The sequence below is a fragment of the Vombatus ursinus genome, unplaced genomic scaffold (genome assembly GCF_900497805.2).
Source record: "Vombatus ursinus unplaced genomic scaffold, bare-nosed wombat genome assembly UNPS02014841.1, whole genome shotgun sequence".
Taxonomy (NCBI): Eukaryota; Metazoa; Chordata; class Mammalia; order Diprotodontia; family Vombatidae; genus Vombatus; species Vombatus ursinus.
The window spans coordinates 15,439,714-15,511,802 of NW_020954619.1; the positions used below are offsets into that span (position 1 = coordinate 15,439,714).

General features: G+C 37.1%; 1 protein-coding gene across 3 annotated transcripts; it reads left to right on the forward strand.

Annotated features, from left to right (window-relative positions):
- The first annotated feature begins 12,513 nt into the window (after positions 1–12,513).
- Positions 12,514–47,194, forward strand: MKKS (McKusick-Kaufman syndrome). Of its 3 annotated transcripts, XM_027840447.1 has the most exons (7): positions 12,514–12,606; positions 17,390–17,424; positions 22,626–22,863; positions 27,485–28,924; positions 39,592–39,767; positions 40,789–40,899; positions 46,484–47,194. In XM_027840447.1, the coding sequence occupies exons 4-7, from the start codon at positions 27,934–27,936 to the stop codon at positions 46,919–46,921; spliced, it is 1,716 nt and encodes a 571-aa protein (XP_027696248.1). In that variant the 5' UTR covers positions 12,514–12,606; positions 17,390–17,424; positions 22,626–22,863; positions 27,485–27,933; the 3' UTR covers positions 46,922–47,194. The 3 variants fall into 3 exon arrangements, with proteins under 3 accessions (XP_027696248.1, XP_027696247.1, XP_027696249.1); XM_027840446.1 differs by lacking the exon at positions 17,390–17,424; XM_027840448.1 differs by lacking the exons at positions 17,390–17,424; positions 22,626–22,863.
- Positions 47,195–72,089: the final 24,895 nt, after the last annotated feature.

A 72,089-nucleotide genomic window follows, 5' to 3' on the forward strand; every position in this document is an offset into this window, starting at 1 on the left:
TACATGACTCCCAAAGAAGAGATATAAGTCACCCACTGCATTCCACTGCTCTGAAGAGATGGTATGTTCACAACTATGGAATATTATGTATATTTTCAGACTTTTTTTTGATATATTGATCAGTTTTGGTGATTTTTTTCTCTTCTTTTTCTCTTAAAAAATTATTTTTTATATAGTGTTGCAAATAAGCCCCCCCACAGTTTCCAGGTAATTAATAATCAGTTTATTAATTAGGCTAGCTAATTATCAATAAATTGATAGTCAGTACCAATGACACCAATGGAGACTCTGCATCACTTTAAATCAGAAATACACTTTCTGACAGAGAATTCCCCTGATAAGTGAAAACTCAACTTTGATCAGGGGACATTTAAGGAATGCTAAGAACCTGGCTTTATCATGAGACTCAGCAGCCTCAAAGTATCTGGGCAGGAGAAGCCATTTCCATCTGGCCCTGTCTGGCTAGTTTTCTCCTTCATGAGCTAGGTTGTCCTAAATTCTAATGGATAGGATCAAGGACAAAGAGACATGTTTACAGCTAGAAGCTGGATTTTGAGTATAAAAAAAGTTAAACAAAACTAAGGGTCCCTGCCCAGGTAGATGCTTTAGGACTGAGAGATTACCTTACTCAGTTACACCAATCAGAGACTGACTGTCCTTTTCAGGAGTGGGGTCTTAATAAAAATAGAAGGAAAAGGATGGATCACAAATTAATTATTAGTAATTAGTATAATAGTATAATATTAATTTCTCTCAATAGGATGGCTCTCTGGGAGTAGAAAGAGCATGGATATGGGAAGAAATTTTGGTAATGTAAAAAACAAAAAATATCTCTAAAAATTTATTTCAAAAACCAAAATATAGCAATAAAAACTTATTTTAGAAAAAAGATGGGCTGTTACTTTCATGGGAAGCTTGGCTTCAGTAGAAAAGCTTTGCAATTTCCCAAAAGCAATCCTGTCTCTGTGGTAAGTGAACAGGATACAACATATAAACAATGATGAACTCCAAAAAACAAAAGTAAAAGATGTCATCAAAGGGAAGAGAAGATGAGCTGGTTCCATACACAGTACTTGGGATAACAAGTGTACAGCCAGACCACAGTGATCCACTGGTACCTTCACAATGTCAAGAGAAAGCAAGAAGGGTCTCCAGATCCTTGGATGTACTTTTTGTGGCGAGCTTATGAAAGGACAGAGATAAAGTTTCACAGGACGTGAAATATGCAACAGTGTGGTTTGCACTCTGAAAGGAAACTCCAAAACCCATAAGATCACAGATCCATTTGGGTATTTGAGTACTTGGGTAACCAAAGATCAGAGTATTTTTACTTAAATAAATATATACACAAAACATCTAAAGATATTTCATGTAGAACTTAAATTCTACATGAAATTAATTGGAATTAATGGAATATAAATCAGTGACATAATTGTATTTTTGTCTTTAAAGAAAATTTTTAGCACACAGATATTATCCTCTGTACTAATTAAATTTTGAGACTGAGAATTTCCTGAAGCTTTTCTAACTTGTTTCACAGATTTCACAAGAGGAAAATTTAATTTTAAACACAACTTTTATAAGCCCTCAAAATTACTTTCATGAAAGAGAAAAAAAGCTTATTATTCTGGTGCAAGTCAATCCCATGAGAGTTGCCTTTGGGGCATCAAATATTAACAAGTCCTATTACCACAGCTGTTTGCTCAGTAAAGCTTCCATTTCAACTGGGCAATTTCTGAAAATTCTACAAGCATCACTAATAAAGACTGTAATCTTCACCAAGGAGCCAAGTCTTTATAACATACGGGAGTAGTCCTATAAGATAAACCAACATTAGAAATCCTGAAACTAACTTTCCACCTTTTCTTTAAGCTACCTTTCTGATCTCACTTTTTGTGATTTGAAATCCGGCTTACTTATGCTAAAAGGACACTCAAGATTAGCTTATTAACAATATGGCAAAAACATTAAGTGACTGTGAAACTTGTAGGAAATAAAACTGAGAGAAATACAGGGTTAAATGGTATCATATCCTTGCCATACCATTTTAATACAAATTAGAGATAAACTTTAAAAAATAAAAGTCAATGACCTACTAGATTATTCTGTGGGAAAATACAATGCACAGTAAAAACAATTTTTTATCTTTGTTTTTGTGCTACTGGGTCTGAAGCCCCCTGCAAGTTAACAATTTATTTTCCTGAGACTTAAAAAAAATGCTAGATGTTTGAATCTGGCCAAAGTTAATGTCACAGAAATCACTAAATGGGATACGCTAATGTTTTTGTACAACAATGATAGTTCAATGCTTGGGATTAAATTTGCTTTTCCTTTCCCTATCTCATTTGACATGGCTGACCACCCCTCCCTACCAGATCTTCTCCCCTCTCCAGGTTTTCATGACACTACTCTCTCCTGGTTCTTTTTCTGTCTATCCTGCTTAGTTTCCTTTGTTGGGCATGATGATCTGCCCTCTGAGAGGATGTCCTACCCTTTCCTACCTTCCCTCCCTCTACCTGATTTTCTATCTGTTTTCTATGTGGAAAACAACTATATTTCCCTCTCAGTCCTCATCTTTTTCCTGAGCTCTAATCTTACCTAAGAACTTGTTGGACATCTTTACCTGGATCCACAGGCATCTCAGATTAAAATATCCAAATATCCAAACAACTCATTATTTTTCCACTAATCCCAGGCCTCCTAACTTCAGTATCTCTGCTTAGGACCCCACCCCCAACTCTTCATCCTCCCTCACTCTCCTCCTCCATATCCAAGTCTCATTGAGTCTGCCTCTATATGTCTCATATTCATCACCCTACTATTATATTAATTCTTAATAATTAATTTGTGATCCATCCTTTTCTTCCTATTTTTGTTAAGACCCCACTCCCGAAAAGGATAGTCACAGAGTTACCACATGATTTAAGACCCTTATCTCCTCAACCTAGAATTATTGGATGGCTTCCTACGGGCCCTCTATGCATTCAAGTTTTCCTCTCTCTGCCCAGCGCAGGTCTGACCATGTCACTTGCCAGTTCAAGAAGCTTCAATTTCTTCCTAATGTTCCATGGACAAAATACAAATGGCTTAGCTTTTAAAACCCTTCACAACTAAGAGCTCCAGCTTGTCTTTCCAGAATGATCACACATTACGCCTCCTCGGGCACTCTACTTTCTAGCCAAATTGGCCTACTCACTCTTCCCTACATATGGATTTAACATTTCACTTCCCACATAAGTACCTTTTCAACTCTGAAACTCTGGGACATACTCGCTATTGTATCAGCCAAAGTGGCCAGACCTTGAAGACTTGCTAGAGCTTGGAGTAATCCCTCATGATCTATTCCAATCCTTATGGGTCTTAAAAGACATAAAGTATTTGAAGCCAAAGAGTACAATTTGGAGATTCCCACTTGTTCAAGAAAGGGCTTAGCTAAATAGTTATCCCAGGATCTGAAATAGGACTTAGTATCTTTCTTCTGAAACACCTCCCTCTTCCTAACTTCTCTATTTCTGGTTGTAGGCTAGAGTATCTTTCCAGTTACCCAGAGTCCTCAAGTCATCTTCTACTTACTCTCCCTCACCTCCCCATCCAAACATTCAATCAATGAGCAAGCCTCATCCATTCTCCCTGCATCTGGCTCCTTCTCTCCATTCACACAGTAACTACCACCCCAGTTCAAGAGTTCATCATTTCTTTCCTGGGCCACTGCAGTAGCCTCCTAGGATAAAAGACAAAATACCTCTAAAACTCATTGCAACTTAAATCACAGAACTACTATGAGAATTAATGAGAAGAATTAAACCAACCAAATCAATCAGTACTTATTAGGTTCAACAGCAAGTGAAAAAATCACAACTGTAATATTAATGACACATAGCAATAACTATGTTTGAATGAATGATTCTATTTTTTTTTTTCAGTCTAGGGGACCTTTTCAAAAACCTATTTTCTAGGACCCTTAGTTCTGATATATGAGCTTTCAAAGTCTTAAGTCTGCCCAGAATGATGATACCACACTATTTCTTGGCCAATTTCAAACCATGTGCAGGCACTCTGGCTATCTACCTGGCCCTTCTCCCCCAGGAACTCAAACTCTCTCCCTGGGACCCTGGGATCTGAGAGGTGGTCTTTCCCTGTTCTTGCTCAGGGCCAGGCCACCATGCTGCCATGGCCTCCTGCTCTCCCTTATGTATCGTTGTCTTCCCCATATTAGAGTAAAAGTTATTTAAGGACAAAGCCTGTCCTATTTGCTTGAACTTGCATCCTCAGTACTTAACAATGCCTAGCACAAAACATGTGCTTAATAAATGCCATGGTGAATGAGACACTAAGATCTAGGAATTCCCTATACAGAAGAGCTCTGGCTCACCTCCACTCTTCCTTATTCTCTTCCCCACCTTGCTCTGGAACCCAGAATGTGCCCCTGGGACTCCAACCCTCAGGCATGTGCTTTCATACCTTTTCTTTCCTGGCAGCAAAACTCGATCTAATCCCAAATCATGATGCTGAGCTGGGCCTGCCCCTATTCTGAAACCCTTTAGGAGTATGATACTTCAGAACCTAAGTTCCTTCAGGGCAGGGGGTGTCTTGTTTGCTTGAATCTGTATTTCTAGCACATAGCACAATAACTGGTATGTATTAAGTATTGGATAAATTATTTTCCATTCATTATTAAATTACTTATTAATTGTCTACTATGTGCCAAGCATTTTGCTGGGAATACAAATATACACAACAACCAAAATTCCAAAATACTATCCCACAATTAAACTGGCAAGTCCCTTCACATTTCATTTATAATTACCAAATTCTAATTTATGCAAGCATGAATTATGAACACTATAGTAACAAGGTACTCATTTTCTACAGCTCAAGTTTATACTTTCAAAACATGTATATATAATAGCATGAAAATTAAGTTATCCCCTCTTCCTATTTTAAAGGAATGAGGCTTTATTTAATACACCCTTGGCTTACAAGCCTATATTTTAGTGACTAATGAGTGGTCTTCTTAATGTATATAAATGATTTCATTCCAGCTGTAAAAAACAAGACATAAAAGAGGTTTTCAATATGTAAAGTACTTTAAAATTATTAAGTACATATAAGTAAAGAGATATATTCCACCAAAAAGATGGCACATGAAATTTGCATTAAAAAACCACCATGTGCTTAACTTATAAAAGATTAAATCATAAAACTGAAAATGCCAAAGGTAAAATCTAAGCATGAACACGTCTTAACATGAATATTTACCTCCTGGGGTTTCACTGTACAGTATATTAGAAGCTCTGGCCACTAAACAATTTTGTTTCGCAATAAGAAATTTTGGGTGCACATGAAGTACATATTCTAAAAAGCAACATGAAACTAAATGTAGTAAAATTAAGATAAATCTTGCATTTTCTCATGCTGTTCTACAAGACTTAAACAATTATCTTTTCTAAGTGAGAACTTTTTCATAAAAGTAATAACATTTACTACCTTTTCCCATGACAGTTTCTACAACTACCCCCAAACTTGGTAACCAAAAGATGCCACTACAATCAAAACTAGAACTAAATATGTTAAAATCCATAAGTAATACATATTATATCTGTAGAACAACTTTAGCAACTATGATAATAATGGCCAATATTTATATGACTCTTTAAAGTTTGAAAACACTTTATAAATATTAACTCATTTTATCCTTTTAACAATCCGGGAAGGTAAGTGTCATTATCTCAGTTTCACAGATGAGGTTAAAAACAGGCAAACAGAGGTGACCTGCCCAGGGTGATGAAGCAGCTGGTTTTGAACTCATGACTTCCTGACTCCAGGTCCAATGTTCTATTCAATGTGCCTCTCCTTCTTCTTCAAGCAAGTTTCCTCACTGAGCTTCTCAATACCTTTATGAGATATATAATGATAATACTCATATTTATTTTCCCAATTAAAAGATGGAGAGGGTGGGGGAACAGAAGTTAGTGATTTTTTCCTGGCTCATAAATGGTCAAACAGTGACCTGGACCACCCACCCAATTCCCGGTTAAGCTATCTAAACTGTACAATTTCATGAATCAATTTTAAACACATGCTTAAGAAAAATCCTAGGGGGAAAAAGGCATCTGAATGGAAAACTCAAAGTCATTTGGCAAGTTTCTAATGTTTCATACTGTTAATTCTCTTTCCAATAAGTATCAATCATTGTTGGCCACAGAACGAAAACCCCACCCAAAGGAAAGCAAGGTGCTTAGAGGAAGGAAATTTGGTGAATCAGTCTTTTCTTGTGAACCTAGACTGAACCTCTGTCCTGAGAATGTTAACCTTTGCACATTATAAAAAGGAAAGATTTGCGCACGGACTATTGTGCCTACATGATGTGACATATAAATCAAATAGAGTATTTTTCCCCCCAGTAACTATGAGTAGTGAAATTGGAGCAGAATCAGGATTTTAAGTCCACAGATTCAACAATTTTTCTTCAGCGTCAAAAAAAGAATTCACATGAAAATGTGTCAATATTATTTTTGAAGATTATATAATAGACAGTTTAGCAAAAATTTGGCATGCTGAGGAACAGTTGAGTGTTATAATTAAAGCCCTGACATACTAACAAGCTATAAATTACTAGTGAATTGAAAACTTCATTAAGGTGTACACCAATTATCTTTGTTTATAAGTTATATTTTAAGTATCTTGAATATTTCTAGTTCTCAAAAAAATGAGCTTTTTTTTTTTTGGAAGATTAAACTCCTAATAAGAAAACTCTACCAATGGAAATCTTCAACTATTCAGCAATTTAGGGTCTTAGAGATAGCTGGGGCACTGAAAGATTTGTGACTCACCCCAAGGTCACAGATGAGAAGTTCAAAAAAACCTGGAACATGTTTTTCATTTCCTACCTAGAAATTGCACCCTGTTGCCCAGACTACAGGCTGGCCTACAATGTATGTGCCAGTAACATAAACCTACTCCCTATTCTATGGTCATCTTCTCAATAGCCTTGTTGCTCAGAAACCATGTCCAGATGGTTTTGACCCTTTTATCTCCAAAACATCTGCCCTAGACTACCCACTGTTCTGACTGGTAACTGTTTCTCCTGACCCACTATGTCAGCAAGATTACTTTCAAGCATCTTTTCAATGCTAGCCAGGAGTCTTACAAACCTGCAGGTATCTTTTACCCTCCCCTTTCAGTTCTGGAGTCATGATCAAAACAACTCTGCCATTATTACCGGAAGGGGTGTGTCAATCTACTCTGCAAACCTGCCTTCTTCCTAACTTCCCTATTACTGTCCAGGCTAACACCATCCTCCTAGTTACCCAGGGCATCAACCTACACATCACCCTCAACTCCTCATCCTCTCTCACCTCACATTATCTTCTCAGTGATCAATTTGTCCCGTCATTTCCACATTCATAATATCTCTTGAATATGCCCCCTTTTCTCCCCTAACACTGCCACCACCCTGGTACAAACCCCCATCACTTCATGCCTACACTTACAACAATAGCCTGCTGGTGGGTCTGCCTGCCTCAAGTCTCTCTCTACCCCAATCCATCCTCCACTCAGCTGTCAAATTGATCTTGCTAATCACCCCTCTCTTCCAATAAAACTCCACTGGCTCCCTATTACCTCCAGGATCAAATACAAAATCTTCTGTTTAGCTTTCAAAGTATTTTGTAACTTGGCCCCTTCCTATCTTTCTAGTTTTCTTACATCTTACTCCCCTTCACATTACTCAGTCATTATGTGACACTGACTTCTTTGATATTTCTCAAACAGGATACCATCTCCATCTCCCAACCCCATGTTTTCACTGGCTGAATTTTGCCCCCATGCCTGGAATGGTCTCTCTCCTCATCTCTGTTTTCCTGCTTCCCTGGCTTCCTTCAAGTATCAGTTAAAATTCCATCATCTGCAAGAAGCCTTCTCTGGTCCTCCTTAACCTTTATGCCTTCCTTCTGAGATTATCCCTGATTTTTTACTGTTGTTGTTGTTCAAGGGCAGCTAGGTGGTACAGTGGATGGAGTACCAGGCCTGGAGTCAGAAAGGCTCATCTCTCCGAATTCAAATCTGACTTCAGACACTAGCTGTGTTACCCTGGGCAAATCACTTACCCGTTTGCCTCAGTTTCCTTATCTGTAAAACGAACTGGAGAAGGAAATGGCAAACCATTCCAGTATCTTTGCCAAGAAAACCTCAAAAGGGGTCAAAACTGAATATTAAAATTCAAATTCCTTAAGAGCACAAATACTCTTTCCTTTTGTATCTGCATCCCCAGCACTTAGAACATAGTCAATGCTTTAATTTTATTTATTCATTCATTCACTAAACTATACCCCTTCAAAACTATTCAATATCAATCTACTATACCATGTTGCTTCTCCAGCATAATAGCAATAAGTCCATAGGCCAAGAACTGTAGGCAGGTGTATATTTATGCAAAGAGAATCTGCTCCATAGAATAACAGAACTGTAAGAGCTCTTAGAGGTCATTTAGTTCAGCCCCCTAATTTTTTACATAAGGAAAGTGAGCTCCACAGCAGGGGTTCTTAACTGGGAGGAGGGGTGGGAAGGGGTTTAAGAAAGAGAAAAACAGAGAGAAAATGAGAGAAAATTTTGTTCAATATAATTGGATTCCATTATAATCCTATACATTTTATTTTATGCACTTAAAAAATTATTCTGAAAACAGGTCAAAACCCTCATCAGACTGCCAAAGGGGTCCACATTACAAAAAAAAAAAAGGTTAAGAAACACTGTACAATCTAGAGATTAAATGCCATTTTTAGTTTACATGAGTTTTCAAGAAAATCAAGGAAATCAATTATTTAGCCCCCTTTACTGCCAAAATGGTTGGACTACCTATATAAACACAACCTGTGTTTACAGCAGCCCCTAAGTAGGAAATATTTAGGCAGAATACACTTGCATGTATAGCTACAGGTAGTATTATCTTAATAGAAATTACACTTGTGCACCCATTAGAGGAGTTTTCCAGACACTAAGTTAATGGCTCAGGCTCCCATTCAATCTTAGCTTTAATATCCTCTAATTATCCGGAGGCAAACAATGGGGGTGGGCAAGGAATGGGGATGGCGCAGGGAGCCAGAGTAGCTGGAGAGACAAGCTAGCCAGGGCTGCAATAAACCAAACTAAAATTTGAGATGTGAGTGCGCACTCCAATTTTAAGGTTAATGGGCATACATCCTAGTATATTCAGTCAGTCAATAAACATCTATTAAGCGCCTACCAGGCATTACAGGTAAGGTAAAAAGCCAGTTTCAGCAAAGGTTTTTTACAATCCTCATCAAAAAGCCTAGCTATGAAAAAAAAGAAAAAGCCTAAGAACTACTTCCAGAAGCTCCTCGATCAGAACACATTTGGAAATAAGGCAGTGAGATGTTCTTGGACGTTAAAAATGTATTACCATCCTGGGCCTTCACCTAGAGGTCTTTGGAGGGCAGAGGACCCAGCAGCTTTTGTCTAAAAAATAAGGTAGCCTCCACAACTGAGGCCAACCTTTCTCCTTATTTCCTCCACACCGGTGGCACAGGAGATAAAGCCCTGGATAAGAATATTCAGCCTCCCGCACTTACTAGCTGTGTGACCCTGGACAAGTCACTTAACCTATCTGCCTCAGTTTCCTCAACTGTAAAATGGGGATGATAATAACAGGACTTACCTCCCAGGGATGCTATTAGGATCAAATAAGACAATACTTCTAAAGTGCTTATTACAAGCCCTAGTACATAGTTAGTGCTAAATAAATGTTTGTGTTCCCTTCTTTTCTGTCAGCCTCCTCGAGGCCAGCTCTTACTCCTGAATTAGTGGGTCAGGCATCTCATCACCAGAAGCTAAAGTAGGGTTAGGGAAAGAGAGTCTTTGGTAGGTCTAACCACACCCATCCACCAGGGGCCACCGTTAGCGATAGTAGGAGTGAGAGCAAAGCCCTGGGGCGGCAAAACGGTGTGACGTACAAAGCAGAAACTTCTTACCTAGGAAGGTGGAGGAAAGTGGGGGGAAGGGAGGGGAAGGGGGGGTGAAATAGCTTTTACCTTCCCCCCCCATTCATTTAGTACTTGGCTGTGAAAGCCCAAATTGGAGAAGCACCTGACTCCCAACCGAACCTCTTAGTGACTGGGATGGTCCGCGCCTCAGCCTCGCTAGCCCGGCCCTCTGGTCGAGGGAGCAAAGTTTGGTCTCGATCTCAGGTGATCCCAGGACTAGAGCACCACTGACCTCTGAAGCCGTTGCCTGAACTTAACATGGCGACGGAAAGCGAAACCTCCCTTAGCTCTACGGGGTACTCTGCCCAAAAAGAAAATGGGCTCCAAACCCTGTCGTAAAGGGCGGATCTTTATTTTATCACCGTCGCCCATACTAATCATGGAAGCCGAAGCAACGGGTCCAATGATAAACCAAAACAAAGATGGCGAAAATGGCGCCTGCGCTCTCCGGGGGGCAGGCAGGTACCGCCCCCCGCACTCGGTCACGTGGTTTGCTGCCGGCTAGCTTTGCGATTACAATCGGTAATAATCTTCTTGGTCTAGACCGAATTAAGTGGCGTTACCTTGTCCCCATGCATTATGAGAACTCCCTGAACGTGAGAAAACGAGGGGTGCAGGAATTTAAAATATCCTCAGTCACAGACTGCTAAGAAATAAAGGAAGGCCTGATAAAATACGGAATATATACTTTTTTAAAAATAGGACCATTACCAGCGGGGAGGACAAAAATGGTACAATAATGCCCAAGTGGCAGGGGAAAGGAAATAGCCTGTGAACATAAGCGGCATGAAGTCAAAGGCACCATTTTAAAAGGTCCTTCCATTAAGTCCCCTAAGATGTGAGCAGAAAGAGTTGATTGCAAGGGCCTGAAACCAGCCCGGTTAAACTGGACATACAAAGCCCTTTTTGACCAAGTTTTCAGGGGATTTCTACCTCAGGTTCCATTACTCCGGATTTTCGAGGAAGCCGAGGGATTGGAGTAGCCCTGGGATTTCTCAACCTTGATCAGATATACTATGTATGTGTGTGTATGTAGATATATACGCACATATATATGAAGGAGAATATATACATATATATCTGAATGAGGCGTCTACACACATACACATATGGCTTTCAAAAAAGTGCAAAATGGTTCAGAAAAATTAGCCACAAGAGCTGTAAAAACAGTCCTACAAGTATGGTCAATTTTAAAGCAAGCAATTTCCTTCTAATATGTTTCCACTTGTCCGTCTGTCTCTCCACACACACATACACGTGTGTATGTGCATATATACCCTTTTTTTGTTGTTCAGTCATTTCCGACTTTGTGACTCCATTTGGGGGTATACTTGGCAAAAATACTGGAGTAGTCTGTCATGTCCTCCAGCTCCTTTTACAGATCAGAAAACTCAAGCAAACAGGGTTAAGTGACTTGCCCAGGGTCACACAGCTAGTAAGTGTCTGAGGTCACATTTGAACTCAGAATGATGAGTCTTCACTGGCAACACCTACCTGCCCACACACATATACAAAAAAGTGTATATAGATATGGATATTACGTGTCTATCTATCTATATCTATAGCTGAAGTCCCACCTTCTTTGGCAAAATGTCTTGTCTCCTCACTTGCTTCCGTCTTCCCTTCTGGGATTGCCTTTCATCCACTCTGTATGTATCAGCAGGTTACATAGCTAAAAAATGCCTTAAGCAAAATTTGAATTCAGGTCTTGAATTCACTCCACACCTATTCATTGTGCCACCTAGCAGACTGTGTATATGTTTGCACAGTTACACATGCAAATATGTTGTATTTGTGTCTATACATGTAGCTGTTATAGGCACACATTAAATAGACATGCATACACACATGTATAAGGTTTCAAAAACCTTTAATCTTAAAAGCTAGTGTGTATGTCAACACACTATACCTATACAGAGAGCTATATGAACATACCTCCCTCCCTCTAGATGTATTTAGTATCTTCTCTATTAGAATGTGAGATCCTAGAGGTAAGGGACTGTTCACCTTTCTTTATATCCCTAACAATTAGCACAGTGCCTAGCAAATAGTAAGCAGTTAATAAATGCTAGTTCAACGACTGCTTTGCCTAGTGTGAACAGTCTGAGACACCTGGGCATAGGTGGTATTTTCTGACATCTTAATCTGTTTTATCAGGGACTTCTCATCCTGGGGCTGCTGATTTCCTCACTTCTTCCATTTAAAAAGAATCTGTTCACCTACTGTGTGACCCTGGGCAAGTCACTAACTCCACTGCCTAGAAAAAAATAAAATAAAATAAATAAAAAGAATCTGTTTTCAAAGAATCCCTGCGAGTATAATCCAGTCCATGGATTCCCATTCTCTTTAAGCTTTTCTCAAGGTCAGGTTACTGGACTGTCTCAGAAGAGTTAGGCAACCTTCGAGGCGCTCCTGGGTAAAACACGGAGACTGGAATTATCCCATCCAGGACCAGATGACCAGGGGGCGGAGCCAGCACGCGGGAAGGGGCGCATGCTCAGTCGCAGGCGACTATCACCTGCTGCAGACGTCGGAAGGCGGGCTTCCTCCTCCTCAGCCAGGTGTCGGACCAGCGGCCTCCGGAGGCGGAGCGGCGGGTGGGCAGGTGAGAGAAGAAGAGAGAAAGAGAGAGAAAAAAGTAGGGAGTCGGGGTCTGGGAGCTGGGAAGAGGCCAGAGTTGCTTTCCCTGCGCAGTGGCTAGGCCCGGCTCCTTGGGGCTTCTGGGTGAAGGTCGCCGGGGTCCTGGCCGGGACTGAAGGATGCCGGGAGGAGGGAGGGGCGGGGCCGCGGGCCTCGCCGGAAGTTCCCCCGCAGTCTCCAGCAATGCTTAATCTCTGTGTGATACCTGCATGGCCAAGTGTGCCGAGGCTAGGACGCTGAGTGGGTCTGATGCTGTACTACCTCTCTGCGTTGGGAGTTAATTGATAAACATTCAAGAAGGCCCTCCTAGCTCTTAATAACAGCAATTTAGTTCAAAACTGTTATTTTACAGATGAGGAAACTGAGTTCCAAGAAGGTTAAGTGATTTGCCCAAGGTCACACGGAAATTGTAAGATGCCGCATTTGAACTCAGGTCCTTTTGGTTTCCCTGTACTTCAAGGTTCCTTCTAGTTTGGAGGTGTCTCATACTGCCAGAGATTTGAGGTCATGCTCAACCTTGAAGCTGTGCATCAAAATGGTTTTAGAGCATGATAAGAATGACACTATAAGCAAGTAAATTTGAGTTGTGTGTCAAAACAGGAACTGAACCCCACATTCCTGTGTCTGCTGCTGATTTTCCAGATCAGTTTTGCTAAGGAACTCCTTTCTTTAAGTCCCAAGAATTGTGATATATAAGTGAAATTAAGGACTGAGGGGAAAGTAAAGTTCCTTCATTTATTCAACAAATTTATTGAGCTACCTTGCTCAATTTCCTGTGGGAAATTCAAAGAGAGACCTCACCCCACCCCCAAAATGTGACTTAAATAAGGCTGAACTATGTAATTGTATGTTAATTTTCATTTTGATTACACATACATTTTACTTTTTAAATATATTGCGTTTTAGGAGAGGTAACCCCATATATTGGAACTAACCCTACTCCTTAGCAGTATACCCTGTATATCACTTTTTGTGTGGGCAAGGAGGAACGTCTTAGAAGGAAATTACTTGCTTTGAAATTGATCAGTCTTGTAGGACTATTTTTACAGCTGGTGTTGCCAATTTTTCTGAACTATTTTGCACTTTTTGAAGCTATAAACTCTATTGCTTACATAGACCAGGATAATCAAAGCAAGAGGACAAATTAAACTGATCATTAAGCATCTCAAATTAATATAGTTGTTATAGCAATGAGAAATGCATTCAGAGGCCACACAGTTAAGACCCATAATGTCTACCAACCACAAAAGAATTTGTATTTCAGATGTATGTCTTGTTTTTAAGGATCCCTAGAAAAGATACCACGTTTTATTATAGGAAATTGTGGTTGCTAATTGTGTTGTAGACTCTAAATCATATGGTATGACTGGAGGTGGGAAGAAATGGGGAAGGAAACAGGAGAATTGTTAATTTGAAAATTGATAATTTTAGTTTCAAATCAAAACATTTGGGTAAAGGTGGTTTTTTTTCTGAATTTTCAAAAGGAATTTGCAGAATTTTAAATTGAAAATTGGTAGACCTGTCACTAAATGCAATCTACAAGAAAAGGGTCTAAGTTATTAATTCTTTTTCATTCATTCACATTTAACCAAAAGACCAAAAAGTGACAGGAGGTCTCTCTTTGAGCCATTTTACAAAGACAAACAAATATTTTCATAGTCATACAATGTTAGAGGTTGAAGGCCCCTTAAAGTTCACTGAGTTTAATCCCCTTAGTTTATAGATAAAGAAATTGAGGCCCAGGGCAGTGATGGTTTCTTTCTTTCTTTCTTCCTTTCTTTCTTTCCTTTTTTCTTTCTTCCTTTCTTTCTTTCCTTTCTTTCACCATGTAGTGGGAATATTGAATGCTGACAGCTTAGGGAAGCTTTGGTAGACATCATAAAATGCCTGTCAAAAAGGAAACCTCGTTATATTCATAGTGTTACGTTCATATTTGTGATGAGTAGACACAATCTGAAAATGTTCAGAGTTGCCTTTATTTTTTCATACTAGGATTCTAGCATTAAATTGTTCAGAAACCCAAATAAATCTCAACTTTTATGGCAAAAACATACGAAAGTAACATGTTACAAGTAACATGTTATGGATTCTTCCTTTTTTGTTGCCTTTCTTTAGCAGTCTTGCCTGAGGATTAGATCTCTTATTCTCTCACCTTGACTTACACTCAACTTCAAGTTCAGTGACCAGGCCACCTACTGTAAGCTGGGTATGTGGCTAAAGAACTCAGAAGATATTATACGTATCCATCTTTTATTCTTCCAATGTTCAAATTCTCTGTTTAGGGTAGGGGACTCAGTTCACTTATATGGAATTCTCTTAGTCTCAGCAGCAATTCCTACCACTCCTTTTTTTGTCGAGCTAAGATTATTTATTGTCACTTGGGTTGTTTTGGAATTCTCAAAACAAAAGTAGTTTACCACAGTCTTATATATAATGCTTTCTGTCCAAAACTCTGGAAGCAGAGTTTTTGAATTATGTCCTTATACTTTGATAATAGTGTCTAAGGTAAAACCAATTTTTAATAAATTATATGTTATAATTGAGGCATGTTGTGAATCTCTGGTGTGTAAATATAAACTACACTTTTGGAGGACGTCTGGTACGAAACGGACCACATGTACGATTTCCCTGGCATTATTAGGGTATTGAAAATTTTAAGAGATTAGGAATTGTTTGCTGCCTTGTGGCAAGCTAGTTGGTGTAGTAGAATGCTGAATTTGGAAACAGGAAGAAGTAAAGTCAAATCCTGCTTCAGACAACTAGCTCTGTCAGTCTGAGTAAGTCACTTAACTTTTCTGAATCTCAGTTTCCTAATCTGTAAAATAGGGATAATAGAACTTGCTTTATATAAGGAAGACCAAGTGAGAGAGCACGTGTAAAGTGCTTTGTAAATCTTAAGGTATTATCTAAAGGTTAGCTAATTATAATTATTTAGGAACTGCTCATTTGGTCCCATATATCTTCTGTTGATTATTGACACTTTTTCTCAAGCTGATAGTCTATAGTGACAGGTAATACTCAAATCTCTTCTCTAAAAAAAATAATCCATTTAACCTAGGCCCAAGACAGTTTTGGAATCTACTTCAATCTGGAGTGAATTTGAAGGGTTATGTCACAGGTTGCTAATTCTGAGGTTGAGGACCACACTCATGAAAATATTCTGTGGTTGTGATAAAAATCCCAGGTCCTACCATAGTGTAGACCCTGAAATGCCCCCAAAGCCTAGAGGACTTCTAGACTAGAAATTAATTTAGGCCACATTGAATTAGAGTAGGTCCCTCAGTATCTTCTGTAGCTTCACTCCACAGGATCAGTCCTTAGACTAGGAGTTCTTAACTTTTTATGTGTGTCCTTTGGCATTTTAGTGAAGTCTGTGTACCCCTTCTAAGAAGAATGTTTCAAAATGCATAAAACAAAATACATAAGATTGCAAAGAAACTAATTATTTTGAAATAAAAATTATTTTTTTCCCCATCCAAAGTCACAGACCTCAAGTTAAGAACTCCTGCACTAGCTCAATCAATCAACAAACATTTATTAAGTGCTTTTGTTGGTGACCAAGGTGTTTGGATCTATTTTTAGATCCAATAGTTTAATCTATTCCTTAAATCACTGTTACTTCCTAAGTCACCTTCAACTGTCTCCTTTCTGCTTAAGAGCCAGCAAGTTTTTATATATGCATAATTCGGGTTGTTATATAATCATACACCCTCCCCCAGCCCCCATTTATTCCAAAACACATCAGTCACTTTTAAATAATTCTCAGAAAGGGGCAAAAAAGAGCTATAATGATGAAACATGTAAATTTGTTTAGTGAGAAAAAAATCTCTCAGTAATAGATTAATACATTTGCAGAAATGGGCTGTTTTCACTAATTGGTATTATTTTTTAAATTTGTAAATGCATCTTCTTTGATTATCTACAGTACTGAAAAGGCCAATAGGATTAGAAGATCACAGATTTAGAGTTATAGGAATCTTAAAGGTCATCCAGTCCAGCCCACATATTTTACAAATGAGAAACTAAGACTCAGAAAGACTAACTTGTTTAATTAAGGTGGAAGTTGGCAAAGAGAGACTCAAACAAGCTCCTCAGACACCAAATCCAGTATTCCTTCTATTTGCCATGTTACCTTTACAAAAGTAACTTAAAAAATATGGTTAGTACTTTAATATGATTTGTAATTCCACCTTTCTGTGTCCAGTATGAGCTATTTCTTGGCTTAGCCCTACTATTGAAAGCCCGGAGAGTGGCTGTGTAACAATAAGGAAAATTGCAAAAGAGAAGAGTATGCTTGTAGAAAGGAATGCTAGGATTTGACTGAGTAGTGAAGATCTCCAGTCACACTTAGGTGTTTGCAAGTTGGTAGACTAATTAACAAAGCTGAAGTTAGTTTAATTAGTTCTAATATAGTGTTAAGTTTCAGAAATAAAGATAACTCAGTCCTTTTTTGGTTTACAAACAAAAAACTAGGTCCCATCTCAATTGCTATTTAAAAAATATGTGACCAGAAAGAATGTCAACAAACGAAATTCAAGAAAATTAAGATCGAAAATAACTGAAACCTGGCATCACATTAAAAAAATAAAGGATCAGTTTGTTAACATTTTAAAAATTGGTCTCTTCACAATTAAATCATCTCAAGTACAAGAGTAAGAGAATATCTTGATCAAAATATCCATTGAATTAAAGTAGAAGCAGAAATAAATATAAGTGTCTTAAAGTTTGTTTTGTATTTTATTCTAAAGGGGAGCAGTTGGACATCTCAGCTTAACTAGAGCAGGTAGGAAATCCCATAAACTCTATACCCTGAAAATGCTTTGCTTTCCATTTTATGTAGGTAGGATATTGAAGGGCCAGCTGGACCATCATAGTTGATTTATTTTAAGGTATGCCACCTTGAAATACATTTTTAGCTTATTTGCTCTTTGGAATGCATTCCATTCCTTTCTGCATTTTCCGATGGGTCCAGAAATTTATTGTTGTTCAGTTGTGTCTGACTCTGAGGGGTTTTCCTGGCAAAAATATTGGAGTGGTTTACCATTTCCTTCTCCAGTCTGTTTTACTTACTGTTGAGGAAACTGAGGCAAACAGGTTAAGTGACTTGCCTAGGATCACACAGCTAGTAAGTGTCTGAGATCATATTTGAACTCAGCGAGGGCAGTCTTCCACACTCCAGGCCCAACACTTTGTCCACTGCATCACTTCCACTGTCCGTAGTACAGAATGGTCTTGTACTATTCAAATTTTCTTTCCCTTACATTTGAGGATGTTGCTCCTGATCACTTGAAGAATTTGCTGTTTGTCAATGGAATTGCTAAATTTAACCAGGAAACCAAATAAAAATGACACTAAAGAGAACCAAAATAGGAAAAGCAGCCAGATAGATCAAATATATGTAGATATGTATACACACACGGCCCAAACTCACATATATACTGAATATATATATATATATATATGCATGTGTGTGTATACACAAAGTATGCATGTATATTGTGTATGTACATATACACATGTGTCCATATTTGCGACCATATCTGTGCATAATTTCTATTTGCCAGAGGTTTGAGAGGCCCTATGGATTAGAGAAAATGTTTAGTCTTCTTCCATCTTGTTAACCCAGAAGTCTTCTAAGTTTATTTTAAACACCATGATGTATTTCACTAAATAAAGAGACAGTTTTGGCTTTCATGGGTCATGAATATTGTATAAAATTGCACTTGAAGTAATTTCATAGCCAATTAGGAACTTTTCTGCTTGCATTTGCTATCCTTTGAATCTCCAAGTAGTCTTCGCATTATTCCAAATATGGTTGATTGAGGTGCTCCACTTTAGAGGTCACAGCCACAGATGATGATTGGAAGAAGGGGGAATCTAGGTAATAAATACAGATGGGAAAAGGGATTCCTATAGTCATGGTTGTTTTTAAAAGAGTAATTATGATCTAGTGTTTTCCTCTAATGGACATCACATTCAAAAGAATATGAATTAAAAGCTGAAATGAGGTGATTGAAATGAGAGAGAAATAACATTGAGTCCCTGACTTAAGCTAAGTTCACTGAGTAAGTGAACTAAATAATAGGCTAAAGAAAATTAAAACTAGTTCAGCTGTATTATTTAACCTAATATCAGCAGAACAAAAGACACAGGATCCAAGATAATATCCGCTAGTAGACCATAAATTAAATAGGCCCACTGACCTAGGCTTAAAAATTGTGGAACTCATTTGTGGATCACCATTAGCCAATCTCTTATATATCAGCGATAAAAGAGGATCAAGTGAAAAAGGGAACTCATGTCAGATGTCAATCCCTAGATTTGTTAAGCTTTTTTCCATAGTTTCTTGCCTGTCAAAGCTACGATCTGAGTGTTCTTTAATCATCTGCCTAAGTATTTTAGTAACTACCAGTTTTTTTTTAAATATATTTTTATTTCACTAAATATTTCCAAAATACATATAAAAATTAACAGTTTTAAAAATTTGGAGTTCTAATTTCCCTGCCTCCATCCTGCCCCCCTCTCTTACCCTTTAAAAAGGCAAGCAGTATATCAATTATATATGTGAAGTCATGTAAAATATTTCCATATTAGCCATGTTGCAAAAGAAAATGCACATTAAAAAAAAACAAGAAAAATAAAGTTTAAAAAAAAGTATGTTTCAATCTGCACTAAGAATTCATTAGTTGTCTGGAGCTGGTTAGCATTTTTTATCATGGGTCCTTTGGAATTAATTGTCTTGGATCATTTTCTTCACCAGAGTAGCTAAGTCTTTCACAGTTGATCATCATTATTGCTGTTACTATGTATAATCTGGTTCTGCTTACTTCACTTTATTTCAGTTCATATAAGTCTTTCTAGGTTTTTCTGAAACCACCCCCTTCATCCTTTCTCATAGTACAGTAGTATTCCATTAAAATTATATATCACAACTTGTTCAGCCATTCCTGAATTGATGGGCATTCCCTTAATTTCCAATTCTTTGCCACCACAAAAAGAGCTATAAATATTTTTGTATGAATAGATGTTTTCCCCCTTTTCTTTGATCTCTTGTACAAATTAGGGTATAATAGTAAGGACCAATATTCAGACTTTTGACTCTGGATAAGTTTAGTGGGAAAAGCCTTGCCTTGAAATCTGGAGGACTAGGGTCCAGTCACAATTCAGTCTGACAATGTTGTCTTGAATACAGACCAAACCCAAACCCCGCAAAAATGAAATAACAGTTGGGATGAGTGGGGGAGGAATAATGTAATAAATAGGAGATACTTGCCCAGTTATTCTGAAGATTAAATGAGAGTAATGAAATTAATATTTTGAATGCAAAGCAGATGCAGTTTGGCCAACTTTAATTCAGGCAGACCTGGGTGATTTACTTAACCCCTCAATGCCCCCATTAAACTCTGTGACTGTGATTTGCTAAGTTGTTGCTGATCTGAATTGGAACACCCTGTATAACACTTTTGAGCCTTTCATAGATGGCGTAATATTAATGGGGAAATGGGTAGAAACCATTCTTTTTCTTCTATTTCCTATTGAAATGTGAAAGACACTGTGAAAAGTAGTAAAAATTCATTAAGTAATGGAGTATGAATAGGTTTTTTTAAATTATTCTTTCAAAAATGGCTATTTGCTTCTACCTTATTGTTTAGAATAAAGGTCATATTTCTCTTTACCATGAGTAAACTCCTTAGGGTTATTATGAAGATTAAGTGAAATAGCATGAACAAATTGCCTTTAAAAGTATAAAATACCATGAAAAATAGAATCAGCTGTCATCCAAAGCTTACAAAGGACATTAGAGAGAGCTAGCAGAAAATAATTATCTGTTTTCTAAGCAAAAGATGACAGGTACTGAGGTAATGCAGGTTGAAAAGGGTGGATAGAGGAAAGACTGAATTTAGAAAGTAATTTGACATTATTCAAATATGCTGTGACTTGCATAGATTTAGATGAATTGAAGATACATAAGATGTCAAAGAGCTGACAGTATTGTCTAAAATATTGAGGAAGTTGAAGTTGGACATAATGAAGAGTAATAGTCATTAGCAAAATCAGATCTTTTGTAGACAAAGTATGTGGAAAACATAAGAACCTGACTGTTTTGGGGGGAAATTTGCTTTTGTTAAGTAGTCCATGGCTTCATTCTCCATTTACATAGATAATCCAGAGAGCTTCTCTTACTCTCCCTGCGATATTATTAATCTCACATAGGTCAAGTGTTGGCAAAAGGAATACAGACTCTAGCTTGTCTCAGAGGTGAAACAGAAGCAGCCAGTCAGTTTCAAACAAAGAATTGTTATAAGCTAATGCACAAAGAGATACCACGGGAATTTTAGGACAGCAGAACTTAACTAATAGCTTAGTTAAATTTAACAACAGTAATTGCAGAAATGGAATTTAGAGCTTGTAGAGGAAAGTTTTGAGACTTCACAAATAATGTGTTTAAACATTTATTAAAACTTCAGCCCATCTCTAGCAAAGTGTTTCAGAATAGGAAATGATTAAAAACTACTAGGGAAACTGCTTATACAGTTAAACTTTAGTTTAGAAAAAAAGAGATAACTTGGTACCCTCTAAGCTTTTCTAATGACAATGCCAACAAAATATAAGAATTTTTTTTTTGATACAGAAACTAGTCTATTATGATCTTAACCAAACTTCAGCATTTTTTATGTAGACACTAAATAGTGAATATTTACTTAGTTAAAAAACAGCTTGAGGTGGATTGCTTCTCATCCTGCTACCTGGCCAATGAGCCATTCAGCCTTTAGAATTTACAGAACCTGAAAGAAACTTTTGTTTATACAACTACAAAGCAAAATCTTTTAAGATCATCTAGGCCAGCGGGTCTCAGTGTGGTCTGGGGGCAGTGGGGGCAGGGGTGGGGGGAGGTGGTCACTGAGACCCTTTCAGGGGAATTTGCAAAGTCATGACTATTTTCATAGTAATGCTAAAATATTTTTCATTTCCAGTATGAAAGAAGACAACCCACATAAGCAGAAGCTCTTTGGGGGTTCTTCAGTAATTTTTAATAGCATAAAGGGGCCCAAAGACTGGTTCTAAGACCAAAACATTTGAGACCTGCTAATCTCAACTATTCCACTAGCTTATAGGGCAAGATAGTCCCTACATGTACCTAGGAAGAGTTGTCTTTTATTACTTTAGAAATCCTGTCTGATTAAATGAGTGAGTTAATGGATGAAAAAAAAATGAGAGCCTCATATGCACGATATTCTACAACATCCTTTAATGATTTGTCTCAGTCTTTATAATACAAAAATTATTTTAAACATCTAAACAATTCTGCTGCTATAAGTTCAAGCCTATTTCTTGTTGCCCTGATCACAGTGGAAACACAGTAGTTCATATAAACAAAATCCTTCCATATTTTTTAATACCATAAATATTTATGCAAACTTGTTTTCTTTAGGCCAATTAACCCTAATTCCTTTGGCCTTTCATTATGAGGTCTTTTTTCTAAACCTTTAGTTTTTGTCATTGCTTACTTTTGGATTGTCTCATAAGTTTCCTATTTCTTTACTGCAGAGCCCAAATAATAAACGCGTAATCAATTTTAGTAGTCAGAAGATTACTTTTTGTTAAAGATTTATCTAAGTTATCAGTATCAACTTCAATATGACTCAGAAACATAGTTATAGTCATCTAAATAAAATGAGTTCTCTTTGTAAATCTGTTTCCTAAGGTTGATATTATAATTTTCCTAGCAGGTATAATAATTAATGTTCTTTAATGAAAGCTGAACAGAAGTTATTTTGAAGTATTACTTTATAAGTTTGCCAAGCTTCCTGCTTCTGCTTTCTGCCTGTACATATTCCTTTTTGTTAATTAATGGTATGGCACACAGTAATTAAAGATGTTTGACATTCAGATTTTACTGTTTTGAGCAGTGCTATTTCTTTTTGTAGTTTACAAAAGCAATTTGGGGAGGATATTATTTAAAATAATTAACTTTTTATATAGGTACATTGTTGCCAAAGTTACTATGAGTCTTAAGACCTTTTGGAGAGACTACAAAGTTCTTCTTGTTATGATACCTTCTATCGGACTGATTCACATAGGGTGGAAGAGCATTAAGAACAATCCAATTTTCCAAACTGCTAATGGTAACAAGGACAGTATTCCAGAACCTGGAATTGTGACACATATGATTCCACAGAAGAACCAAAACCAAGTCAAATAGCAATCATGCAATGTTTAGGTAAGTGATTTAGCCATAGCAACTGAAAGAATATGTACTAATGAGAAACTTTCACTTTTTAAAAAAGAAAAGAGAGAATGTGTAAAGAAAAACTTGGGTAAATCATCTGTTTTTAATTGAAACACTGGCAGATTTTTATATAATTTTTTGTGTGCTATACAACTGTGTGTATGTGAAAATGGAGAGTTAAAGCGGTTGGAATAGTATATTGAATCAGGCATAGCTGCAGTTTCATTTTTTAAGATCTTGAGTCTGTTTTTCCAGAGTAAACCAAACCACATAGGCTACTCTTCATCTGGGATCATTTTGTTATTCATCAGCACTTTTGAAAAAGTGATGCCATAAAGGCAGATTGGAAAATCATAGAGATAAGAATTGCAAGAGAGTAACTACTATATAGCACAATTTCAGGGAGATTTAAATCAAATCAACAAGAATTTACTGGACACTTACTGTGTGCTAGGTGGGGCAGCTAGGTGGTACAGTGGATAGAGTGCCAGACCTGGAGTCAGGAAGACTCATCTCCCCAAGTTTAAATCTGGCCTCAGGTGTTTGCTAGCTTTGTGACCCTTTACAAGTCACTTCACCCTGTTTTGTCACAGCTTCCTCATCTGTAAAGTGAGTTGTAAAGAAGGAAATGGCAAGTCACTGTAGTGTTTCTGCCAAGGAAACTCCAAAATGAGGTCACAAAGAATTGGACAAGACTGAAAAATGACTGAATAACAACTTGCTAGGCACTGTGCTAAGCACTGGGGATATAACCCTCCTCCCCCCTTCCCCCCCCCCAAAAATAGTCCCTACTCTCAGGAAGCTTAAAGTCTAAAGGTGAAGACAACATGCAAATAACTATGTAAAAACAAGATATACACAGGATAAATGAGAGATAATCCAAGGGAAAATGTTGGCATTAAGGAGAGCTAGGAAACTTTTTTGCAGAAGGTGAGATTTTAGCTGAGACTTGAAGGAACTGAAGAGGCAGGGGTGAGGAGGGAGAAAATTCCAAGCATGAGGACAGTCAGTGAAAATGCCTTGCCTTGTCTGAGGAACAACAAAGAGGCCACTGTCACTGGATCACTGAGTCCATGGAGGGGAGTAAAGTGGAAGAACACAAGGAAGGGTAGAAAAATGCCAGGTTATAAGGGCTTTGAAAGCCAAAGATAGGATTTCATATTTGATCCTGCAGGTAACAGGAGCCACTAAAGTTTATTGAATAGGTGTGTAATATGGACAGACTTGTGCTTTAGGATCACTTTGATAGCTAAGTGGAGGGTGGACTGGAGTGGGAGAAACTTGTAGCAGGTAGGCCAGTAGCAGGCTATTGCAGTAGTTGGCACATAAGGTGAGGAGGGCCTGCATGAGGGTGATGGCAGTTTCAAAGGAATTCAGAAGGGGTTGTATACAAGAGATAATTCAGAGGTAGAATGGACAGGAATTGGCAACAGATTGGACATGTAGGATGAGAGAAAATGAGGAGTGGTCTGTTACCATTGTTGTGAGCCCAGCTGTCTGGGAGCATGGTGTTACCCTCCACGGTAATAGGGGTATTCGGAAGAGGCAAGTATTTGGGGAAAAGGTAATGAATCCCATTTTGGACATGTTGAATTTAAGATGTCTGTAGGACAACCATTTGAAATGTTGGATAGGCAGTTTGAGATATGAGACTGGAGATAAAGAGAGAAATTCTTTAAAGAACTCAGAATTCCATTTTGAAACAAGAATTACTACTTTATTTTAAAATTTTATTTGGACAACTAAAATTTCCAAGTCAGTCCCTAATTTTCCTATCAGCCAGATTCCTGAGTTGAAAGTGGGTACCAAGAGGCTTTGTGTTACATTGAGGAGCAGCATAGTATAGTAGAAGGGGTACATATTTTGTAATCAGAAATTGTTTTTCAATCATGACCCCATTTAGGGTTTTCTTGGCAAAAATACTGGAGTGGTTTACCATTTCCTTCTTCAGTTTATGTTACAGGTGAGGAACCGAAGCAAATGGCGTTAGGTAACATGCCCAGGGTCAGACAGCTAGTAAGTGTCTGAGGCCGGTTTTGAATGCAGGAAGATGAGTCTTCCTGACTCCAGGCCAGATACACTTATCTGCTGTGCCACCTAGCTGCCCTAAAGACATAGGTTCAGATTTCTTTATATAATGATGCCAGTAGTACTTGCCCACTATCCATTTCACAGGATTGTTGTGGGGAAAATGTTCTGTAATACCATAAGTTGCCATATAAAAGTTAGTTTTCCTAATTGTTACATTCAGTTCAGCGAGCATGCCTCAAGCACTTGCTACGTGCATAGCACTGTGTCAAGCAGTGGGGATACAGAGATAAGAAAACTGCCTGCAAGCAGTTTCCTTCCTACCATAGGGATGCAACATACTTACACAGATAAGTAAATACCAGTGTTTTCAAAAGGGAGAAAGCATTAACAATTATATCAGGAAAGGCTTCACATAGGAATTGACACTTGAGCTGTATTTTATAAGAAGCTTAGGGATTCCCAGGGATCCCTAAGTTAAGTCAAATAAGTGTGTTCTGTACTTGGGGGGTCCACATGCGCAAAGGCAGAGGTGAGGGTTGGAATGTCATTCAAGGAACAGCCAACAATCCAGTTTGATGAGAATGGAAAGTGTGTGAATAATGATATAACTAGAAAGGTAGGTGAAAGCTGGGTTATAAAAGGCTAATAGATACCAGGCTAAGGATTTTTCATCTTATTCTAGAAGCAGTCAGAGACTTGAGTAAAAGAATACAATGATTAGATATTTGGTTTAGGAATATCAGTTTGCTAGCTGTGAGGAGAATGGTTTGGAGAGGGAGAAACTAAAAGCAAAGAGACCGCTTATGAAGCTGTTGGCAATAATAGGAGAGAGGATATGAGTGCTTGAAGTAGAGTAGAAATATGTGAGTGGAGAGAATGATAAATGTGAAAGATATTGTGGAGTAGAATCAATAAAACTTAGCAACTGGTAGGATATGGAGAGTGAGAAAGAAGGAAAAGTCAAGGATGGGTTCAAGATTGGCAAACTTTGTTACCTGAAAAGATGACAGTGCCCTCAATAAAGAGAAGTTTTTAGAAATGTTATGTTTGGGGGACACTGTGATTTTCTTGGTGGACATGTTGGATTTGAGATGCCAACAGTGCATCCAGATGGAAATCTCAAATTTCAGGACAGAAGTTCAGGAGATTAGAAATGGATATGTAGGTGTAGGATTTATCTGTTTTAAATGATCATGGAAGCCATGGGAACTGGTGAGATAACTAAAAGAGAGGGAGTAGAAAGAGAAGAGAAGGCCCACTTCAGAACCAAAATTTCAAGTAAATATTTTATTTTGATTTTACCAAAGCCAAAACAATTATGACAATTCCTAAACATACCATGGAGATATGCAATTTATGCTCAGAAGAGCTAGATTCTGCTATCAGGTAAACAGGATTTTCCCCATGATTACAAACAGTCCTTGAAAGAAAAGACTATATACTTCCTTTAACTTACTTTGCCCCATTGATTTCTATAATAGCGACTGTATCTTCAGATCTTCTCTTTACTCTAATTTCTGCTTATCCCCAAAATTCTTGCCACTGGCTTTGTTGCATTTAGACATAATTCACTATTTCCTTTGTAGAGTCACAAGGTTAATCCATTTCCTAAAATAACTAGAAACTATAATGGCAAGTCCATTGTAGGACCAAACTTTACCATTTCAAACTATCAGATAGTCTTATTCTTCTCAAGGAATTTCATTCCCCATAATATATAATTTACTACTGTAGTTAATAAAATTGTCCTTTGTTTCAGCTTGTTCATTTATTTGGCATTTCACAAAGTTTCGTTTGTAAGATCAGAGAATCTGAGATCAAAGATCAAGTCGGGTCCTATGTTTGGTCTCTGCCACCTAGCACATTATTTGCATTTTTGTATGTGTTATTAGGAACTGAAGATTTTAAAGATATGTCGCTTTGGACAAGACTTCAAAACTGAAAATCACAATTGAGAATTGTTAGGAAAATTCTGCTTTAAATTCAGTTGTGATTTTTATTCATATTTTTTGTTGCAATATGTTAGGATGCAAGGGTTACATAGCATAAGTATAAATGAATAGTGACTATAGAATTAAGACTGTCAAAAGTTGTTCTGTTTTGATGGCTGTATGTAAGATATAATTGCTGTAAATACACCATTCATACTTCAAGTTTCCAAAGAAATTGAATTTGGTTACAGACAGAAATAAAGTATACACCCCATTTAATAAAGTTGGTAATATCTCGTCTGAGGAAATTTAGACCAAAAAGCATGTCTAATTTTGAGGTGAAATACATTTGTAGATTACCTACCATATTCAGGTTTCCCTTGTAGACTTATAATTCATGTTGTTTTACTTTCTAAAATCATTAAAATGTAAATGTTTATTCTCAAAACTTTAAAAAATACAGGGACTTGAAATCCAAATTAATTTACATTTCTAAACTTCTAGAGGCTAAGCTGCTGTTTGTGCCAAGTGGAAGTTCTTTGTAACTTATTCTGAGGACACAAGCATACGTGAATGTTTTAAGTTTGGGAAGAAACCTTAGAGGTCACCTAGTCTAACTCCCTATTGTCTTATGTCTGTGTTTCTTACAGAAGGAAGTATCTTACCAAAAGAATTGTCTTTGGAACTTGAATTTCACTTTGGCATCAGATCAAGAGATGAAACAAACCAGCTGGATTAGAAAGAACTGGCTCCTTGTAGCTGGATTAACTTTCATAGGTGTCCATCTTGGCACATATTTTATACAGGTAGCTGCAAAACAGTCTGCCAAATCTCAATTTGAAAGCAAAGAAAAGTATATCAAAGAAATTAAGTAAAAGTGTCTGTAGAAGTATTGATGTATGATATTCAATCAACATGATCCAATGAACTTCAAAAGAATAAACTGTTTCAAATTGCATGGCCGGTGTGCCACATGTTCTGAGAGATCCTTGATGAGTTAATTGTATAACTTTAAAGTATCTGTGAAAATACATTGTCTGAAAAATATGATTAAGAAAATAAAACGTATCTCTACTACCTATATATAACCTGAAATAAGATGTCTCGTGTTGAAGCTAAAAAGCCTTCATTATGTACCTGTGAACTACTGACAAAAGAGATTATTAGTAAATCTCTCTCTGTACTAAGAGAAATTGTAACCTCTTGCTATGGCCCTTCTGGTAGACTGAAGCAACTGCACAATGGTGTTGGAGGTTCCATTTGTACAACATCATCATCATCATTCTTGTTCAGTAACCTTTCTGTCACCCATCCTATATTAAAGATTTTGACAACCTCTGTGCAAAATCATGTATCACGTTTTAGTGACTGTGGCTTATTCACAGCCATTCTTTGCTTTAACTTAGTTGAAAATTTTCAGAGATTAAACTTGTCAACTGCTACTGTCATTAAAATAAGTAAGCATCTTTTGAGTCTCTGCACTGACTATCTCAACTCTGAGTCCTGTGGCTGCCGAATCTCTATAGATTTTAGCAATATGAAGACTCTCTTATGTTTGGTACAAAGCATATTAACAAGCAAGCCTGCTTGCCTGCTCAACAAAAAAGAAGCTGATCATATCAGTACTTTGATTCTGAAGGCATTTTTGCTTACAATTCCAGAAAAGGCTAAAGACCATGCTATTTTGGGGAAAAGTATAATCATACCTTTAAAAGATGAAAGAGTTATGAATTCTACTGTATTGCCTGGAATAGTCATTGAAATGCCAGAAGTTCAATTGATGAGGAAGTTTCCTATCAAAAAATTACCCTCAGATGTCCTCAAGGTGGCACTCTTTTGTATATCTATGTCTGGAGATATTTCTGACCCTGGAGATGGAACCCTAGTGATCAGTTATGGAGTTTCTCTTGAAAGTGCAGTCTTGGACCAGTTGCTTAATTTGGGAAATCAGCTCATTAGTGATCACGTAGATATTGTTGTCTGCCAAAAAGTTATACATCCAGCTTTGAAGCAGTACCTCCATCAGCATCACATTATTACCATAGACAGAGTTGGAATATCTCTGATGGAGCCCCTGTGTGAAATGACAGGTAAAATTGACTCAGAATTTTTTTTTTAACATTTAAGATTTTCCCATTTGGGGTATATCCACTGTTGGCTTGTAATTGTCCATATGGTAGATAAGTACATAGTCTGTTCTACAGCAAAGGTTTTTTCACATCAGCTTCTCTCAGACACTAAGTGAATAGTAAGTCAGAAGCAGTAAAGAAAGAGATAGCAGAATGTACCCTCTTCGTCCCCTTTCTCCTTCCTCCTACCCTCCCCCATTTCACATACGTATAGATATATGTATATGCATGTGTATACACACTTTGTATCCCTAGGATTTAACACAGTTCCTAGCACATAGTAAGTACTTAGTGCTTTTTGAATGGCATTTCAAGTTTTGTCCTAAACATAATATTGGAACTTTTAAAGCATTTGTTTGTACACATAGAGTGCTAGTTTACCAAGTCCACACTGTCAGAGTTGGCTCATTGGTTGTATAGATCACTGAAAAGGCTAACATTCCCATAATAATTCATAATTTATTGCATGGTTTTATCAGTTTTGTTGGAACTAAGCTATGAAGTAGGACTCTTTTTTTCCCATAATTTCTTAAAACTCCCTTTTCATTTTAGCACTTACACTTCATTGAATACGTAGGTGATGGTAACTTGAGCAGATGCCTAAAAGGTGGTCCCAGATATCCATTGAGGAATTTATTATCTTGCTAAAGTGATTTCCTTCTCCACACTTAACTATTTCTGTTGAACATCAACAATAACTTTAAGTGAGCCAGGTTTATATACTTAGTGTCATCATTAACTCTTCCTTCTCCTTCACCTCCCATATCCAGTCAGTTGCCAAGTCTTATTAATTCCAAACCCACAACATCCCTTGTATCTCTCCAGTCATGTTGCTAGCACTCTACTACCTTATCAATTACCTCTTACCTAGACAGTTACACAAGTTTTTGAAATACATTGCCACATTCTTTGTTCTTCCTATTCATCAACACAGCTGCCAAAATAATTCTAAAGCACAAGTCTAATCATGCCATTCCACCTCCTCAAGAACTTTTAGTGGCTCCCTATTGCTTACAGGATTAGATAAAAATAATTAGCTTGGTATTTAAAACCTTTCATAGTCTGGCTCGAATCTGCCTTTATAGGCTTTAATATTCCCTTCATGCACTCTTAAGTTCTAGCTCTAGCCAGACTAGTCTACTGACTAGTCTGTATGCAAATTCAGCATTGCATCTGCTGTCTCAGCCTTTTGAGAGACTCTTCCCATGCCTGGAATGCACCTTCCCCTATCCTCACCTCTTCAGATTTCTCATTTCCTTCCAGGCTTTGGTCATTTGTCAGTTCCTACCAATAAACATGATCAGTTGAATGTCCAAATACTAGGAAGCAAATTTTACCTAAAAGATAAACTGCTGGGATTTAGTGGATAAGAACCTATGAGTAGGATATGGCTCTGGGTAGGTGTTCCTTAGTCTAAAGAAACTTAAAGAGATTTAAAAGGGCAAGGGAATTAGTAGCATTGTGTACTAAGAAGATATAAGCATGAGGAAATCCATAGATGGGGGTGGGGTGGGGAGTAGGGGATGGTGGAGAACCTATGGGTATAGATCAATGGAGGGAGAAACGGAAGCAATTTTTGTCATCAGAGTATTACAGACTACCTGGACAAAGAGGAAATAAACAAGTGTTGCTCAAGAAACAAGTCATGATAAAATAGTTATGTGGGATTTCATTTATCCAGATCTGCTAGAACTTTTGCTGTGCCAAATGTAGAACTGCTTTTAACTTTTTATTTGCCTTAATGATAATCTTATCTTTCAGAAGGTGGTGGAACCAACAAGAGGAAATTCCATTCTGAATCTGGTTCTAATTGTGGGAGTAGAGATATGGGAATCTTACGGGGAAGTGAACACTCCCTCCTAGAATTTGAGATAGAAAGAGGAAAGTCAGACATAGTCTGACATGCAAACTAGATTTTTTTCAAGAGCCGATTAAAATGGGTCAATTAGTTAATGAATATTTATGAAGTGCTCACTGAGTACCAGACAATGTGCTAAGCACTGGGGATAAAAATGAGGCAAAAGATAGTCCACAAGGAGCTTACAGTCTAAGGGGGAAGACAACATGCCAACAAATATATTCAAAATGACCTGTATGTATAAGATTAATAGGAGTGGTTAAGAGAGGGAAGGCACTAGAATTGAAGGGGGTTGGGGAAGTCTTCCTATAGAAAATAGGATTTTAATTGGGACTTAAACCCATAGTCCAAAAGCAGGAAAGGGAAAGCATTCTAGGCATGGAGGACAGCCAGTAAAATGCCCAGACCCTAGAGATGGAATACCTTGTTCATGGGACATCCAGAGTCCAGAGTCAGTGGATCAAAGAATACATTTCAAGGAATAAGGTATAAGAAGAATGGAAAGGTAGTAGTGGGCTGGATTATGAAAGGACTTTGAATGCCAAGCAGGGCATTTTATGTTTGTTCTTGGAGACAATAGGAAGCCATTGGAATTTAATGAGTTGGGGCCGAGGGGTGACATGATCAGATCTGTGTTTTAGGAAAATCACTTTAGTGGCAGCGTGAAGGATGGATTGGAGTGGGGAAAGACTTGAGGAAGACAGACCCACCAGCTATTGCAGTAATCAAGATGTGAGGTGATAAGGGCATGCATTAGAGGGTCAGAGGAGAGAACAGGCATATTTGAGAGATGTTGCAAAAGTGAAACTGATATGTCTTGCAACATCTTGGATATGGGAGGTGGGAAATAGTGAGAATCCATTATGACTCTTAGGTTGTCAGCCTGAAAGATGGTGTTGTCTTCTACAGTAATAAGGAAAGTAGGAGGAGGGAAGGGTTTAGGGAGAAAGATAATGCATTCTGGGGGCAGCTAGGTGGCACAGTAGATGAAGCTCCGGCATTGGAGTCAGGAGGACCTGAGTTCAAATGTGGCCTCAGAGCAGACACTTGACACTTACTAGCTGTGTGACCCTGGGCAAATCACTTAATACCGATTACCTCACCAAAAAAAAAAAAAGATAATGAGTTCCATTTTGGACATAATGAGTTTAAGATGTCTACTGGACATCCAGTTTGAGATGTCTGAAAGGCAGTTGGAGATGTGAGATTGAAGGTCAGCAGAGATATTGGGATAGGAAAGGTAAATTTGAGAATCATAGGCATAGAGATGGCAGTTAAATCCGTGAGAGTTGATGAGATCACCTAATGAAATAATATGGAGGGAGAAGAGGGTCCTAGACAGAACCCTAAGGACATCTATGGTTAGAGGGCATGATCTAGGGGATCAGAGGATGCAGAGGAAGCCTAGGTAAGATACCAAGGACCAATATTGTGAAGGAATAGCCAGTCCAAGAGGGATGAATACACTTGCAGGAAGGAAATTGAGATACAGAGGGAAACTGAGACAGCATGGTATATTGGTCCAGCAAGGCCACTGGACTTGGAATTAAAAGGACCTGGATTCAGATCCTTCACCAGACAATTAATAGTTGTGTGTTGCTGTATAAGTCACTTGACTTCTTTATACTTCTATTTTTTCATCTGAAAAATGGATTGGTAGAATGTACTAGATGACCTCGAAGCACTCTTCTGTCTCTAAATCTGTGTATGATCTTATGAAACAGTTATAAGGAGGAAAAACGAATTGTCTGAAGAGACTGATATATATGCATCAGAAACACCAAACAAGTCAGATTTTCAGGAGAGAAAACAGGAGGAATACAAAAATATTTTCCATGATTCTACGAGAATCATATAAGGAATGCTAAGGCTCAGAATGAGCTGAAGCTAGCAAGACAAACCAAAGACAAGTTTTGTTTTGTTTGAAGTTGTTTTGGGAGAAGAAAATCAAAGAAGGGCTAGAATGATGACTCCAGAAAAGGCAAGTTGTTCACTTCTTACTTGATTTCTGTTTATTATGCCAAGGAGAACTACCCTTATTCTGAAAGGGAGAACAAAAATAACTGAAAGTGGGTACCCAAGATAAGTAAGGATATAGTGAGAGAGCACTTAGCTGTCCTTGATGAATTCCAGTCACTTGGCCCAAGTTAATTTGAATACTGAAAGAACTGGTAGGTATAATTGCTGAGCCACTATTAATGATAGTTGATAGAACATGGAAAAGGAGAGGCACTATAAGACTAGAAAAGAGAATATATCCTGAGTTTCAAAAAAGGAAAGAGTTCACAGTCTGTAGCTGATGGATCAGTGCGCTTTCTTGACTTTGATTTCTGGGGAAATTCTGATCAACAAAGAAGATAGTTAATGATCCTCTGAAAAGAAAGCAGTGAATCCAAAAATTTAGCATGGCTTCATTGAAAACAGGTCAGATTTAACAGTTTCTTTTGTGACATGGCTACTAAACTGGTAGATCTGGAAATGCTATAGTTATAGTTAATTATAGACATCACCTACCATGGTGCCTGGCACCCGGTGGTAAATTAATAAGTGCCTATTTAATTGATTTATCTAGATTTTAACAAAGTAATAAAGTATCTCGTACTAATATTGTTGAAAAGATAGAAAAATGGCAGTTACACAGTATGACAGCTAGATGGTTGATTGGCCAATTGAATGGCCAAACTCAGTACTCTTTAATGACTTAAAAATGGTAAGAGAATGAGTTCAGTTTTGGATATGTTGAGTTAAAGTTATTCATGGAACATCCAGTTTAAAATTTCAAATAGGCAATTGGAGATGCATGTCGGGAGTTCAGAAGAAAAATTAGGTGGGGCAGCTAGGTGATGCAGTGGATAGAGCACCGGCCCTGGATTCAAGAGGGCCTGAGTTCAAATGTGGCCTTAGACACACCACTTACTAGCTGTGTGACCCTGGGCAAGTCACTTAACCTCACTGCCTAGCCAAAAAAAAAGAGAAATTAGGGCTACGTTAAAAAAAAAATTGGAATCATCTGCATAGGGATGATAGAACCATAGGAACTGATGAGATTACCAAGAAAAATAGTATAGAGGAGGAAGAGAGGAGGGCCCTGGATAGAGCCTTGGGGGACACCCAAGTTTAGTAGGTACAACCTATATGAAGATTTAGCAAAGGACATTGAGAAGGAGAAGTCAGACAAGTAGGAGGGAGTAGCACTAGGAGAGAGCAGAGCTATGAAAAACTAGCAAGAAGAGAGTATCAAGGAGAAGAGGAGGTCAAAAAGGATTTGCATTGAGAAAATACCATTTCTCAAATAAGAGATTACTTGTAAGAGCGGTTTCATTTGAATGATAGAAGCCAGATGACAGAGGTACGAAGAGAGTGAAATGAAAGAAAGGAGAGACACCAATTGTACTTAGTCTTCTCAAGAAATATAACCACAAAGGTTATAATATGTTAGCTAGCAGGAAAGGATGGATCAAATGAAGGGTTTTGTTTTTTTTTAGGAGGGGGTAACATGGGCATGTCTTTAGGCACTAGAGACATGACCAGTAAACAGGGAGAGATTGAAGTTTATTGAAAAAGCAGGGATGATAAAGGAGATAATCTGATGGATAAGCTAGAATGGAATGGTTTCACTTGTGTTTATATGAGATGAGTGAAAGAGATAGTGACAGAAAGCAACTGAGTGAAGTAAGATGAGGTAGAAGAGGAGCTCTCAGCAAATAGCTATATTTTTTCAGTGAAATATGAGACAGGGTTCTCAGCTTGAGAGGGTGGGAGGAGGTTTGAGAAGGAATGAAAAGATTGGGAAAACCTACTGTTCCAAGTGGGAATAGTGAATCAATTAGGAAAATTTGCCTTGCTGCAGAGAGGTTCCAGTTGAGGTTACAAAACAAAAATTTGTAGTGGACTCATAATCAGTAGAGATTTGTGATTTTCCCTAACTTTGTATAGCAGCACATGAATAGGAATAGAGTTCACTGATTGATGATTAGCCCAAGTTTGGTTGTAACAATTTATAGCAGTTTTTAACTCTTCCCAAAATTTTGCTGGGTCCTCTCTATTCTTTGGAAATATTTGTCAAATTATTAAAGTTATATAACTGTACAAAAAGGTGTGAACAGTAACAATTGTCTTCAGTGAGGTTCCAACCTGGAATTTGGTATAGAAGGAGATTCAGGATATGGGTTGCAGCTTCCTGAGGGTTTTCAGTCAACTCTTCATGACCTCATTTAGGGTTTTCTTGGCAGAGATTCTGGAGTGATTTGCCATTTCCTTGTCCAGCTCATTTTATAGATAAGGTGACTGAGGAAAGCAGGGTTAAGTAACTTACCCAGGGTCACAAAGATGAGTCTCCCTGACTCCCAACTCCAGCATTCTATCCACTGTGCCATGTAGCTGCCCCTTCCTGAGGGTGGAGGTTGTAGAGTTGAGGATTTGATTAAGGATAGGAAAGAAAGCTCCAATGGTTTTGGAGGGGGATTTAGGGAAAAGGAAGAAAAGAGATATTGGAGAAGTGGAGAACTGTCTACGTGGCTCTTTTAAAAAAATTAATTATTTTATTCTAATTTAAACACCAAAAAAAACCCCAAACACCATATATATAAAGTGAATGAAAGCATATCAAGATTGTATAGGAAACTGTGAATCTCTATTCCACACTGCTTGCTTTTCAAAAAAAAGCATATTACAGATACTTCTAAAAGTATATTATAGATATAGTATGTTATAGGTCTATGTCAAATAATGGCCTTCTCTAATATGGAGTGGGGAAGGAGGGAGAGAGTTTAGAACTTAAAATGTAACAAACAAAAAAAATAAGATAAAATTAAAAAACAACTCACAATGTCAGAGTCTCATCCTGTCACCTAAAGTGGAAAAATAGAGACAGGGAATCAATGCCTATTTCATGGGGCCACCTATCAGCCTTAGAGGAGAAAAGGCCTAAAGCCTTTGCCCATACATAATTGTCTCTTACCAAACACCATCAGCAAAGGCATCAAACCAAGAAAGAGTAGCCAAAAATAATGTGGCCCAAAAGAATGGCCAAAACTAACCAAGGACTTTGGACAGCACCTCCAGTTCATATTTTGGCAACAAATCCAAAAAGACTTCTGACTATGTATGGTCTGGGTTAGCAGACCAAAACAGTTACAGAATGTCTACATATGCTTAAGTCTTTCCAAGGCACTTCCATTACAACTCCATTCTAATAAAAAATATTTTTCATTAAGAATAGTAGTTGAAGATATTTGGATGGTACTCCTAATTCTGATGTCAATGTGTGTGGAGATAAGTTCCACTGTTTAAAGTAATTTCTGTGAATTATCTTTGGTCAGAATTAATTATTTACTGTTGCAATTTTATGTTTAAAATATCTTACCTTAAAAATAAGTAAAATTACCTTGTCCTGCTTGACTGGGCTTCTGAATAATAATAATAATAACTAGGATTTATATAATGCTTTAAAGTTTACAAATATTATTTTATCTTCATAACAACCATGGGGAAAATGATATCTCCCTTTTACAGATGAGGAAACTGAGGTGGACAGCAGTTAAGTGAGAAGCCCAAGGTCAGACAGCTAGTAAGTGTTGGAGACTGCTTTTGAACTCAGGTCTTCCTGATTCTGGGTCTAGCACTATCCGTTTTTGCATTTTTACCACCTACCTGCCCATACTGAACTTCCTTCTATTTTCTTATGTGACCTACTTTAAATGCTTTAGTGGCCCTCCTTTTCTTTTTCTTTTTCTTTTTCTTTTTTTGTTGCTATCACTATTGCTAACCACCTGCCCACCAACGCCCAGTTAAAAACAGAAAGAAAACAAATCAAAATCCTTGTAGTAAACCAGCATAGTCAATCCAAATGAATCTACACAGTGACCATGTCCAAAGATGTATGTCTTTTCCTCCACCTTGAGTCTATCACTTCTCTATCAGGAGGTGAATAATGTGCTTCTATCTAAGTCCTTTAGAGATGTGATTAGTTTTTGCTTTGATCAGTGTTCTTAGGTCTTTAAAAGTTGTTTTGCTTTACAATTTTGAAATTGTATAAATAGTTTTGGTTTCTTCACTCTGCATTTTGTATAAGTTCATTTTTTATCAGGATTTTATGTAATCATCTCTTTTATCATTTCTTACAATATAATAATATTTCATTACATTTATAACATGATTTATTCAGCTATTCCCCAACTGATAGCCATCTCTTTTATTTCCAGTTATTTGTTTTTTCCTTTTAATCCTCCTTCATCATCAGGAAGTTTGTTTGCCTGTGACTGTGCCTTCCTTTATATTATCCTCCCTATTAACCTACCTTTTAATGACGAACTAAGTAGTTTGTAGACAACACAATGACAATTTAGAGACAATAGGGATATACTGAAGCATTTTGCGCAGGAAAGTAACATGATTAGACCCATGCCTAACTATGATTGAATGTGTCAGATGGGAAAAGCATTGAATAACAATACAAAAAATTAAATTGGATGTTATTTTAAGAGACAGAAGATTATTTGCCAACATTGGTGTTATTTCTATATTAGCTTATATCATTGGCTCAAAGATCAAAATCAATACCACTGGAGTTTATTGAATAGAGATAGCAACATTGTCATACTAGTGCTTAAGGAAAATAATTTTTCAGATGTGTGTAGGATGTATTAGAGAAAAGAGAAATTTAAAGCAGGAAGACTATTTAGTAGGCTTTTGGTGGTATTCCAATAGATAAGTGATGGGGGCCTGAACTAGGGTGGAGGGTCTATGTGAATAGAAGAAGAGCTGTTGTGAAGGTAAAATCAGCAAGACTTGACTACTAATCGGATATGTGGGATGGAGGGGAGAGAGAGGAATTGAGAATTACAAACTGGGTGATTAGGAGCATAGCTGTTCATTGGAAAGAAATAAGGATGTTTGGAATGGGGTGGTTTTAAGGGAAAAAATAATGAGTTCTAATTTGGACATGTTCCATTCAAGGTATCTGTGGCACATCCGATTTCAAATGTCAGACTGTCAGTTAGTGAAGCAGAGGAGTTAAGGAGCAAGACTAGTGTTGGATGTATAGAAGTGAGAGTCATACACATAGAAATTATAATTAAACCCATGGGATCTTATGAGGTCACCAAGAGTGTGTTCAGAGAGAAGAGAGACAGTTCCTTGGTGAGAATATATAGTAAGGAGGCACATAATGGGTGACATGGATGATAATTCAGCAAAGGAGAATGAGAACTGGTCAATAGGGTAGAAAGAGAGCAGAGAACATTGCAATTAAAAAAAAAAACTCATTATATTTCCAGGAAGAAATAGCCAGTAGAATCAAGTGCTATAGAGAGTTTATAAGGATAAAATTGTCTTAAAATTATCTTCCTAATGATGTACATTTTTTATTGATTTTTCTACTTTAAAAATATGGTTAATTCTTTAAAAGTTTGGGAACCATGCTTATTAATTATATTCGGTTTAAAATACAAAATGTTCCTTCCAACATTTAAGGTTTTCCAGAGTCTGATTCCTTCATGCCTTTCTAAGATTATTTCCTATTTCCCTACATGAGCTGTATTCCTGCCTAGCTGATCTATTAGCTATTCCTTGAACCTGACCTTTTGACTCTTGCCTCTGTATACACACAGCCTGTTTCCCTGTCCCTGGAATGTACTCCCTCCTCAGTTTTGTCTAAAGGGTTCATCCTAAAGGGTTTGCCTTAGGTGGCTTCTTCTCTGTGAAGCCTTCTATGATTCTCCATTTATTAGCATTCTCTTATTCAATTTAATTTGTATTTACTTAACTGTATGTTGTATCTTTCCAGTAGAATGTATGCTCCTTGAGTTAGGAACTGTTTTCATTTTTGTCTTTTTATCTTCTTTGGATGGAGTTGAACTGAAGCTTACTACTGTCCAATGAATAACTTTAAAAAAAAAGATTACTGGGGGCAGGTAGTGGCGCAGTGGATACAGTACTGGCCCTGAAGTCAGGAGGACCTGAGTTCAAATCCGGCCTCAGACCAAACACTTGACACTTACAAGCTGTGTGACCCTGGGCAAGTCACTTAACCCCAATTGCCTAAAAACAAAACAAAACAAAAAAAAAAGATTACTAAGAAAAATTATAATATATACATAGTATGGCCATGGAATGGGACAAAACTAATTGCCCCCCAAAAGCTCCATGAACACCATGCTCCAACCAGGTGAGCTAATTGAAAGTAAAAGTCATAACTCAAACAAGAACCTGAGAGAAACACAGAATCATAGATTTATACCTGGAAAGTCCAGAAGTCACCTAATACAACCCCATCATTTTACAGGTGAGGAATTTGAAGCCCAAAGAGTGGAAATTACTTGTTCAAGGTCACAGAGAAAGCAAGTAACAAAGCTGATATTTGAACCAAGACTTCTGATTCTAAATCCATCCCTTTTCTTCTATGCCTCTCTGCCTTGTCCCTATTAAAAATCTCTCTCAGTAAAATCAGTCATCAAACTCAGATCCCCAAAGGAACTCATTTTATCAACAATTTATTAGCCTACTTTTACTTATGTGAGGCCATCCAATCCAATGTCCACCAAAATCATGAATCCTTTCTACAGCATTCTTAATAAATATAACAAATAAAATTGCATTCTTTTATAATAGTATATAATTCAGACTTAATTCACAGTGGTACTTCCTTCCCCACTTTCCCTTTAAACAAATACATAAAGTGTTAGTATAGTTGTATCTTTTATAAAGGCAGCTTCATGTTTAGCTCATTTGTGAGAAAAATGTTCTCAATTTAATATGTTTTGTTGAATAGGTGCACAAACTATTGGTTCCCTGAGTTTAATCTCACCTACAAGTTATGGATACGTGAAGGATTTGTGCTCCACAAACTTTGGTTCAAAACACTACTTTCACTTAATTCCTAATGATTCAACTGTCTGCAGTTTGCTTCTCTGTAACAGAAATGAGACTGCGTGGAATGAACTGAAGGTGAGTCAAGAGTCTTGAATTCCCCATCTAAGCATAGAATTTAAATAGGGAAATAAGATGGGCACTATGGTGTTTTTATCCTTAGATGAATTGTTCTTCACAATGTTATCAGTGTCATTGTTTTGCATGAGGCTTTAATTTTCTTTGTTATCACAAGGTTACTGAAGATTAGTCTAGTGAAGTGGATAGAGAACTGGCCTTAGAGCCAAGGGGTCCTCAATTCAAATCCTGCCTCTGATACATACTAGCTATGTGTCACCTATTCTCTAAAGATGATAATTTGTAGAGAAGATGCTGCTCTGCATTGGTAGCAAGAGGTTCCTCATTCAGGGGTTCCCTATGCCAATGAAAACACAGATCCAGTCTTTATTCCTCTGCCTTCTTCAAGGTTGTGACTGTATCTTCTCAAAAGGAATCTGATCGATATTTTCTGTAGAGTACTGTTGTCCAGAAGAGTCTAGTCCAGCTACAGAAGTATCACTAATACTTTGGTTTCAAAACTTTTTGAAACCATCCTGTTTGAAGCCTGTTTGTATATAATAATAACTGACATTTAAAAAACTATTTAAAAATTACACAGTACTTGCCCCACAATAACCTTTTGAAGTAGGTAGTACAAGTATTATTCTCACTTTACGGAAGAGGAAACTGAGTCTCAGAGCCTACGAATGACTTGTCTGTACTAACACACGTATTCAGCATGAGAGACAGGATTCAAACTCAGACCTCTTGACTCCAAGAACAGGTCCCTTTCTACTGTACCGTGTTATCTGTCAAGAAAGAGATGAGTATTCTAGTGCCCTCAAGCACATGTTAGCAGCTTCTGTTATTTGTTGGCCAAAACCATTTCAGTTGGCATTTGAACCATGCCAACACTTACTCTTGTCCCTTGAAAATTACCGTTGGATAAGTGAGTCTGTCACGTGTTCCTTTCAAAGTTTTTTGGTTTGGGTTTCTTTTTTTCCCCTTTTTGGGAGTGATAGCAACTTCTGACCTTGGTGGATACATTTCTGTTTTTCAGCTTGCATGTCAAACAGCGCAGCATATCTTACAGTTAACAATCAGGCAACCTTTGGCTTTGCTGGGAGGTGGCTGCACTGAAACTCACTTGGCCTCCTTTATAAGACATACGGTAAGTGAGCCTTAACGCATCTTGTGAGATTCACCACAGCCATGCTAGCTTTACCTTTTTTAGATTGTAGGTTCAATTTCAGCCCCCTCATGAGTTTCTCAATTAGCTGGATTACCGTACACAGTTCTCCTTTTTAGTAAATAACCAAATCACTTCAGTGGGGTGTCCATACAACAAGCCCCTTTAAACACATACTATTGTAGGAAGAACATTGTCTTGGGAGTTTTAAGATTTGAATCCCACCTTCTGCATCCTCCTTTTGTGACTTTGAACAAATCCCTGAGCTTTTCTGAAACCTAGTTTTTTCATTGTGGTGGTTAGATTGGATCATAGGATCATAGATTTAGAATGTGAGGATCTTGGAGGACATTATGTCCTAGCCCCTCATTTTACAGGTGAAAAATCTTAAGCCCCGAGAAATTAAATGACTTATCCAGGTCCACATCAGAATTTGAACACAAGTCTTCCTAACTCTTTTCCAGTATTCTATGATTCAATATATCTTGCTGCCTCAATAGATAATACCAGGGAAGCAAAGAAGAGATACTATGGCCTGTTATGGACATTTCACAAATCCATTTAAAATAAAAAAGTGATTATTAAGTCCCTACACATTTAGTGCTGATATCTAATTCATAAGTCATAGATTTAGAACTTGAAGAGACCTCAGAGATCCTGTAGTCTAGCCCTCTTACAGATGAAGAAAACAAGGCTCAGGGAGGCAAGGTCATTTGACCAAGGTCATATGTTGTAAGTCACAAACCTGGGTCAGTAAGTCACTTCAGTTCCAGTGTTTTTCTCCATCATACCGTGTAGCCTGTCTAGGATGACTCTGTGCCACATTGCAGCTATTCATCTGGTTGCCACAACAGCTTCTGTGGCCCCTATTCCCCAAGGTAACACTTAACTGAGGTGATTCCAATTGCGTTTTCAGTGAACAAGAATCAATTAATCTTCTCCCAGAGACCAAAGTGGTATAAAGGAGAGCATGCCACCTAGTGCTGGCGGAAATGCTTATACACTTGCAAATGTATAGATCTTTGAAGGAAATTTCATTTTGTAAAAGCTAATGGATATTAAGTGATTAAATAGAACTATGGAATTAATAACTGACTTACACAAATGGGGAAGACACAGCTGATAGGGGCTCAACTGCCTAGCAGTAGGGAAAATAGACACTACTCCCCAGACCCCTTGGAACCCTGAAGGGCAGAGAGAGCCAGAAGACCTTGACTATACTGGGCCAATTCCTATAGTGAACCCAACATCAGAATCTGTAAATCCTTTGGCCTTTCAGCTGCGTCAGTGTATGTGCAGCGGTGTTGGAGGTGTCCTTGGGATCCAGCATTACCAAAAACTGCTAAATAGATTTTGTTAATACTTTGCCAAGTACCTAAAATTACAATCATTAATTATGAGACATTGTTTAGAAACTTTTTATGATATATAATTTTGCCACTCAATTTGTGTAAATTTATATTGCTTTTTTAAAAAAATTATTCAGCAAGTATTTATTATGCACCTACTATGTGCCAGGTCCTTGGGATATCTGTACAAAGAATGAAACAGTCCCTTCTCAATGACCTTACATTCCAATGGGGAAGATAATAAGCACATATATAAATATAGACAGAATAACTATAGAGTAAATAAATATAAGCAAGCACAAAATCATTAAAGTACAAGGTTGTTTGGGTAGGAGGGCATTGGTAGTGGAACAGAGCATGAGAAGCTTCCTGCAAAAGTTGGTGCTTGAGCTGCATCTTGAAGAAAGGGATGCTATGGGGTGACAGATGGTGCAGAAGGAGTGCCTCTGAGATATGGAAGAGAGCTACTCAAAAGCAGGGTTGTAGAAGATGGAGTGAGGAGTAGTGTACAACGAGGTTGGAAAGAGAGGTTGGACTCAGGTTGTGATGGGCTTTAAAGGCTAAACAGAGTAGTATTTATTTTATCCTAGATGTCCTAGGAAGTCTGAGCAGAAGAGTTTGGTCAGATCTAAACTTAATGAAAGTCATTTTGGTAGTGGGGTAGGACGGATTGGAGTGGGTGAAAGATTTAAGGCAATATGTTGTCAAAGGGAAGGTGCTCAACAGAGGAAGTTTGGGGCATTTAAGTTCCCGCATCACATCTAGCATCAGTATATCAAAGTATCATCCCCAGCAGTTTAGCCCTTTTAGAAGATTTCATCTCCCACACTTCCAGATAATGTTGGTTTTACTAGATGTAAGTTCTAAATACTATGAACTGAAATTCTTTAATAATTCTGCACATGTACAGTACAGTTAAATTTAACAAACTTTTATTTATAGAGTTTATACTAGGTTCAAAAACACATGCTTAGTGAGATGTCATAAGATAATGAAACATCTTTTGAATCTCAGTATAGTTAATATTACATATATGTTCTTTTATTATGATTCCTTAAACATTGGTAATATAAGTGATACACATAACTGTTAACCAAAATATCTAATTAACCAAGAAACAAAATCCTTGACAATGTTAAGAGTTATATGATTATCTAATTTAAGGGATATCTATGCTATTCATTTCGAAATGGATCCAGGAGAATTCAGATGTTTCCTCTATGTCTGCTATTCAATCTTAGGTCAGCCATAATATTTCTTGAGAGACTACTGTGTGCAGAGATATCCATGAGATGTTTTAGAGGGAGGGGAAAATATTAAAGTCATGAATCTTTAAATTCCCAATCTGATGGAGAAAATATAAAAAACTATAAGAATTTTTACCAACAAAGTATAAAATGAATATAAATTAACATACCGAGTGAAATCTGATGTGTTTGAAACAACAATATTCAAATAAGATTAGTCAATGGTAGCTTTTTGGAGAAAAGATATTGTGCCACATGTGGAAATCAGAAAAAGACCTTCAGGTAACGGTTAGGTAACCATGTGTGAGGTGTTTTCCCTTGTTCACGAGCGTATAGACCAGAAGGCCTCTACAATCCCTTCCAAGTCCAGAAGTTGGTGTTCATGTGACTGGGAATCACACTTCTCCATCTAAAAGTGATCTGTCCCTCATGTCTCTCTTAGCCTTTCCCCTAAACCTCTCCTCTGCTTCCGTTATATTCTCTCTTAAATCATTAAAATTTGTAAGCTCTTTCATTTCATGATCCAGCTCTACCTTCCTCCATCAGAATTCAGGCTCCTGGAGACCAGGGAGTGTTTGATTTATCTATTTCTATCTCTAGCACTTAGCACATTGCTACGCATATAGTAGGCACTCAATAAATCCTTCATTTCCATTAATTCATTCTTGTCTGTCTTTGTTAGCATGTATTTTTAAAAATTCAGGACCATATTATCACTGTGGATGCTTTCTTCCACTGGTGTAGATGCATCCATACCTTTTTATCCTGTGTATTTATTGTTCATTTTCATCCATAAATTTTCCAAGGAGCATCTATTTGATGCCTTTTTCTACATCTTTTTACATTCCGTGGATACCATGGCAATACTTGGGCTATCCATCTGTTACCCCTTACCCCTGTTCTCAGTGTATGACCAGCTCACTTCTCTTTCCTAATTATGTGTGTCCTTAATATATTTCATCAACAACTTGCTTGTAATAAGTGGCATAATATGTTGTTGCAGCCTCCTCTCTTTCCCTTTTCATTGCCTTTTGGATCTCCTGCCATTTGATTCATTTAAGATCATTGCAATCTAGGAACTATAGCCATATAACATCACCAGAAAAATATTAGTATTTAAAATATGTGTTTTTTAATGTCAGTGAACAGTTTGAGGTATTTGAAAACTCTATTCAGCCTCCCAAATTTAATCCATCTTAATTAATTTATTTTTAATTCTGGAACCTGGTCATTTTCCATCTGTATATTTTTCCCAGCTCTACAGAAGGATGGCCTGACTCAACCACCTGCATGTCATAATCTGGGCAACATGGATTTTTCATCCATTTGGCTTTTCCCTCTCTGGGTTGCTAGGCTGATGTCTTATGAGAGACTAAATCTCTTTTTAAATTTTTAAAAAAATAATCTTATTATGAATTTTAAAATATCAGCAAACATTTTAATATGCAAAGAGAAACAAAAAAGGAAATTGCACATTAAACTATGAACCTCTGTTATGTACAGTTTGGTTTTTGTGCCATGCTTTTTGTTTTGTTTTGTTTTGTTTTGTTTTTATATAATTCAGATATAATGTGGTAGTTCTAACATGGCCCTGTTTTTCTTTTTCTCTTTCTGAACATCCTCCTGCCCTCTTTAGTTTCCACTTTTAATGATTTGTTGACACACTTCTTGTTTTCTTCCTTTTTTGGTATCACTATCACTACTCCCCCCCCCCCAAAAAAAATGAAAAATGAACACACATACATCCTTTGTAACAAATAAACAGAGTCATACAACACAGTACCACATGTTGGCTATGTCTGAAAATGTATGACTCTAAATATCAATGAAAAAACTTATGTAATGTTTAGGGCACTAGAACAGTAAGCATAGAGGCATCTGATATTCTCTGTATTACTAAATCAATTGTATTACTGTGAAGATATGGTTTACTATAGCAATAACCTATGGCTTGCTCATCCCTTTTCATATTTTCAGGTATACCTTTGAAATGTGTACAGACCACACTCATAAAGATTACAAAATCTTGGTTGTTACTGTTTTTGGTGGTAATTAACTTTCAAGATATTTTCCATTCTTTTAGGAATCTTTCCTTGAAAATTGATCCCTGAATATTTTTAAAATTTTGCCACCTGTTCAACTCAGATTTCTTCTTTATGCATGTGGCAAAAAATAATTTAAGAATTAAAGTGAAAATTAAATAGGGATAGGGATAGGAACTGGACCTATGATTTCATTGATATAAGGAGCTTCCAGGTGAGAAAGCACTTCATACCAATGCATGTCAGCACTTTTTCTACAACTTGTAGTCTTAAAGAGTTGCCTAGAGCAATAAGCAAGTAAGTGATTTGCCCAGGGTCACTCAGCAAATATGTGTCAGAGGTAGGACTTGAACCCAGGCATTCTTGTCTCCCAGAATTGTTTTCTGCAAATATGCCCCTCAATTTTTACTTTTAAACTATAAAGTCTTGGGGGTTCAGTTTTGGGTAAATCATTGCACTTACTTAAAAGTATTTATCAGTGCAAAAACATTCACATTACCCTTCTGGAATTTTATCATATATCTCAAAAACATATTATTATGACATGCTGTCCTTTTTCTGTGAAGATACCACTTTTGGCAAGGATAAGTGAATTTTGTTTTTGTCCAGTGACAGTGATAAATCTTCACTAATCCATCTCCACTCTTGCATTCAGGACCCTAGCTAGTGATCAGTGCATGAGATGGCTGACCACAGTTATGTGCTACATGGGTTTCATTACCATGGAACAAAACTGTTATAGCCTGACCCACACAATTCTCTTAGTAATGTATTCCAGCCAATTGGGTTAATTGATAGCAAAAGTTACTTTATTGAGCTTTTCAACAGAAATACTCAACAGTTTTTGAAAAAAATTACAAGACTGGTCAATCTTTTAAAAGTTATTTAACTGCATGTATCTCGTTGCAATGCCTTTATTTCGTTTCAGGGTATCAATGTTCCAGAATGCATTCTCAAAGTCAATGACTGTACCCAAACAGAATATAAAATAGTTACTAATGCATTTTGCAATGCACTGCAGTCTGTTGCTTGCTCTCTAGAGCATGATAAAGGTAAAATTCTTACTGATAGGAAGTATGGACACTTTTGGTCAATTCAACCAGATTTTCCCTCAAATGTGAAATGGCAAGATTTGGTTTCAAAATGTGGTTGTGGACTCTATGGTAACCAGGAAGAACTAAACTGGTGCCTCTTACAAGACATTCATTCTTTTGCTCCACTAAACTCTTCTGTCCAGCAAGCCACAAACTCCACAGGCCATCTGACTTTGGACTGTTTTACTGCAAAGCTTCATGGCCTACAAGTTGCTGTGGAGACGGCCAGTTTGATTTTAGATCTGTCATACATCATTGAAGATAAAAACTGATCTGAATTTCAAGTGCATTTTGAAAAGTATGTTTATGTGAAAAAAGGCTGAAGTAGAAAAATTATTGAACATAAATAGTCACTCTCAAAAGCTTGATTTTTTTTTTACCCTTTTATGTACATTTTATGAACTCATTTGACTTGGACATTTAAAGTGAACAAAATTATAACTTAAGTGGAGGTATTTACCTAACAGTAAGCCTATAAAGTATTGTTAAAGGTACTTTAATAACTATGTAAAGTTAGTGGCTACTGTACAATATTTTACTTTTTTCTGAACATTTCATTATTTCATTATTTAGATTTATCTTTCAATAAATGTGAAATTAAAAAAAGCATTGCTTTTTTCTCATTTCAGTTTTGACATGAGTATTACAGATATGCATCATGTATTACTAATTCTGTACATTTAAAATATTAAATTTACCCCAAGCAATGATATTCTTATCCAATCTAAAAAATATGAAATCTGTCCACACTGAGTAGTCTGTTGTTCAGATATCAGTTAGCTGAGAATAAGTACATGGAGGTGGTAACTTTAATGCAAGATCATACTTGACTACATAGCTGTTTTATATCACAATTTTCACTTCTTGGAAAATCTGTAATGATGAGCAGATGTTGGAAAGAGTAGTTGTGTGCAGTCACTCAAAGATTAACTTCAGGTGAAACAATTTTTTTTTTAATGCCTTAGGATTTAGAGTGGGAGGAATGACTGAAACAATGACAGAAACACAGGAAGGAAATAGAAAATTGACCTTCCTGTGGGACTTGAGAAAGGATCATAAATAAGTTAAAAATTATAGTGTAAAAGAATATATGAAAAAATTGGTGAATAGTTTTAATATAAAGAAACTTTGATTATAGGACCTGGAGTCCAAACAGAAGTGCTGATATTTCACAAAGAATGTAAGAAAAGGGAGTTGTCAACAGTTGAGTGCCAGGTGGAAGAAGAACACTGAATCCACTGAATAGTTAGAAGAAATGATCTGTTTTCATCTGTGATATATTAAAGTATAGGGAAACATTTCATAATCTTGGTCAAGTGTTTGTGTTCACAAAAATTTAAAGATCAAATTCCTAGTTGTGAATAAATGGGATTGAATTTTAAAATGCTTCCTTCCCAGATTCCATAACTCAAAAAAAAATTGGCTTTGGGCCACAAACAGAGTAAAGAGAGAATAAAAGTACTCACAGAAATGCTTTTGATCTCCACAAATTGCCATCATGTTTATTGAAAAATTAGCTAAGCTTAGAGGTTTCACAAATGCTTCTCTAAAGTTTTGCCCCTTTTACTATCAAAAGTTAAAAGAGAAAGGAGGGGAAATAGTTTTCCAAAAAGTGGTTCTTTGAGGTTCTTTGTCACAAGTGAAAAAACTCCCACTAAAGAACATTTTAGTGCTTGACAGCTTATCTTTGCATCTTCTCTGTCCTCCCGATGAAGATGAACTTCAAAGTGGAAATAAAGCAACAATGCTCTTTCCCCCACAAATTTTGTGTTTCTCAAACACCCTGCGTAGAGGCAAGGCATCTTGGGATCACTTTTAGAAAAAGTATTAATGTAATTTTAAAAAAAATGAATTACCATGCTGCAGTCCATTTTGCCCAATATTCTGTTGCCATTAACAAGCTCCAGGGAATTCCCAGGGGCAAATAACGATTGCCTTCCTTAAAACTAGGTTTTAAGGTGAATGGTAGTGAAATTAAGGACTGGATATTGGATGACAAGGAATATCAGATATGAAGACAAGAAAACTTGATTTCTACAAGCAAGGAATAAGAGAACAAAAGACAAGAGAAAACCAGAAAGTTACAACATACTATTGAACAATGTACTAAGGAGGCTATGATAGCATTAGAGACAGCATTCCAATCATTGAGCCAAAGGAAGGCCTACTGAGACTGAAATCTTATTCATCAAAAGCTGGTAGGATATAGCAACAGCCTCTGGGGTCTCTGAAATAAATTAAAATCACCATTTTTTACAGGCATATGCCCAACCTAATGTCCTAAACTGGCTCTTAGACTACACAGTGTTGGATAAAACAGTATTACAGAGGGCAGTTAATTCCAAAGAGCAATCTTATAAATTATTGCCACCAGCTGAACAATACTACAAAGAAACTTCATGATTTCATGGTGGAATTTAGTCATAATTTTATTGTGATTAGTCACAATAAATAAAAATTACATTAGTCAAGATAGTCTTGTGCAGAGTATGTTTATACTATATTCATCCAATATTTCCACTTGTGATTTGTAATAAAGAATCTTTTCATGTTGGACTAGATAAATTGTTAGCCATTTGAGGAAGTCATGCTTCCCCCCCACCCATATCCACCCATATGCTTAAATTGTCCATTGCTAAAATCATTTGTTATCAGATTACCCTTAGGTTCATTTAATTTATATAATCAAGATAATACTGCTCCACAAAGTAGGGAAAAAAAATACAAGACTTAATAAATATGATGCACACTACCTAAAACATCACAAATGCTATCATCTTTAGTAATCTTAGGGGAAAAAAGAACTGTTCTTTGGAGAATTCTTAAAGTTAATGACACATTGATATTATCATTAGAGAGTATTATGTATAAAATATGGTTACATAATCATTGTAGTTCCTTGGGGGGAGTCCAATTAGTTAAGCTAATCATTTCAGATAAATACAATCTGTGGAGAAATCGTCAAGGAGACTAAACATCTCATACAGAACAGTATTTCAGCTGTCAAAATATGCTTATCTCTAGCCCCAGTGAAAAGGGATTATTTTAAACATCTGATATCTTGGGGAATTTTTTCAAGTAATTAAAAATTTCCATTTACTGCCTATGTTATTCCATAATTCATTTATATTCTTTCCTCTACACCACATCTTCCAAACTCAGTAGTGTCTAAACCTCATTGTTTGTCATTGTTTTCAAAGAATACCATCACATCAGGAAGGTGATGTCATGACTTGCAAGTGAATTGAGTTTAAGTGAGGCAGGTCTGCGCAAAGTCACCAGCCTCGCTTCCTCCTCCAGAGTCATCTAGGTCCAAAGGCAAGATGTAGATCAGGATGACTGGAGATGGCCCTGGATGCAGTGTTTAAGAAGAAAGATTACAATTAGCTTATATTTTCATATTGGATCTAGCAAACTTTTTTCATTTAGGGTTTTGAAGGGAAGAGAAAACATTTATGGTGTACTATTAAATTAAGAATGCATCTTGAGTAGACTTATTTCCTCTTGGTATGTTAAAGGAACAAATATATTTTTAAAGAGGCATAACATTATTTTTAATATAACTGAATTAAAGAAGTGTTAAAACAATAATTTTCAAAATTGTTAAATTCACACTTAAATGTGTAGTATGCTTCCTTCAGGTCTTATTTTTTAAGTCTTATTTTTTGTGTTAGTATCTTTGTATTTGGCACAAATAATGATCTAAAATATCCTGGAAAGTTCTTAGATTAGAATCCTTTCAAAACAGTTTATATACACAAGCAGAAAATGGTATTTTCTTTGCAAAATGAAGGTTTTGCATTGCTATTGATTTCCCACTCCAGGCCAACTACAAATGTTGTTATCTAATGGATTTGACAATTTTTTAAAGCTTATACTATCTCGCCCTATGGATACACATATGGATTCCCTTTCTTATATGTTAGATCCTCACCAAAAGAGAAATATTCTCAGGTTTTATAGAATTTCCCAGTGTCAGATTTTACTGTCAAGTCATTTCAAACCTGTGTTGCTATCTCCTTTGGATGTCACATTGTTGCAACTAAAGATTGTTAGTCTTTCATAAAGCTTACAGAGAGGATACAGTAAGTATGTGAAACCTATAATTCTTATATTTTTTTAGCAGTGCTGATAACTTTTACTTTATTTTGCCTTTTATTACCTAATACTTTTCACCTGTTTTATCTGTTAGGTAGATTGAGGAAAACTGCAGGTACTCACCTTTTTATTGTGTTTTCTTTGCTTATTGAAATGTATTAACTGAGTCTTAATACTTAAAGTAAAAAATGATTCCTTTGTTGCTTTTTCTAAGTCCAAAGAAATGATCATGGAAATGATGAAGGAAATCTGATTTTAAAAATATGGTTAAAGCAAAACCTCAAAGTTGTGGAATTCTGCTTGAAAGAGACAAATATGTTGAGCCATTAATTTAACTTTGAAGTCATCTTATGGGATTAGGAATTTAGGTTAAAGTGGTCATAATCTTGCTATTCTCCTGAGCACTAAATGTAATTGGGTTGTTTATGAATTCTCTCTGAATGATTCATCCAACTAAAAAAAAAGATTAGTATGCTACACTACACTTTACATGTATCCGTCAGAGAAATTTATGAACACAATAAATTCAAATGGATGGTTTCAAGTGAGTACCGTTTTTTTTTTTTTTTTTTTTAGTTAAAAGAAAAGTAGGGAGGGGGGTGGATTTTTGTAAGCAAACTGATTACAACTTGTCCTTAATGGCATTTCAAAACCTTGTACAAAGCCACTGTTTTTAATTTTTGTGCTGTAGTCTATGTATTTTATGTGTGTAACACAGGAATGAGTAACTCCAATATGTTTCTATCTTCATTTTATAATAGTATTAAAACCTTGAAAAAGGTCAGTTGTCAAATTCAAGGACCTTTTTGTATTTAATAAAACTGAAATTTCTATCACCTTGCAGAATTATCAGCAAAATTGTTTTATATTCCTTTATATTCCACTAATGAGTTTGTTATATATACCATTCTTATTATGTGATGTAATCTTTGCAGAAAACTATAGTCTGAATAATAGAAATCTTAGTCTTTGAACTTTTTTCTTTGAACTTTTGTACATGGGCAAAATATTTTTAAAATATAAATTCTAGTCCTTTCAGATTCTCCTTTTGCTTTTGTCCTGGTCAGCATAAGAGAAGATGTTTTGTTTATTTTTTTTTTAATATTTTTTACTACAAAATAAAACTGAGTTATTCATGTGGATTAATTTGGCTTCCCATGTTTTCTTTATGTTTGCATGCATTATGAAGTAGTGCATTGTTGATCTAAGTAATGAGACTTTCCTGTGTAACTTATTTCAAAACTTGTAATTAAACCTGAAACATTTTACAGATTGTTCTCTGACACAGAATTTTTATTTCAGACAACCAAGTAAATCAACATTTTTAATTTATGAGCCAAAGTATCACAATTGGTAGTGTCTTCTGTTCCTCAAGTTAGCATTTAAGGTAAATTAGAAATGTGAAAGTATTTATTTATTTTAAAGGTCTTCTCTTCATTGTTATTTAATTTCAAAACACTGGCTTTATTATGTTTAGAGGCTGTGTTTCTGGAATAGGTTTGAAGCAGTGATTTGGAGTTTCCAAATACATGGAATTGTTTGTTTCTTCTGTTTAAGTTCTTCATCCTAGGATATATCAAGCAAGCTGAGAAAAGATGAGAAATAGCCAGGCCAAATCAAGCTGTATATTTGAAAAGACACAAAGAATACTACTATTGCTTCAGTTAATGATGACCCTGTAACATCCACTGTGAATAGTATTTTTCTTGTTAATAACAGCTTGCCATTTAAATATAATAATGTGACATTTCATGAGTACTGCTCTTAAATAAGTATTGCTTTTATTTTCAGTGAAGTAGAAAACATTGCATTTGGTTTTCTTTTGTTTTTCCACTTGCTACAAAAATAAATCTGTTCGAAGGTACTTCAGAAAGCCATTGCTTTCCCCTGGATTCAGTCTACAGTTTGCCAGTCTGAACTTCTTTGAAAAGAAAAAATTGCCAATAAGGCCCCTTTTTATAAACATTAATGAAACTGGATATGTAGTTCACCTACCACTGTAAATTAATTCAGTAAATGAAATAGTTTCCATAAGTTTAATATAGTAAAGGCAAAATTAAGATTAATTTGGTATTTCTACTCTGAAAACTTTGTGTATTAGAAAAGCTCATATTTGAAATATTACAATTTCTTTATTCCTAGTATTAGCACAGATCCTTTTTGAAAGGAATTTAATATATTCAAGGTAGATGTCGGGATTTTAGGTCATGATAATATGATCAAGATATTTGTTGTGGTACAGGGGAAAGAATACTGACATTGGAGTCAAAAGACCTGGTTTCAAAGCACCTGTATAATCTTGGGCAACTCACTTAATCTCTGTGGCACCCAATTTCATTCTCTGAAAGATGAGGGAGTTGTACTAGAAGACCTCTTAAGGCTCCTTCCAGCCTTAAATTTATGATCTTATGACCCTGTGACCACAGAACAGGAAACTTTTTTTTATTTTTTCGTATAAGAAACTCTGAATAGTTCTAAACAATCCCCAGCTCATTTTTTGCACCTACTACAGCTGATGTTGTGAGTTCAAGCATTGCATTAACCACATGGCTTAAAATAATGTAAACTATTTGTGAAATAAAATTCAATAAAGCCTTTAGCTAGCCATTTAAGCCCCCCTCAATTGACTACAACCTACCTTTCTTGATTATCATCTTGCCAAATTGTTTTACTTGCTGTTCCCTAAATTTGTCACATCCTCTCTTACTGCAGTGTTCTCTGATTCCTATGGGTAGAAATTGGAGGGGGAAAAAAAGCACATTTAAGTTTGATATAAGGAAAAATTTCCTAATAGAGCTATCCAAAAGTGTAACAGGTTGCTTTGGGAGGTATGGGTTGCTCCTGACTAGAGATCTTGAAGTAAAGGTCCAATGACCACACATTGAGTATATTATAGATGGAATTCTTGTTCAGATACAGGTCCAAGTCAATTAAAAAATCTATGTGCCTGCTTTGTATAAAGCATTGTGCTAAGCACAAGGGATCAAATAAGATAATACAGTCCCTTCCCTCAAGTCGTTTACATTCTGCTAGGGTGAAGGGGTGATAAAACATATACACAAAGAAGCATGGAGACAAGAGAAACCAAGGGGAGAAGGAGCACTGACAACTGAAGTGGTCAGGGAAGGCTTCACAAAGGAAGTGCTGTCTGAGCTGGGCCTTGGATAAATAGTTATTCTGAAAGGCAGAGATGAAGGAGTGCCAGAAATGAAGACTCTTGTGTAGGGAATAGCCGAACTAAGTGTTCAGTTTGGCTGAAACATAAAGTTCTGAAGGGGAGTAATATATAATAAGGTTGGGAAAGGAGGCGGGAACCACAGTGTGGTTTAGTGACAGAAATGACAGAAATAAGGAGTTTGTATTACGTCATAGAAGCAATGAGGAGTTGCTCAAGATTTTTCAGCATTGGAGTATCATATTAGGACTTGTAGCTTGGGAAGATTATTCTGTCTACCGTGTTTAAGAGGAGAATTAGAAACAGGGAGATCAGTTAGGAAGATGTTATAGTTGTCTAAGAACAAAAGTGATGGCTATAGAGAAGGAAAGGTCCTGATGTAAAGGATATTATGAACCTAGAATCAGCAAGATAGCAACTGATTGAATATGAAACAGGGGTGAGGCATTACAGAAGATTCAAGAGTGTTTATAAGATTGTAAGCCTGAAAGACTGCAAGGATGATGTCTTCTCAACAGAAACAGTCAAGTTTTGAGGACAGGCAGGTTTGAGTAGAAGAGGAGGAGGGGAAAGATAATGGATTCCATTTTAGCCATAGTGAAATGTTGATGAGATATGTAATAGGAGCTGAACAGCAAGATGTTAGAAGAAATGTAAGATTTTTTAAAAGATATAAATGAAATTAAAGCAGTAGAGGAAAGAATTGGAAAAAAAATGAAAAATACAGAAGAGATACTTGAACAGAGAATTAACAACTTAGGGTAAGCTACATTAAAATTTACCCAACTAATAGAATTCCTAAAAATTTGATTCTACCAAATAGAAGTTAATGCTTCCATGAGAAAAGAGGAATATTAAAACAAAGTCCAAAGATTGAAAAAATGAAAGAACATATAATGTATCTCACATAAAAAATTACTAACCTGGGAAACAGATGGAGAGGTAATTTAAGAATCACTGGAGTACCTGAAAGCCATGACCAAAAAAAGAACCTGAACATCATATTGCAAGAAATCATGAAAGAAAACTGCCCAAACATTAGTATGATGGCAAAGTGAAAATAGAAAACTATAGCACAATATCCCTAATGAACATTGGCGCAAAAAATTTAAATAAAATATTAGGACAGAGACTATAGCAACATGTTAGGTTATACACTATGGCCCAGTTGGATTTATGCCAGAAATTCAGGGTCAATTTGATATTAGGAAAACTATTAACATAATTGGCTAGATTACAAGTGAGCAACAAAAATAAAGCAATTACATAAATAATGCAGAAATAGTTTTTGACAAAATACAACACCCACTTCTGTTTATAAAACAGGAATAAATGAAGTCTTCTATAACATGTTAAGTAGGGTCTGTCTCTAGATAGATAGATAAATAGATAATGTATGTGTATACATATATAGTATATGTCCATTGTCTCCACTTCTATTTGATATAGAGCCAGAAATTCTATAAGTCAAGAAGAAATTGAAGGCAAAAACATAGACAAAGAAGAAACAAAACTATTACTTTTAAAGATCATGTAATGGTGTACTTAAAGAACCCAAGAGATTCCAAAAAAAATTAATTGAAACAATAACTTTAGCAAAGTTTCAGGATATAAAATTTATTCACATAAATCACCAGCATTTCATTATATTACAAATAAGATGCAGCTGGAAGAGGTAGAAAGAGAAATTCATTTAAGGAAACTACAAAATGTATAAAATACTTGGAGACTACATACCAAAATATACATGAGAACTACATGAATACAAATATAAAACAATATAGAAATAGAGACCTAAATAATTGGGGAATACTAATTGCTTGAGTAGAGACTAAGCCAATATAATGCAAATAATATTACCTAAATTTACTTAGTGCAGTACCAATCAAATCAATAAAGGATTACTTTACAAAACTAGAAAAAAATAGTAAAAACTAACCTGGGGGAGCAAAAGTACTCAAATTTCAAGGGAAATAATGAAAAAAGAGGAAGAAGGGGGTCTAGCAGGAACAGGTCTCAGAAGCAGTAAACTTTAAAACAATTAGGTATTGGTTAAAAATAGAAAGTTTGATCAGTGGAACAGATTAAGTATATAGCATACCAAAGCAAATGAACCTAGTAGCAGTATTCGATAAACACGAAGACTGAGGTAATCCCTCATTCCAGTGTATTTCATAAAAGTTACTGGGAAAACTAGACAATAGTCTGGCAGAAATTAGGTTTAGACCAACACCTCAAACCATATACCAGGATAATCTCAAAATAATAACCTAGATATAAAAGGTCATATCATTAATTAGAGAAAGGAAAAAATTACCTTTCGGATCTATGGATAGACGAAAAGTTCACAACTAAAGAAAGATAAAGAGGATTCCAGAAAGTAAAATGAACAATGTTGATTACTTCAAATGTAAAAGTTTTTGCTTAAATTCAGTACAACTGAGATTGGAAGAGAAGAATTTAACTCTGAGGCCTTATCCCAGTAGTTGGAGTCCCTGGTTGTATTGAACACTGTGCTACCATTCAATTTCATCAGGGCCGTGTGTGCCTAATCAGTTCCACTGATGGACTTTTGAATTTTTTAACCAGCATCATGTAGTTTTGATGATTACTTCTTTGTAGTATAGTTTGAGATCTGGTGTTGCTAGACTCCTTTTCTTCCTACTTTGTTTTTGGGCAGTTCTTACAGAAGCAAAACAGCAGGACTAATACACCAGCCCTTTATCTTTAGTGTTCCTTGCTCTTCCTCCCTGCTCCCAATGTCTAAGCACTATCCTAAGCCCCAGGGCAAGCCTAAGACATTGATTGTTGCAATTTCAAGTTGTTCAGTCATTTCAGTCATGTCTGACACTTCATGATCCCATTTGGGGTTTCCTTAGCAGAGATAGTGAAGTGGTTTGTCATGTCCTTCTCCAGCTCATTTTACAGATGTGGATTTGGGGCAAACAAAGTTAACTGACTTGCCCAGGATCACACAGCTAGTAAGCACCTGAGGTCAGATTTGAACTCAGTGCTTCCTGACTCCAGGGCCAGCACTCTATCCACTGCTTCACCTAGTTCCCCAATTTCAAATACCTGGCTTTTAGAATTTCTCACACAGATGAGGTTCCTTCTGCCAAGATAGGTGAGAGATTGAATTTCTAGAAACCTGCTTCCTGCTTCCAACTTTGCTCCCTTGACCCACAGTTCATTTGCTGGCCCAAGGCAGTCCTATAACATGTGCGGCTATTGCAATTTTATAACAGTCTTTAAAAAAAAAAAGTTTACCCAGGAATATTGTTCTAAATGGAACCCCACTTCCAGGATGAATTAAGGTCCGTGAATCAGGCCAGACCTGTTCATCAGGGCAGCCCTAAGGCAAGAGAAAAAAGGGGTGACTATGAAGAAGTATGGAAAATCGGGGGATGAGAAAGTGAATGGAGGGCAGAAGACCAGAAGTGCACAACTAATTAAAAGTGGTTAAAATAACATAGCGTAAAGTAAACAACCAGTAAAGGAGTAAGAGAAGGTTTGTGAAGAGACCAAATAGGTTTTCAGTTAAGATGAAAACATGAAAGCTTATAGAAATGCACAGATTTCCCACATAGACTTCAACAGTGATAAAAAAGTAACATTTTGAATAATCACTAAGAAATCCAAAGAGAAACATCAGTAAGATCCTTCATCCAACCTAGGATTCTGTACATAAAGACAACCAGAAAATGCAAACCCTGGAAGAGGTGCCCCCACCAGGAAAGCTATTATGATCTCAGATTAAAAGTCCATAAATTGACAATATTGCCCCAACCAGGAAAGACATTTGAGGAGTAGAGACCCACAACAGCAACCAGATCCGGGACAATAAACAGTGGAATTCTGACTAGGGACACTGAACCCTGCCAGCACTTTGAAAACACACATTATGGGAGGTGGAAGCCAACAGCAAGAGCCCAAGAAATAGAGATCGGGACCAAATCTGGTCTTCCAAAAGTCTAGGAGGAGCTGAAGTCTGCTTCTGGAACAAAAACCCAAATTAGAAACTGGGTTGAGAGATGAGTAAACAGAAGATGCCAAACATGATGAAAAAATATTAGAAATATTATGGCTTAAGAGACACCCAAGAAGTAAACCCAAAAGAAGAGTATCTTCACATCAACCACAAGTGGATCATAAAATGATATGCTATTAGCTAAAAAATAGATTAATCATTGGAACAAAGTACACACTATACAGAAGCAAATAAACATAGTAGTTTGATAAACCCAAACTCACTAATTGACAACAACTTTAAGGAAAATTGGACAATACTGTAGCAGAAAACTTGTTCTAGAACAATGCTTCATGCTTTCACCAAGATAAACACAAATACCTGATCTAGATGTGAAAGGTCCATCATAAATAAGTTAGAGGAGCAAGGAAGAAATTACCTTTCAGATCTATGGATATAGGGAGAGTTTATGCCTGAGTGTTATTGACTTGTTTCAGTCATGTCCAACTTTTTGTGTCCTCATTTGGGGTTTCCTTGGCAAAGATACTGGAATGGTTTGCCATTTCCTTTGCCAGCTCATTTTACAGATGAGAAGCTGAGGCAAACAGGGTTAAGTGACTTGCCTAGGGTCACACAGCTAGTAAGTGTCTGAAGGTTGATTTGAACTCAGGTTCTCCTGATTCCAAGCCCAAGACTCTATCCACTGCACCACCTAGCTGCCCTATGCCTGATTAGGGGAGTTCAATGATGCTTTTATGATCCCTGCTTTTGGGATGGTAGAGGAATAAAGACAGAGCTTTTGGGGGCAGAATATATGTGAGATTTGGGTATGACCAGAAGAAAAGGAATGATCTAACACGTAGCTTAGTACCTGGCATATAGTGGACCTTTAATACATCCCTAATCCCTGATGATTGATTGCTCTGTTAGCAACCTACAACTAACCCAGCAGAGGCATGAGAGGTTAAGCCCAGAATCTTTCATAATAGACTTCTAGTAGCCAATAGGATTTAATAGAATTTTCTCTGTTACTATCAAGGAAGAAATAGAAACTGATGTAGAAAGTTATCAACTAATGACTTAAATAAAGTCAGTAAAATGAGAGAGTGCAAAGTAAACAAATATCCAAATTTGCTTTAAGGTAGCAGACAATTTAAATGCAAATCTTACTCATTTAATATTAGAGGTTTTCTTTCTTTTACTTTGATAAATGCCATGGTCATTGTTTCAATGTCATTTTTTTTTTGTTAACATCGAGGCTTAAAAATTATTCTAAGAATGTCCATTCCAATATCTGCATGTAAGTATTACTATGATTTTCAAAGCTTAGAAATGACATTTCTGCTACCTTCAGTAAATATTGACAAAGGAGACTGGAAAGTGCAGCAGTTGCTCATATCTTCAAAAAGTTTTTTTAAAATTCTAGTAATTCCAAGTGTCTGATTTTTCTTCATCTGATATTGAGATCTTGGTTTGAATTTGTACTATAGAAGGTAGAGTATAGCTACATATATTTAAGAAAATCTGAAATAAAAAATTAATAAAATAAAGGTGATTAATCAGGAAGTTATGCATCACTACAAAAAAATTCTTCATGTTGACTAAGGAGTCATCAGCACAATGTTCCTTCAAATAGGCAGATGGAGTTGGGCATTTAAAATGTTATATAATGATTTGCTGAAAATCCAGATGTTGAGCAATGTTGCTCTTATGAGAAAATGCAGCATTGCATACAAGATGGAAGACCATCCTTAGAATCCAAGAAAGACCTGGTTTCAAGTCCTACCTCTGACACATACTAGTTTTGTGACCTTTAGTAGATCATTTGGCCTCTCAGTCTCTGTTTCCCTACCTCCAAAAAAATAATAATAATAGCAACTATTTCACAGGATTGTCTTGAGGATCAAATGGGATGATATAAATATTCATAAATTTAAAAGTGCTATATCAATATTAGCTACTTACCCCCTCCCTAAAATGACTCCCTAAGAATACAGATTACAAAGAAGTTTACATCTGCATGGGTGGATAGCAGAAGCAGTTTCATATTAGAAGTTCCCTTTATAATCATAAGTCTGGACCAAAAAGCAAATGTAATACCCTTTTGGGTTGTACTTTCTGGTTTGTGAATATCTAGAAAGAGCAGTGATAACTTAGAGTTAGCATAGCTTCACCAAGAATAGGTCTAATAGACTATGGTCTAACCTAATTTCTTTATTGGTAGTATTCCTAAATGGTAGATGAAAAGAATGCTGTAGATTTTAACAAAGCTTTTGATAAAATTATCTCCTATTATTCTTATGGAGAAGCCAGAGGAATATGGAGTAGAGTCCAGGGGTGGGGAGCTTGAGGCCTCAAGGCCACATGTGGTCTCATGCAGGTTCCCCACCCCTGGATTAGACAATAATCAATCTGTTGGATTCAGAACTGCTTGGATGACCAGACTCCAAGAGTCTCCTTTGTTCAGCCATTCTGATAAGACTCAAGGCCCTTCACCATCCTGGTTACCCTCCTCTAAACTCTCCAATTGGTTAATGTCCTTAATCCGTGGTTCCCAGAACTGAACACAATACTTCTATCTTCCCAACAGAGGGAGTAAGCTCTGAGATTGGGATCAGTTAGTATAGACCTTAATGAAAATATTAATTCAATGAACCTTTGAGAAACAAGATACTGAAGTCCATTTTACCTTTTTAAAAAATCTTTTAAAAATTAAGAACATAAATCATAAAGACTGATTTGAATCATTCAAGAAGAGAATGCCCTCTCTCTACCCTCCCCACCCAGTCAATGTCAGTTAATAATCTAACGCTGAATACTGACAAAGGTTTGGGGAGACATTTTATGAGTGCAAAGTACTTCCTGATGAGTTTTAGAATCTTTCAAACCACTCTGCCGTCCCTGAGATAGGAGTTCAGTTGCTGATAATTTCATTCTTCCTTCAACAAAATGTATAATGTATAATGATGAGGGATGACACATTTCCTTTCCCTTAATCATAGGGAAGATACTTAGAATGGAACAAAAAAAAAAATGAGAAACAGAACTCTCAACACTAAAGTCCAGTATTTTAAAATAAGTAAATCAAGGGCTCACTAAAGTTACAGTGTGTCTTCTTGCAACATAAGTGACCTTGGCTTCTTGAAAGCCATTCCAAAGGAATGGTGATTCTGGCAAAATTTCAACAGGCAGAAATGAGAGTGAGGAGAATATTCCAAACGTAGAAAATAATCTGAGCTAAGCCACAGAAGTGAGAAGAGTGCTAGGCATGCACAAGGGATTGCAAATGTTTGACAACAATAAAACCCACGTAAGAGAGGGTAGTGTGAGGAAAGTCTGGGAAGGTCTTGTGAAAGACCTTGAACTGCTTAAGCTCAAACTTCACCTGGAAGGCAATAGGGAGCTATTGAAAGGTTTTATCTGGATGACATAGGCATATCTGTTAATAATAAAGTTTAAACTGACATCATTATTGAAGATGGACTGGAAGAGGAAGAGACTGGAGATAAGAATGGTTAGGAGGCTGGAACCATAGTAGTTCAAGCAGATAATAATTAGCACCTATTCTAGAGTAGTGGCACTAAGAAAAGAAGGAAAAGACAGACGTATTAGGAATTATGGTAAGAAAACCAACAAGATTTGGTAACTGATTGCATGGAGGAGTAGAGGAAGAGGAAAGAAGCCTACATTCTCTCTGATACCTACAGTATGTATGTATGTATGTATGTGTATATGTATATAATATACATGTATAATAACATGTATATATGTACATATATCTGATATATATTTATGTAATATGATATAAGCTGCTTGAGGGCAAGAATTTTGTTTTTTTAATTTGTATCCTCAATCTTTAGAATAGTTTCAGTTGGATCTCTGGCAAGTAGCAGGTGCTTTAATAATTTTTTGCTGAGTGAAAGAATTAATTCAATGAAGATTTTAGACATATTTATAGTGTAACAGGTGTTTCCAAGGCCTCCTCAGAGTGATGGAGATAAAGAGTCATCAGGGCTCAAGAAAACTAAAAGAGGGATGCAGGTCTGTAGGTCCTAGAGTCCTCAATTTCCTTTGCCCATAGAAGAGACTTCTTGTCACAAGTTGAGGTCTTCAGGTGGAAAAGAGATTCCTGTCCAGATTCTGTTTAGATTTTCCTTTCCTAGAGGCTAGGTCAGGGAGAGACAGTGCCATATTGCTCTTGCTACAGTCCAGTGGGGGTGGAGTGAATGGAGAATCAAGACTCCTCCTGGAGGGCTTTGGGCTCCAAATAGAGACTTAAGAGTTCTTCGAACCTAAAACAGACGGGAAACAGAGTAGCCTGGATCAGATTCAGTCCTGACAAAGGGGAGGCAAGCTCAGCCTGATTCACAGTGCTAGTTCTGCTTCTTGTTCTGCCCCAACAACCATCATTCAAAGGAGAAATCATTGTGGAGATGGGGCCTTTCTTCCTTGTCACCACTGGCAACAACTGCTGACCAATTGCCACCACAACAGTCAGATAGGCACAAGGGCCCTGGAGTGGCAACATCCCCAAACCACTGGTTCTGCTTCCAGCCTGGCTGTCACAGTCATCATCCATGGAAGCAACTCCTACCAACTGCCACATACAAGGCAAGCCAGCTAGGCCACCTGAAGCAGCAAGGCTTCAGGAAGAGACCGGAGGCGCCAAGTGCCAGGCAAGTTAAGCTACTGCTACTCCCACTTGACCAACATCTCCCCTTAGGCCCTGACAGAGCCCAGGGCCCTGAATGCAAGAATCTTGGGAATGGCAATGCTTCTAGCCCAGTGCCATCAGCCTTCATCCTGGCAAGCAACTCCTGTGGAGGGGCAACTTGACCCTTGTTCTGTAGGTACTACAGTCCAGCTGTTGAAGACACAGGAAAAGAAAGTTCTTGCCACTAAAGTCCTTGGCACTGTCAAATGGTTCACCATTAGAAACTGATATGATCTCATCAGTGGAAATGACATTAAAGAAGCATTTGCTTTGCTGGCTACACCCTAAGGACAGGGGGATCTTTTAATTTGACTTATTGCTAAAACCTTCCATGTATTGTCTCCCCTTTTAGAATGCGATCTCTTTGAAAACAGGGACTGACTTACTTTTCCATTTGCACAAAGTAAGTGCTTAATAAATGCTTCATTCATCCGTTGTTTTGATTCATTCATACTATTGTTTTGAAGCTTGGAAAAGAAAGTGGGCCCAAGGAAGGGGGCACATTACATATGTGTAGTATAAGCACCATCTGGTGGCCAAATTATATACTACATCACATCCCACCCCAGATGGTTAATCAATCAATTAATTGCATGACATCCTGGTCAATTCTGTGGATTGCAGAAAGCACAGGAAGGGACCAGGTATAGGGGATATGGCTCTGGCAACACTATCACAGGTACCTTTAGTACCTCCCATCTACATTACCTGTCATAACAGTAACAACTCATCTACAAGCAATGGAATGTTCTAGATTAGTGAGTTTTCTAAGTAATTTAAGCTGAACTTTTTATAGGGCATACTTTGTTTTAAAAATGGATTACCTGTCTTCTTAGACAGATTATGTAGACTGTAATTTAGCCTCTTCTTCATTATAAACATCAATGATTATACTGTGCTGTCGTCCATTGATACCCTCCTAGGCTGTGGCAATATATAGGACTATTTGCTCCTCCCAGTGGTTCCATATCGTGGTGGTTTTAAATTTCCCTTTTCCACTATAGCACTCCTTCCAGGGGCACTTCTTGATTCCAACACTCATCGGCAGTTTGGGTCTTCAAAGGGTGACTGATTATTTCTTTCCCCAGAGTTCTAGTGGTATCTTTGAGGAGTTTGTGGGTGGTTTTCTAGTACTATCACTAATAAGTCCCCACTGGCAGGTTCTCCCATTATTAGTTGATATCAGTTAGCCAGAGTTAATTAGCTTTTAGAAATGAGCATATAGGGGCAATTAGGTGGTACGGTGGATAGGACACAGGCCCTAGAGTCAGGAGGACCTGAGTTCAAATCCAGCCTCATACACACAATACTCACTAGCTGTGTGACCTTGGGCAAGTCACTTAACCCCGATTGCCTTGAAAAAAAAATAAATGAGTATTTACTAAGGTAGTACAGCAAGAATAAGTGATACAAAAGCGTTACTTCTGAAGTATGGGACACAAATAAAAGGTCCAAAGGAAAGGAGACTCAAGCTTAGAGAGCACATATGGTAAAGCTCGTAGTTGGATAGAAGTCCTTTTCTCCTTTTGTAGAGTCCTTGTGAAGTTTCCCCAAAGTGTGGGTAGTTCCTTGACGAGTTTTGAAGGTCCGGGTTCTTGTCAATTACTAAGGCTGCCTTTCCTCAGTATATCTAGTTTGTTTTCTTTCAGTTCCTGGCTGGATGCATTGTTTGTTGTTAGTCCAGTCTGTATGATAACATGGTCAATAGAGTGGGGAGAAGTGTCACACTGCTTCTTAGGCTCTCTCCCCTTCCCCTCCCCCACCTTGCTGCCCTCTGGTACTGGCACAAATCCAAGTCTTCCCAAAGCACTTCCAAAGCTTGACTCCCAATGCATGTGCTAGGATGCTTCTGATGGAATCTCCTTCTCTGATATACATAGGGCCAGTGGAGGGTCTAATTCTTTCAACCAGTACATTTCCATCCCAGTACATTTCATCACTTAATTTCCTGCAATGACAAAAAGCACTTCACTACTTCCCAGTTTGTTTAACAAGGTTGTTCACATCTATTTTATGCCTTTCAGTTGATTGATTAAATAGAGATTCCTGATGATTCTTCACCTTTACTTAACATCTTTGCTTGATTAATGCTATAACTGAAAGAGGTATTCTCACTTGATAAAGGTATCAGAGTATTATAGTATACCATTAATTGAATTAATTGGGGTTGGGGTGTAGGATTCATTCCTATTATACCACCTTGCACAGTTCTTTTGTCTCCTCCCTGTTAACTGGCATTGTCACCTGGCACTTTTCATAATTGTTGGTGTCATTATTGTTTCTAATTGGTTGCCCTATTTTATATGCAATTATGTGAATGAAGTCCTGAGGAAAATTTCACTTATGGAACAAAGTACATGAGTTGGAGACAACTATTTTCCTTGGGGGTCCCTCTTTTTTTTTTCTTGCTCATGACTATTTTCAAAGTGATTGACTTGATGAAAGTCTTATCTCTTAACCATTAGAGCATAAATAAAGTTTATAAAATTATATTTTATTTTCAGGAAAATCCATCTCCTCTCCCTTCCTCCTCCCCTACCCTAATGAGAAAGCAAAAAAATAAATAAATGAAATTTAAAATGTATTTTATGTTTTATAGGGTATTTCTCTCAGTTACTGAAAACACTTTACAAAGATTGAGCTGATTCTTTAACCAGTGGATCAGAGACTGAGACACAATGTAAAAGGTTTTGGAAAGGCTTTAATTTGTTGTTTTTTAAGGACAAGGATAATCTTGTATACACACTTTGCAGTAGGAGAAAATAACAGGGATTCTTCTCCTGGAAGCAACTGGATAAGGTGAACTTACGTACCCTGAAAGCTGGGATGGGAGTATTAGGCTGAGGGTTCATCTTTTGGAGCTAATTCGTGTTGATGTTCACACATGGTACAGAAGCACATTTTCTTATTATAAAAAGAAGGCAGCTAACACCAAAAGAAGTTTAAGTGACATTAAGTCCATGGCTTGAGAATTAACTCTTTCTCTTGAGCCTCAAACCAGTGTTAAAACCATTAGGTAGCAGTGCTTCTCAGATGTAAAAAATAAACAAACAAACAAAAAGCCTTCTCACATGGATCTTATTTTTTGTCTCATTAGTTTACTGTATACTACAATTAAATTCAGTGAGTGTTTAATAAAGAAACAGCCTTCTTTCCTAGATATCCTTCATTTGGTGGTAGAAGAAAAACATTGGGTTTAAGAGAAAATACCAGATGCCAGGGTTCCAGCTTCAAAGGTCTCCAACAACCCCTTGGAGGATGACAATAATAAGAAAGGACCAGGGGTTTGGATTCCTAGTGAGGATTCCTGGTCAGAGACCTATGAGAGCCCCTTGAATCCAGAGGGACTGCTCTAGTGGTACAGGACTGAGAAGGTAAGCCTAGAGTGAATATTGCAGCTTAAAAGGTAAAATAAGCCCTGTTAATGACTAGAAAAAATGCCATATTGACCTATTCTTGGATGATATAGCCAACTAATCACAGGTTCCAAAGAAAACTGAGACTTTTACCCTTCACCCTTGTTAACCATAAACATATACTTCCAGGTAGATAAATAGATCATACATAAGAGGATATAAAGGAATATGTATGGCCAAGGCACATATGTGTGGAAGAATACTTCACACCTCTGATACTTTAGTATTTCTAGTGATTTGTTGATATCATCATGCTACTTTTATTGGGCCTGAATCTTTGTGAGGCAGGTTGCTCTGACCATCCCTGCTAGCTTTGTGGTGACAGCTAGGCATGGAGTTTTGGTGGGTATTGCTTTGGTAATTAGGAGGTACATTGTCCTTGCTAGATGTTGCTTCCTGTCACTATCTTTTGGGCCCATAACTTCAGGCTCACTTCAGCTATCTCAACTTCAATTTACTAAGGTAATATTCTCCAAAGTGGTATCCCAGCCCTGCTGAGAACCTACTGCACTTCCCTAAGGGGTATGTGACCAACCAGTTGTTGAGTGGGAATATAGGTCACATCTCACCTTCACAAGAGCCGATTATGAGACTTATCTCTAATACAGCCTTTCTACCCACTTCACTGATTATTACCCAGCCTTTACTGTCTCTGGATTTCCATGGCAATGCAAGCTCTCAGTCTCTCCTTTTCTTCATCTGACATTGGGTCAAAACACCTTAAGGTGATTATAACCTGATCAGCACTAGCAGCTGGACAGGCAATATTCCTGTCCCTTTGTATCCCCACCCTGATCACCTGGCTGCGATAGGTGCCTCTTGATTAGAACTCTCTGTTTCTTGGGGCAATGGCCACTGAGTAAGACAGGGAGACAAGCCCACCTCTATTTCCCCAAAGGGTACCAGCACCCTTCCTGTCACCCAAGTTTGAAGCCTTACTGTCATTCTCAACTCCTCACCCTTGCCTCACATATACTATCAGTTGTCAAATTGAGTCATTTCTATCTTTGAAACATCTGTCATCTCTGCCAACTCTCTACTCACACAGATAGCATCCTACTTCATCTTCTCATCACCTCTCCCTGGACTATTGCTATAGCCTCCTAATTGAACTCTCTGACTTAAGTCTCTCCCCTCTCCAATCCATCCTCCACATGGCTGCCAAAGTGATTTAATATCTGTATCAAAGCATAGGACTGACCATATCAGTCCCTTACTTAATAAATTCTAGTGGCTTCCTAGACTCTGGGATCAAATACTATTTCATCTTTATCTCATACTTTTAAAATTTATATTTTTTGTGTACATATAATTTATAAATAAGTAAATATACATATATAGGGGGTACCTGAGCAAAAATATGTTACTGATAAGAACGTGTGGCCAAAAAAGCTACTGCTGCTGCTCTAAGCCATGGTGGCTAAAACTTCTTCCTAATAAGGAAGGCTAATGGCTCTTTGTCATAGATACCTCAGCCAACAGTGACAAGCCAGACAGAATACCCTAGACTACTATTAATACTTACCTTTTCAACCCCAATGTCTGACTGGAGATCAAAGTCCTCTGTTACAAATACCTATCTTAGTGTTAGATACTCCCAAGGTCACCTCTGACTTAGCATGCAAATAAATCTCAGCTGGTCAGTCAATAAATCAATCAACAAACATTTATTAAGTTCTTACTATTACCAGATACTGTGCTAAGCTCAGGGGGTATAAAGAAAGATACCTATACCCCCCCCCCCCAATGTCTAATGGGAGAGAAAACATGCAAACAACTATGGACAATTGAGCTATTATATAAAGGATAAATTTTGGAGTTACCAACAGAGGGAAGGCACTAGAATTAAGGGAGATTGGAAGGTAGGATTTTAGCTGGGACTTGAAGGAAGCCAGGAGGTGAAAATGAGAATGGATAGCATTCTAAGCTAGCAGATATTCAGTGAAAATTCTTCAAATTAGGAGATGGAGTGTCTTGTTCAAGGAACAGCAAGACAAAGAAGCCAGTGTCACTAGATCCCAGAGTGCCTAGTAATATAAGGTGTAAGAAGACTGCAATGATGGCAGGGGGAGGTTATAAAAGGCTTTGAATGCCAAAAAAGGATTTTCTATTTGATCCCAGAAAAGATAGGGAGCCACTGGAGTTTATTGAGTGGGAGGTAACATGGTCAGACTTGTGCTTTAAGAAGATCACTTTGACAGTTAAGAACAACGCATAAGCTAAAGAAGTAAGGCCATTTTTCTCCCCCTACCTAGCTCATATTCCTCTCTATATTATGTATAAAAACAAAACCTGATTGTTTTAGTGCTATATTTTAGACAGTGAAAAATTTCAGCCTAACCAGCATTCAAGGCTGCCCACAATCTGGCACCTTCCTACTTTTCTAGTCTTATTTCACATTATTTCCTTCCTTATCCTCTTGGCTCCAGCCAAACTGAATTATTATGCACTCTCACATTTCCATTCTTTTTCTCAGACCATTCCCAGTTCCCCAAAATGCTCTTCCTTCTGTCACAGACCCACTAATACACACTCTCACTCAGGATTCTGAGTCTGTTTGCTCTCCCGAATACCCACTTTTCTTTTTTAGAGAATCCCAGTAGCTCACTAATTTTCTAATCAAGTATACAGTATATGATCTGGTTATCCCAGACTAGGATTGCTGTGTGGGATAGCCCTAGGATTCAGGGCCCTGCATTCAGATCCTCCCACTTCAGGGCTAATTGCTGAGCCAGGTCATGTCAGGCTTCTTACTTCTCACTATTTATTCTTTTTTATCATATGCTAAATCGTCATCCTTGCTCTAAACTCTTGGACATTTTTTTCATTCTCTTCCATACACTGGTTTACTATCCCTTTCTATATCATTCCTAAATGCTCCAAGTTCTTAGATTACTACTCTCTATTTCTTTGTCACTTTAGTCCTGTTCTCCTGATAAGACAGTCTTCCCAACTCTTTTCTCAGTTGGAGAAGAACAGTGCTTTTCCAACTTCACACAATGGCTCATATAGCCAAGATTTTGCATTCACCACCATCACACCTTTTCTAAAACTGTCCTCTTTGGGATATATCTTGATACTCTGTAGATAACCAGGGGAATATTAGCTGGCAACTTTGGGAAACAAGCATACTTAGCAGAAGCCCTCTACTGGCTTCTCCCTTTACACCTACTGAAGTCCTATTTATTTTTTGGAGAGCAACTCTAATGTTTCTTCCACCAAGAAAGCTTTCTTGATCCCTTTGGTTATTGCAATGAGCCTTTGGCCCTTAGACCTCATGTGGCTCTCTGATTTGTGCTTTTCTAATATGCTTATCATATAATATGATATATTATATCTACCAATATTGGTGTCTTATCTTCCTACTGACTTTAAGTTCCTTGAGAGTAGGGACTTTGTTGTCTCCTGTCTCCTTTCTTGCTTAGGTAATGTGACAAAACTGACATTTTGATGGGGCTACCAAGTGGTATGTGAACACTGCCCACAATTTCACAAAATATAAATTCATATTTCTATCTATATCAATATCACTACTGATATCGATATCAATGCATATACATTGCCCCTCATGCAGGGAATGTCAACACCCCACTTCTCTCAAGGTTTGGCTTACTCCAACCCATTTTCACACTAGCAGATCTATGTTCCTAGAGATGGTTCACCACCACATGGTTACTTACATTCAAACTCTTTTAGTTCCTAAAGGTTACTCTGTTGGGAGAAAAAACACTTCCTCTATTCACCGATCTAGATCCTGATCTCCCATCCAAGTATCTTCTATCTGCACAACCAGCCACTCAGAAAGCATTTAACACAATGCCTAGTAATGCATAGTAAGGGCTATATAATCAAGAATAACAACAATAATAGCTGACATTTATATAGTTCCAACTATGTGCCAGGCACTGTGCTTTGCTAAGTGCTTTACTGTTAGTTATTATTATTATTAAGCATTAATAAGCTCTTTCAATTTACCATCACCTTTAAAGTGAAAGTGTTAGCCTTTAATGTGAATAGCTGCTCTTTTTAAGCCAGAAAACTGCAAAGTTTATTAAACTGCCTATCTCTAGGCTATACAGACCGGCTCAGCAAGTTATTCATTCATCCAGATGCTGCACTCCTTAGGACACTGGCCCTGAAGTCAGGAGGACCTGAGTTCAAATACGGCCTCAGACTAAACACTTGACACTTACTAGCTGTGTGACCCTGGGCAAGTCATTTAACCCCAGTTGCCTAAAAACAAAACAAAACAAAACAAAACAAAAAAACAGATGCTGCACTGCAATGAGAGCATAGTTCACAGCAACATAGCTCAAACTGACCCTTCAAGCCATTTCATCAAGATAACCAACACAGCTGCAAAGTCCTCTCTGCTTTTCCTTTTCAGGCCAGAGATGGCAGCAGAGGGCAAAGATCTTTCTCCAGCCCTATGTGACACATGAGAGCATTAGCTATCACTGGAGCTCTTGGCCAATGAAATCCATTGTCTCTGATCTGTTAGATCAACTCAAGCTTTCTATCAGCTAAGTTCTGACTGTCAAAATTCTGAGGGAACAGCTTTTTCAGCATGTGATATTTACAGAAGCTATTCACAATAATGACATTTTTAGATTTTAAACATAACCATTTACTTAACAATAAAGCAAAAGAAATATGATAGATAACAAAATACTTAAAATGTGTAAGTAATAAAATTACACAACAACAAATAAATAAATAGTTAATCTTGGATCACACTTTCCCACCAATGAACACATTATCTATAGTGAAGATTAGGCATGATTACACTTACAGAAACCTGGCAGAGAAGCACATGAGGGAAGAAAATTCATTAGGCTTAGAAGAACTCATTGACATTTCACTTCAAAAGTCACCACTCCCCAATTTTGCAATATTAAATAGATAGTCCTTTGTAAAAATCATACCTCAGACTCCAAATGTTTACATATCTCATGTTTTTAGTTTTACGCTCTTTAGTCATAAAACATGTCTATGCAAATTAGCAAACATACCATAATGCTTTACAGATCTCAAATCTTCAAAATAGTTGTCTGTCTCTTGAGTCCCTTAAAACTGACACTTCACACTCATATTTTTCTAGTTTTTAATAAATAAAAGATCTTCTCTGCCTCGTTATAACATTAAACTGTGCTCCACACAAATGAGGCAAGACTATATAGTTTATGAAGAGACTTGAGTCTTCATGTTTTAAACTACATATCTTTTTTTTTCTCCAAAGCTGTCTAAATCCTGTCTTGAAGTTATGTTTCTTTGCACACATATATTAGCATATATTAAAACAAAAAAATTTCCTCCCTTAGATCAGGTATCAAAATGTCACTCTGATTAAGTAACAAAATGTTTATCTATAACAGCAGCAATATCTTACATCCTCTAACAATTAATATAAATCTCTTAGTTTATGCAAAAGCATTCTTTTTCTGTCCTTTTCACCATTAAACTACTCCTTATGAAAAGAGTCTTGAATGGATTTATACTTGCTTATACTTAGCACAGTGTTCTGCATACAATAGGTACTTAATAAATGTTCACTGCAGTGTGGATGTTGAGGATGATCGCATTGATAGAAAAAATAAGGCTTTTTTTTCAGCATTTTTCCAACTTTTTAGAAATTATATTAGTTAGAGATAGAAGCATAGTGCTGTATATCCCAACACCGAAAATAGAACGGTAAACATTGGTAAATGCTTAAATGGAAATGAAAAGAAAAACCTTCATTTTCAATCACTACTATTATTTCTTAATTACAAGTTTGCCCATCATTTTTGCTTCTGACATGCTCTTCAGAAAGAAGGTAGGTGCAGTGGATAGAACACCAGGCCTAGAGTCAAGAAGACCTAAGTTCAAAAATGGCCTCAGACACTTATTAGCTGTCTGATGCTGGGCAAGTCACTTGACCTCTGTCTGCCTTAGTTGCTTCATCTGGAGAAAAAAATGATAATAAGGTTGTTGTGAGGATCAAATGAGACAATATTTGTAAAGTGCTTAGCACAGTGCTTGGCAATAGTAGATGCTTAGTAAATGCTGATTCCCTTCCCTTTCCCCTCCT

Bases quoted from the DNA above. Each gene is read 5' to 3' on its own strand.
- MKKS (XM_027840447.1), top strand. From the start codon at position 27,934: ATGTCTCGTGTTGAAGCTAAAAAGCCTTCATTATGTACCTGTGAACTA. The intron at 28,925-39,591 runs GTAAAATTGACT...TTTGTTGAATAG, and splicing joins GCCCCTGTGTGAAATGACAG to GTGCACAAACTATTGGTTCC. The intron at 39,768-40,788 runs GTGAGTCAAGAG...TCTGTTTTTCAG, and splicing joins CTGCGTGGAATGAACTGAAG to CTTGCATGTCAAACAGCGCA.